At 41.6% G+C, this 64,757-nt stretch overlaps 1 protein-coding gene across 1 annotated transcript; it reads right to left on the bottom strand.

The window, feature by feature from the left end:
* Positions 1-18,166: 18,166 nt before the first annotated feature.
* LOC140738838 (alpha-N-acetylgalactosamine-specific lectin-like) lies at positions 18,167-33,564 on the bottom strand. The gene is made up of 6 exons (XM_073066752.1): positions 33,502-33,564; positions 33,354-33,424; positions 30,336-30,481; positions 27,938-28,078; positions 21,041-21,155; positions 18,167-18,378 (listed from the first exon to the last, which is right to left on the bottom strand). The coding sequence occupies exons 2-6, from the start codon at positions 33,406-33,408 to the stop codon at positions 18,308-18,310; spliced, it is 528 nt and encodes a 175-aa protein (XP_072922853.1). The 5' UTR covers positions 33,409-33,424; positions 33,502-33,564; the 3' UTR covers positions 18,167-18,307.
* Between the last annotated feature and the right edge of the window lie 31,193 nt (positions 33,565-64,757).

The raw sequence follows: 64,757 nt of genomic DNA, 5'->3' as shown, positions 1-64,757 counted from the left end.
GTGCTAAGACGAGTTTTGTCCACTGTTTCTTTCTCTATGCTCTGAGTTAAGATAAATTCTGTCCGTTTCCTGCCTTCCCTCCTGTTTGCCATTCACATCTGCATCCTAACTAAAGCTCCGTGCCTGTGTCCTGCACTTGGGTTCGCTTCATTCATTGTAACACAATTGCCAAGCAAAGAGGGGTTGGCAAGATTCCTGGAAGTACACTCTGGATTATGTCGGTATTCAGGACCAACCAGATAGCCTCAGTGAATAACCCCCAAAATCAACAGCTACAGTGCAATACATTGAAAATTCCGTGTTAATTCAATTACCCCATATGGGAAAATGTGATAAGTACAGAGTTTGACGATGTTCATTATAACAAATGAGACACCTGCAACACAAAGTGAAAACCCAGAGCGAGTCCAAAGATAAACAATTGCAAGTGGTAAGTGATCAAAAGAACATGAGATGAGACTCAGAAAATACCATCCATATACGAACTGAAAGCAAATCCTGCCTCTCCTTTTAAAAACAATGCCTGGTTGTGACAGGCTGCTCTGTGGACAGCTCCTTTTATCAAATTTGCTGATGATTGGGAGAGATTGTCCAGAGGTTAGCTGGACTGGGCATGTTCTGCTTCATTGGACATGTTTGTCCTGTGAGTATCACCAGTCAATTATCAGCACTAAAGACTGATGCACTTATCATCAAGAAGAAGACATTAGCATTTTCCTGGAAAGTTTGTTCAAAAGAATACAAAGAACCCTTATTCAGAAGAAAAATGTATAGATGTTGTGAATCTGATATTAAAAGACTGGAACTATTGCACTTTACACAGCATTTGCACAGGGAGACATGGGAAAGTACAGATAAATATGAGGTGGAATTGTGTAGAACATGTTTCACACAGGAGAGAAAGTGGGGTGGAGGACAGAGAAAGTGAGTGAGGCATGGGGCTAATGGGGATGGCTGAAAGAGGGTGAACGGGATTGGTGAATGATCAAGCTATGTACAGGGGAGGAGAGAATACTTTTCCAATATCAAAGGGGAGTCGCACTGAAATCACCAACAGTTTATCAGAACTAAAGTGTGAATGGTTTAGAGTGGAAAGGGTTAAAGGAAAGTTGATGAATTGCTGATTCGACAGTAATTGAACAAGTTTAATAAAACTGAAGCAGATGCCAGATCGTGAGATTTACAGAGCATGTTATTGTTCAACTCACATTTTTCTTTGAACAGATCCTTTGTTATTTTCTCTCTTTAAGAGTTGAGATGTGTTAGATAAGATCTTGTTGATAAAGCTAGCATTTCCTGTACTGTCTTGTTGCTGGGAAGTGCACTTAGTGCAAAGCTTTAAGATATCATTGTACATTTTCCTTACATGTGAGTGAATTTAATGAACTCCAAGTGAGGTCTCAGTGTGACAGTGTAAAATATCAGTGCGATTCCCGTGTTTCTGTTCTCCAAAGTCCAACAATACTTGACCAGCTGCTATTTGACTTCATGATTTCTCATTCTACCAACAGATTATGTTTAGGCATCTTGTGAAGCAGAACACCAGAATCTATTCACACACCATCATTTACTGATTCCTCACTCTGTAAAATCTTCTGTTTTGCTCTTTCTCCCATCAAACAGCACAACTTCCCATTTCCCTATCGTACACTCCAAGTGTAGCATTTACCATTCATCTTCAATATAAGATAGCTCAGGAAATTGTCTGTGATCACAGCATTGACTGTCAATGTATGTCTAATGGGTATTCATACAAAGATTTATTGGATAATTTTTGAATAAAATATCACAAAAATAGTAGTCAAAGTGGTGCCTGTTATAGTGCATCGACCCCATTCCGGTACAGTCTATCAGATCCACTGAGATACCTCAGTACATGCAATATGCACATGTTTTTGTGTAGTTCACCTCCTTCAATGGACACATTGTGATCAGTTTGGTTATCTTACACAGGACCTTGTATGGTTGGGCTCTATACATTTCTGACATATAGACAGCTCAGACTCAGAGTGAGGAAGGAAGATATGCTGGAGTAGTCAACATGGGAAGGGATATGTGTTGAATTGATGAACAAAAAATTGACAATCGCCCTGCAGAGAGTGTAACAGAGAACAACAGACACCCATAGGGAGATCGGGAGTCAGTAACAGACTGGACAGGATTGAATAGTTCTGGCTATTGTATTGGTGGAAGATGGATGGGAGCATAGGGCTTAGCACAAAACTTTACAGCAGCAACTACCAGCGTTTGCTTCCCATCACTGCCTTTAAGGTATTTGAAAGAGCCTGAAAAGTTGCTGGCAGGAGAAATACCCTTGGAGGGTAGTGATGCATTGACCTTGTTTAGAGATGGGTATAGGAAGTGCCATGAGGGCACTCCATGAAGGGAATGGGCTGTTGTGAATAAGGATGGAAAACTAATGGCAGAACAAAAATTCCCGGGCCAAAGGTCAGCACAATTGGCAGAACTAAAAGCACCAACAGAGGCTCTTAAATTATGAAAGGAACAGAAGATGAATGTTTGCAGACAGTAGGTATGCTTTCGGAGTAATACAAGATTACATGGCAGATTGGGCAATTGTGGAGGAATCTGGTTCAGTCCCAGGAGAGGTAATGAGAGTTTGGAAGAAGAAGAAGGAAGACTGAAAGGCAATAGATGTGAGTGTGTTTTCAGAAGAAAAGCAGATTTGGTTACAGGTAGGAATCTTGCAAAAGGAAGATGGATGTGGAAAGAAGGTGACTACTGAATTCATCAGGCATACATTGTTACAAACCTACCGTGGTTCAACCCACATAAGGTGGGATAAGATGAGGATAAGATAAGAGAAGATGAGGACACAGCTAGAAGGATATACTGTAGGTGCTGGCTGGGGAAGGGGAGAGATGTTGCTATATTCTGACAGTGTATAAAGATGTGCTCAATGTGACCCAGGGAAAGCTGTAAACTGGATGCAACTTCAGCTGGACATTACAGGGTGAGGGGTAAACAGTGATCACTGAATACTTCCCCAGGGGAAAGGAAACATTCCTGTGTTGGGACTACTCAGCCAAGATGATAGCCTATGTGCTGGCAGAGACAGTAATACCAGGTGGGGAGTACCAGCCAGTTTTGATTAAGATCAGGGGACACCCTTTACAGGAAAGGTGGTCAAGAGCGCTTTTATGTTGAGAGGGGTGACATAGAAGTTTCACATTCCAAACCAACCTCATAGTTCTGACATGGTTGAGAGAATGAACCACATCCAAAAAGGGAGCCTAATGAAGGCCCTCATGGAGACTGGAAAAGGTGGTCAAGGGCCTAACCAGCAGAGCTGATGAAACTACAAGTTACCCCTATTTGTGGGGCAGGATTGACTCAATTTTAGTGAATGACAGGATGGGCTATGCAATGATTGGAGAAAATGATTACTGGCCCACAGTGCTGCACTTGTAAGGACCAGATTAACCCAGTTTGTACAGGAGTTGGCCATTCATCTGCAGGATCTAAAATGGGACGTCAGTGTAGTGAGTATGAGACTGGGAGCACTAGAGTGGCCAAGTAAAGGGGAAACTGCCAAAAACAGGAGAGACGGTCATAGTTAAGATTTTACCAGCAAAACCAGAACTATAACACAGAGACTTGAACCATTTATGGTAATTTTGACTGAAGGAATGTGTTCTGATGGAAACTACAACGTCACCCCTTTGAGCTCTCTCTCCATCACAAGCAAATGCAGAACTGAAGGAATAAGGAAGAAGACAAGCTGTGGGATGTAGCAATGGTATGTGATTTTACATGGGGAATGTGATTGTGTGCGGTACTCTGAATTCTGCATGGTGCTTGGGAGACATCCCTGGGGACATCCCGTGGGGAATAGGTTTACTCAAAAGGAGGATTTCATAATAATATTTAGACCATAAGGCAATAAGATACAGGAGCATAAGTGGGCCATTCGGCCCATCGAGTCTGCTCTGCCATTCAATCATGGGCTGATCCAATTCTTCCAGTCATCCCCGCTCCCCTGCTTTCACCCTATACCCTTTGATGCCTTGGATAATCAAGAACCTATCTATCTCTGCCTTAAAAACACCCAATGACTTGGCCTCCACAGCCACTCGTGGCAGCAAATTCCACAGATTTATCACCCCCTGACTAAAGTAATTTCTTCGCATTTCTGTTCTAAATGGATGCCCTTCAATCCTGAAGTTGTGCCCTCTTGTCCTAGAATCCCCTACCATGGGAAATAACTTTGTCATATCTAATCTGTTCAGGCCATTTAACATTTGGAGTGTTTCTATGAGATCTCTCATTCTCCTGAACTCCAGGGAATACAGCCCAAGAGCTGCCAGACGTTCTTCATACAAGTAACCCTTTCATTCCTGGAATCATTCTTGTGAATCTTCTCTGAACCCTCTCCAATGTCAATATATCCTTTCTAAAATAAGGAGCCCAGAACTGCACACAATACTCCAAGTGTGGTCTCATGAGTGCCACAGAGAGCCTCAGCATCACATCCCTGCTCTTATATTCTATACCTCCAGAAATGAATGCCAACATTGCATTCGCCTTTTTCACCACCGACTCAACCTGGACGTTAACCTTTAGTGTATCTTGCACAAGGACTCCCAAGTCCCTTTGCATCTCTGCATTTTGAATTCTCTCCCCATCTAAATAATAGCCTGCCCGTTCTTCCACCAAAGTGCATGACCATACACTCTCCAACATTGTATTTCATTTACCACTTCTTTGCCCATTCCCCTAAACTATCTAAGTCTCTCTGCAGGCTCTCTGCTTCCTCAACATTACCCGCTCCTCCATCTATCTTTGTATCATCAGCAAATTTAGCCACAGATCCATTAATACCGTAGTCTAAATCATTGATACACATCGTAAAAAGCAACGGTCCCAACACTGACCCCTGTGGAACTGCAGTGGTAACTGGCAGCCAGCCAGAATAGGATCCCTTTATTCCCACTCCGTTTTCTGCTAACCAACCAATGCTCCACTCATGCTAATAACTTCTCTGCAGTTCCATGGGCTCTTGTCTTACTAAGCAGCCTCATGTGTGGCACCTTGTCAAAAGTCCTCTGAAAATCCAAGTACACCACGTCTACTGCATCTCCTTTGTCTACCCTGCTTGTAATTTCCTCAAAGAGTTACAGTACGTTTGTCAGACATGATTTTTCTTTCAGGAAACCATGCTGGCTTTAGCCTATTTTGTCATCTGCCTCCAGGCACTCCATAATTTCATCTCTAACAATCAATTCCAACATCTTCCCAACCACTGATGTCAGGCTAACAGGTCTATATTTTCCTTTCTGCTGCTCCCACCCTTCTTAAATAGCAGAGTAACATTTTCAGTTTTCCAGTCATCCGGTACAATGCCAAAATCTATCAATTCTTGAAAGATCATCATTAATGCCTCTGCAATCTCTCCAGCTACTTCCTTCAGAACCCAAGGGTGCATTCCATCAGGTCCAGGAGATTAATCCACCCTCGGACCATTAAGCTTCCTGAGCACCTTCTCAGCTGTAATTTTCACTGCATAAACTTCACTTCCCTGATACTCTTGAATGTTGGGTACACTGCGGACTTCTTCCACTGTGAAGACTGATGCAAAATACACATTTGTTTCCTCTGCCTTACTATATCTCCAGCATCATTTTCTATTGGTTCTATATCTACCCTTAACTCTCTTTTACCCTTTATATACTTAAAAAAAGCTTTGAGTATCTTCTTTGATATTAGTCACCAGCTTCCTTTCATAATTCATCTTTTTAATCCTAATTTCCTTCCTAGTTTCCATCTGCAAGTTTTTAAAATCTTCCCAATCCTCTCTCTTTCCACTAGCTCCGGCTTCCTTGTATGCCCTCTCTTTTGCTTTTACTTGGGCTCTGACTTCACTTGTCTGCCACTGTAGTGTCCTTCTTCCCTTTGAAAATTTCTTATTATTTGGAATATATCTGGCTTGCACTTCCCTCATTTTTCACAGAAACTCCAGCCATTGTTGCTCTGCTGTCCTTCTTGCAAATGTCCCTTTTGAGTCATTGGGGATTTTAACATGAAAGTGGATTGGGTCCAGTGAACTTCGGCCAGTTCTCCTCTCATGCCATTGTAATTTCCTTTATTCCACTGAAATATTAACACATTGGATTTTACTTTTGGTTTGGCTGCCAATTTTGGTTTGATCTACCTTTGCAATTCAGTTGGAGAGTGAAGAATTTATCGAAGTTCAGTATACAATGTAATGTGTATATTAATGAAAATGGCTTCTTTGTTAAGAGTAGGAATGCTTCTTTGTTCTGATAAGTGCTTTCTCTCAGAGTTGTTTAGCTTTAGACTTGCTGATATTGGGATTGTATTCATTTGTTAACCAATGGGGGAATGTTATTTTGTCTTGTGGGCTGGGAGCTGGGGGTTTCTCGTGGTCTTTTCAGGGTGTCGGGAAGAGGACGCCGAGGAAGGTGGATGTGTGCGGCACTGCTCGGTCGAGAACCAGGGTGGTCTCAGGTGCAAGGACGTGGAGGTTGGTGGAAAGCAACGAGGGGTCGAATGGTTCAATGGTTGAGCTCCAACGATGTGCACCAAACTGACTGAACTCTAATAAGTTTTGGTGCCTTTTTATTTTCCTTTCTTTTCCGTCACATATACTGTATTGTTAGTAACATTTTAGTTCTAGTAAAATCTTTAAGGTATATTCTATAACAGTATCTGGTGTGAGTTTGATATTGTGTGTGTGTCACTGCATTAACTTGTTTTCCACAGCATCTGCGTATACAGGAGGTGGGGTTGGAGAGTGGCCAGAGTTCTTCCCCTAGACATATACCAGCCTGTTGGGCAGGTGTTACATTGGAAACCCAAAGGATCGAGTAAAGTTGGTATCGTTGGCGGGTTAATACAGGATCGACCTTATTGGACCTTCGTTCAGGAAATAGTAACCTGCATCCGAGATAACCTCTGCCTTGTAAAAGCAGAAAGGATTGGGGTAGTGTTATTTGCCAAGGAAAAGGTCAGTTCCTTTAAGCCATTTTTATTTCCTTCATTGTGAGTCTTTCGGGCAAGTCATATTTCGGCTGGGATCAGCGGTAACATCACATCATCGAGGAATTTGTTACTTCAAGAAAGTCTCTCCTAATTGAATGAATAAACCATTTGGACTTACTCATTTATCATTTTAAGAACAGTGTTTGCATTTATCGCTTTAAGAGCTGTTCGAGTTGCCATACAGCAGTTAACCTCTAGTTAAGTTAGTTGTTTGTTTACTTTCATGTTTGTTGAGCAGAATTAAATAAGTGTTTATTTGTTTATTAAAAACCTGTCTCAATTCTGTATTCATGGCTGCCAGAGGCATACCATAAGAATAGCAATGTGTATTTCTGCCAAAAAGTTGAACTTTTGTCTCATCTAGTGACAAAACATTGTCTCAGAAGCATTGTAGAACATCCATATGGTCTCTTGTAAACTTGAGATGTGCGGCAGTGATTTTTTGGACAGCAGCCATTTTCTCTGTTGTGTCCTTCCATGAAAGCCATTCTTGTTCAGATTTTTTTATAGAGGGTAGATGAACAGAGAATTTAGCAAGTTCCAGAGAATTCTGCAGGCCTTTTGCTATTACCTTGGGTTCTTTTTAACCGCCTTCAGCATTGCATGTTTTACTTTTGGTGTAATCTTTGTAGGATGCCTACTCCTAGGGAGAGTAGCAACAGTATTGAGTTTCCTCCATTTGTAGACAATTTCTCTTACTGTGGACTGATGAACACGCAGGTCTTTAGAAATGCTCTTGTAACCTTTTCCAGCTTCTTTCATTTCTGCAATTCTTCTTCTAAGGTCCACTGAAAGCTGTTTTGATTGAGGCATGACACACCTAGACAGATCTTTCTTGAGAAGAACAGGCTCCATCAGTAACCTGACCTTGTGTGTGTGTATTTTTTATAGGGCAGGGCACCTCTGCAACCCACACATCCAATCTCATCTCAATGATTGCAGTACCTGACCTCAAATAGCTTTTATAGAAGGCATTACACAGAGGATCACATACCTTTTCCAAAAATACATGTGATATTGGATCATTTTTCTTAATAAATATATGAACAAGTACAATGTTTTTGCTGCTATTTATTTAATTGAGTTCTCTTTATCTAGTTTTAGTACTTACTTGAAGATCTGATCACATTTTAGATTATATTTATGCAGTAACAGTAAAAATTCTACAAGGTTCACAAACTTTCTAGCATCACTGTATTGAGTATTTATATAATTGTAAATTATATTTTGAGATACAGGACGTTAAGAGGCCCTACTGGCTCAACAAGCTTGTGCTGCCCAAATGAACAATTAATTTACTAACCTGTATGTCTTTGGAATGAAAGTGGAAACCTGGAGCATCTGGAGGAAACCCATGTAGTCATGGGCCTGGGAAACATACAAATTATATACATACAGCAATAGAATTGAACCCTGGCCGCTGGTACTGTAATATGTTGCACCAAATGCTACACTACTTTGCTGACCAGTAGTCAAGCAGAGGCTTTTTCTCTGGGATGAAATGTCTAACAGCACAGGGTAAACGTTTAAGGTGAGAGGGGATAAGTTCAAAGGGGATATGCGGGGTAATTTTTGTTATGCAGTGAATACTGGATGCCTTGAATGCATTGCCAAGGTTGGTAATGGAGACAGATACAGTGGAATTGTTGAGGCTGTTAGAGAACGAAGGGAAACGTACAATGTGGAGGCTGATAGGACTCATATAGTGGGGTTGTAATAACGGATATTGTGGGCTGAAGGGCCTGTTCCTGACCTGTACTGTTCCATGAGGGTCTCCCAGCTCTCCAAGATGATGAGATAGTAAAAGCGCCTGCAGATCGATCCAAATTTTCCTGTAGTTGGGACTCTCGGCCAGGCAGCTGGATCACTAACCGGATGAGGAGATCTTAAAGAATTGACAGATGGATCAGAGGTGAGAGGAAGAAACAATGCTGCTCAGGAAGTTGCCAAGATCTGAAATCCACTGATTGAAAGGCTGGTGGAAGCAGAGACAATAATAACTATCAAAGGATATGGCTAAATGTGTGAAGGAACAATTCCTTCAGGAATTCACTTTCCTCGTTTTACTCCCCAGGCTGCAGAGGAAACCTGTTTTGTCTGAGCATTATTTTCTCTCTCTTCCTGTGAAGACAGTGCAGCAGTTTTCCAACCCTCGTCTGTTTCCACTTTCCTCTCAGTGGGTTCCACCTGCTGCTCAATCACACTGCTTACACATGTACTTTGAATTCAATGGTGGAGCTGAAACAATTATCATTGTCTGTGTTTATCTTTTTTTCATTGCATGAATCTCTACCTTACCACCTCTTTAATTTGTCTTTTTTTCCCCCTCAGTAATTGTTCCTTTAATAAAACCGAGAATGAAGTGGGACAAAATGCTGTTCTCCTTCAGGCAGCCAGGCTCCCCTGCTGGCAAGACAGCAACATGACATCAAATGGCAGAATAACACAGTGAAGTACAGGGCTCAATATACTGCACTCTTTTCTTCTTTTTCATTCTCTCTAGGTATCTCTCTCTCTCTTTCTCACTATTCCTTCATCCCTTTACACCTATTTACCTGTATGTCTCTCTCTGTCTTGCTCTCTCCTACTCTCTCTCTCCTTGCCCCCAGGCCTTATTTCTCTCTGTCTCTCTTTCAGTTAACTTTCCCTGTCGTGTCCTCGCTTGTCTCCATATCTCTAACTTGTTCTCTTTTTCTCAATAATCATCTCTATTGGAACAATTCAGAACAAGAGACAGCCCTGTGAGTGAAGCCTTCTTGTTTTACTGAGATCAAAAACAAGGGAATGATGAGGGTGAGAGTAGGACCATACAAGAAATTTATGTTTGGAATCATGAGATATTGGAAAGTACTAAATGAATAATTTTCATCTGTTTTGTCCAAGGAGTAGGACATGGAGAATAGAGAGATCTGTGTGGGGTGTTCTGATATTCTAGGACATTTTGAGATCAAGCTGAAGATGGATCTTTTGGAAATCCTTAAAGTGCGTGAATCACTAGGGTCTGAAAGGATCTATGGTGGGATCCTAACTGAGTAGTGTGACCCTTTTTGAGTAGTATTGGAGAGAATTCTTGGGGATAGGATTTACTCACATGTGGAAGAACATGGGTTAATTTAGGACAGTCAACAAGCTTGAGTAAATTATTTGAGGAAAATTAATAAATAGGGAATGGAGGAAGATGAATTGGTGGTAACAATTATTTTAATTTGGCATTATGCCATCAAACTCGATATATAAGTTTGCTGATGACACCACAATTGTAGGCCGTACCTTGGGTAATGATGAGTCTGAATACAGAGAGGAAATTAAGAACCTGGTGGCATGGTGCGAAGAGAATAACCTATCCCTCAATGTCAGCAAGACAAAGGAATTGGTTGTTGACTTCAGAAGGAGTAGCAGACTGCACAACCCCATCTATATCGGTGGTGCGCAGGTGGAACAGATCAAAAGCTTCGTGTTCCTCGGGGTGAATATCACAAATGACCTGACTTGGTCTAACCAAGCAGAGTCCACTGCCAAGAAGGCCCACCAGCACCTTTACTTCCTGAGAAAGCTGAAGAAATTTGGCCTGTCCCCTAAAACCCTCACTAATTTTTATAGGTGCACCATAGAAAGCATTCTTCTAGGGTGCATCACAACCTGGTATAGATGTTGTCCTGTCCAAGGTCGGAAGAAGCTGCAGAAGATCGTGAACATAGCCCAGCATATCACACAAACCAATCTTCCATCCTTGGACTCACTTTACACCACACGCTGTCGGAGCAGTGCTGCCAGAATAATCAAGGACGCGACCCACCCAGCCAACACACTTTTTGTCCCACTTCCCTCTGAGAAAAGGTTCAGGAGCATGAAGATTCGTACGGCCAGATTTGGGAACAGCTTCTTTCCAACTGTGATAAGACTGCTGAACAGATCCTGACCCGGATCTGGGCCGTACCTTCCAAATATCTGGACCTGACTTGCACTACCTTACTTTCCCTTTTCTGTTTTCTAATCATGATATATAATTTAAATTTTTATTATATTTACTTCGATTTGTATTTCTGGGAGTGTGAAGCACAGAAACAAATATCACTGTGATGATTGTATACTCTAGTATCAATTGTTTGGTGACAATAAAGTAAAGTATAAGTATGCTAAGCAGCTGTACTGTTCTCAGTTATTTTCCTCCTCCAGACACCTCCTGCTCAACCAGCACAACTCAATAAACTGCACAACTCCCCTTTGGCTTAAACTTCACTTAACTAAAGTACAAAGTTCATAGCCATTCATCAAACAAACATGACTGTTACTAACTCCTGTGCTGAAATAATTATGTCAACCTTGTCAAGGAATTATTCAGAGCACTTCAATGAAGGGTCTTTGATCAGAAACTTAGATTCTGAATCTCTTTTCACGTTCACTGCCTGACCTGCTGAGAGTTTCCACCATGTTGTGTTTTTATTCCAGGAGATTGTTCTGTCTATTACTGAGCTTGTTGGCAAAAGGAGAAGCAGAGTCAGCTTTGTCTGATACAAAGATCAAGTTCCTCGGGGGGGGGGGGGGGGCTTCCATTGCCATACACAGTGTGGTGAAGAATATTGGTGAAGGGTACACGGTGCAGTGTGCCGTACAAGAATGGTGAGGAATGAACAGAAGAGTTCCTTTCTCTCTGAGTGTTACAGAATATCTGGCAATAGTCACATGAGTAATGTTTGGGGAAGAGAAAGACTCTCTGTTCTATGGAGAAACACCTGGGAATTTTTTTATCCTTTGGGTATCTTTTGTTCAGGGATCTTCATGAATTAATTTCTTAAAAAAAAGTTTTTCGGTTGCAGAAATGCATTGTGGAAAGAATATAGAGGAGTCTTAATTGATCCTGTTTAGTTCACTCTCATGCCTGCTGCAGGTAAGCACAAAAACTTGGTGCCTTTCACAGCGTCCAAGCAGTTTATGAAAATGTCAAATTTCTTGACCATGATAACACCCAGACCATTTGTTCTTTTTTTTAATTGGTTTTTTAATGCATTTTCTACAACACTACAGATAAGAAAAAAAAACCCAAACCAAAATAAAAAAATTAATACCGTGCAAAAATAAACATACAATAATAATATAATACAAAAAAAGATAATAGAGAAAGCACCCGAATTGAAGTCATCCATTTGTTCTATCAATGCTGGTGGAGTGATGGATTCTGACCAGGAGATGAGGAGAACTCTTCAGCCAGTGGATTGTGGACTTTTATCCCAAGTGTACAGGGAATTAAGATTTCATCAGAGCAGGTAAAATTTTGAGTAATCTCAGAATTATGGTTGATGTTTATTCATTATCTGTACTGCTAATCTGCTTGAGTAATGTAAAAGAGATGTCTGACACTTCATTGATTTGTGGTTGGTAAAATAACAGGGGGGCACTTCTCTCGGTACACTCTAACTGAATCCAAACCTGCTCTCACGTCACTGGGAGTCCAAGAAACTCTTGAGGACTTCCTGCTTTCCAACCAGTCGCATTTTGCAGACACTGAGCGGGAAAGAGGTTCCTGGGATTGCAACTACAGTCAAAACCCTAGAGCCCTGGATGGCAGAACTATACAGGGAGTAGAGAGGTCAAGGGAGCAGCAGTTACTGGGAATTTACCGGTTATGGAGCAGACATGTGAGTGTGTTTGGGTGCATTGTGGTTCAAGGTGGTTCACTGTCTCCTGGTGTCAGGGCTGAGGACATCACAGTGACCGCAGATCGTTCTGGATGTTCAAACAGTCAACAGTCAGAGGTTGTGGTCCATATTGGTACCAATGACATTGATGGAAGAAGGAATATATAGAACACTGCAGCTCACAACAGATCATTCAGTCGATAATTTTTGCACCAATCGATGCCAATTTTTACTAAACCCTCTCCTACAGTGTATCATCCATCATCCATCTTCCTCTATTCACTCCATATTCATGAGTCCAGCTAAAAGCCTCTTAAACTCCTCAAACTGCCTGATCCTATTACTACCCTGGTACTCCATTCTAGACACCTAACAGTCATTGCATGAACAACTTGCCCTTCATGTCATCTTTAACCATCTTAATGCATGTCTTCTGACTCATTATGTCTTTTCTGTGGCTCTTGAATCTCTGCAATTTCTCTGCAAAATTTGCTCTTCAACATCCTTCCCTCCGGTCAATGATCTTTTGTCTGAATTGTGCGACCCCAGCTTTTATTTTATTTATAATGATTTTTCTTGATCATCTCCAGTGCAGGAATATTGCCGTCAGAACTGCTGCTGCCCACTGCCATCTGTTCAGAATATTTGAGACCTTTCCAGCCCTTTATCTGGATGTAGGCCTGCCACAAAATCAGAATCTCTGTCTCCCCACCTTGCTTCATATGTTCTTGTGTTTAGGTCTCAGCACTGCAAAATATTTTTTTACCTTCTTGTACTTGTCATCTCGTCTAATCTAATAACAAGTTATTTTTGCTGTGGAGCTTTTATTTCTCCTGGTAATTTTGCCCGTTTCACCAAGTCAGTGCCACTGGAGTGGTCAAGAAGACCAGAGAACAGCCCATGTTGTTCCTTTGTTTTACACCATAAGACCATAAGATAATGGAGCCATTAGGCCCAGCAAGTCTGCTCAGCCATTTTGTCATAGCTGATCCATTTTTCCTCTCAGTCCCAATCTCTTATCTTCCCCCTGTATCCCTTCATGCCAAGATCAGTCAAGAAAATGTCAAACTTTGCCTTCTAGTCCTCTTGAAATGAATGCTAACATTGCATTTACCTTCCTCGCCACAGACACAACCTGCAAATTAACCTTTGAGAATCCTGCACAAGGACTTCCCTATTGCTTTGTGTCTCAGATTTTTGTATTTTATCTCCATTTAGAAAATAGTCAACCCATTCATATCTTCTACCAAGGTGCATGACCATATACATCCCAAGATCCCCTCTATTTCTTCAACACCACCTGCCCCTCCACCTATCTTCAGATCATCTACAAATTTGCAACAAAGGTATTAATTCCATCATCTAAATCATTGACACATAGCTTAACACAGACCCCAGTGGAACATCACTAGTCACTGGTAGCAAACCAGAAAAGGCTCCCTTTATTCCCAGTCTTTGTCTCCTGCCAATCAGTCACTGCTTTATCCCTGCTAGAATCTTTCCTGTAATACCATGGGCTTGTAGCTTGTTAAGCAGTCTCATGTGTGGCAGTTTGTCAAAGATCTTCTGAAAATCCAAATGCACAACATCAACCAATTCTTCTTTGTCTATTCTGCTTGTTATTTCTTCAAAGAATTCCATCCGAATTTCACTTGAGGAAACCATGCTGACTATGGCCTATTTTATCATGTGCCTCCAAGTACCCTGAAACCACATCCTTAACAATCGACTCTAACATCTTCCCAACCACTGAGATCAGAATAATTGTCCTATAATTTCCCTTCTTCTGCCTCTCTCCCTTAGAGTGACATTTACAATCTTCAGTCTTTTGGAACCATTCCAGCGTCTAGTGATTCTTGAAAGATTATTACTAATGCCTCCAAAATCCCTTCAGTCACTCTTTCTGAATCCTTGGGTGTACAGCATCTGCTCCAGGTGCCATATTTACCTTCAGACCTTTCAATTTCCAAGAACCTTCTCTCTAGTAATGGTAACTTCACACTCTTCATGCCCCCTGACACGGGGAACCCCACAGTGAAGACTGATGCAAAATACTTTTTCAGTCCGTCCGTCATGTTGTTGCCCCCTCCTCCACATTACTACCTCTCCAGCATCCCTTTCCAATGGTCTGACATCCACTCTTGCCTCTTTTTTACTCTTCATGTGTCTGAAGGAACTTTAGGTATCCTCTTTAATCTTATTGGCAAGCTTACTTTCCTATTTCATCTTTATCTTCTTTTTTTTGTAATTTATTTTTTTTATTGAAGTTCATCATCAAACATTCATTTCCATAAGATGTATTTCAGACATTGTACATATATATCATATAATCATATATATCACAAATCTCCAAAAAGTATTTATCTGAGGTATACACTTAGAGAAAAGTGCAGAAAGAAAAAACAAGCAAAAGGAAAAAAACTATGTACAAGTAGGGAGTGATCTTTTTTACATCGTATCCATTGATTTGTGAGAATAAAATCAGGCCTATGAGACATTATGTAGTTAAACCATTTTTCCCAGTCTTTATCTTCTAATTACTTTTTAGTTGCCTTCTGTTGGTATTTAAAAGTTCCCAATCCTTTAACTTCCCACTACTACTTGCGCTATTATTTGCCCTCTCTTTGGCTTTTATGTTGGCTTTGACTTCTCTTTTGCCATGGTTGTGTCATATTTCCTTTAGCATACTTCTTCCTCTTTGGGATGAAAATATCTTGTGACTTCCAAATTGCTGCCAGAAATTCTGGTCATTGCTGCTCTTCCATCATCCCTGCCAGTGTTCCTTTCTTACTATCTTTCCTTTCGGTTAGTCCTGACGAAGGGTCTCAGCCCAAAACGTCGACAGCGCTTCTCCCTATAGATGCTGCCTGGCCTGCTGTGTTCCACCAGCATTTTGTGAGTATTCCTTTCTAATCAGTTCTGGCCAATTCCTTTCTCATTCCTCTGTAATTCCCTTTACTCCACTGTAATACTGATATATCTGACTTTAGCTTCTCCTTCTCAAATTTCCAGGTGAATCTAATTATATTATGATCAATTTCCCCTAGGGGTTCTTTTATCTTAAACTGTCAAATCAATTCCGGTTCATTGTGCAACACCCAATTCAGAATAGCTGATCTCCTAGTGTACTCAACCACGAGCTGCTCTAAAAGAACATCTTGTAGGCATTTTAGAAATTCTCCCTCTTGGAACCCCCAACAAGCTACCTGCATATTGAAATCCCCCATGACTATCATAACATTGCCCTTTTGGCATTGCCCTGTCTCCCGTTGTAATTTGTAGGCCATATCCTTATTACTGTTTGAGGGTTTGTATTCAACTCACATCAGGGAGTTTTTAACCTTGCAGTTCTTTAGCTTTATCCACAAGTATTCAACTCCATTTGATCCTATGTCACCCCTGACTAATGATTTGATCTCATTTTTTACCAACAGAGCCCCTCTACCTTCTTGCTCGTCCTTTCAATACAATGTGTATCCTTGGACATTAAGCTCCCAGCTATCATCTTCTTTCAGCCATGATTCAGTGATGCCTACATCATACCCGCCAATCTGTAACTGTGCTATAGTTCATCAGACTTATTCCATATACTGCACGCATTAAAATATAACACCTTTAGTCCTGTATTCGCCTTTTTTGATTTTCTCCGCATTTACATTGCATCTCATCCAGTCAACTGCATTCCTGCACTATCATCAGCCTCTCCTTGCTAGGAGTCTCACTGCACATTGCCTCCATTTGTAAACCAACTACTCATCTTCCGTACTATCACTCCAGTTCCCATCCACCTGCCAAATTAGTTTCAATCCACATAAACAACACAAGCAAATCTTTAAACAAAGGTATTGGACCTCCTCGGGTACAGGTGTAACTGGTCCCTTTTGTACACCCCATCCCTTCCCCAGATGAGATCCCAATGATTCACAAATCTGAACCCCTGCCCCCGAACTCATTCCACAGCCACACATTCACCTGGCAAATTATCCTCTTCTTACCCTCACTGGTTCATGACATGGGCAGCAATCCAGAGATTGCTACCCTGGAGGTCCTGCTTCTCAGCTTTCTCCCTAGATCCTTAAAATCTCTCTTCAGGACCTCCTCACCTTATCTACCTATATCATTGGTGCCAATGTGTACCAAGACATCTGGCTGCTCACCATCCCCCCTGAGAATGCCATGGACACGATCCCAGACTTCCCACAAAACCACATATCATACAAAATACTGCCCCTGGAGCTATTCTCACTATAGTATGCTCTGATAGATGAAGAATGAACAAAGATAACTTACAAGACAATTTACCTCACCCAACACCTACTCTCACTTAAGCCTGATGTGCCAAAGCCACTCTAATGATTGGCACACTCCTAAAGAATGGCCACTCTGCTTGCACATGAATTATTCTTCTTGGCCCTTTCTAAATGAATCCCTCTTGCTGATTGGTCTCTCCTGAACTCGGACATACTGCTGTGAAACTCTGCCGTTAAAATCTCAATCACCACTCCAATTTAAAAAGTAGCTCTTTTTACTCACAAATGAAAAAATCTGCAGATGCTGAAAATCCAAGCAGCACACACAAGATGCTGGAGGAACTCAACAGGCCAGGCAGCATCTATGGAAAAGAGAATAGTTGCCGTTTCGGGCCGAGACCCTTCATGAAGGCCCCTGTCAAGGTTGATCCAGGTAGTGGGAGGTGGTATGCAGATGGAACATGGGAGGGTGTGAATGGTGCTGGGAGGAAATTGGTGGAAGGGATAAAGGGATGACAGGGCTGTAATCCAATAGGTGATGAAGGCAGAGCAGGGAATAAAGTGAGGAGCTGGGGAGAGCAAATGGGAGCAGTGGGAGAAGGGATCCAATTGGAAGAAATTGAGGGTGATGGGCAGATGGAGAAGGTTAAAGAGGGGAATGGGACATGGTGATGGGACTCAGGAAGATCTGGAGGGGAGAACTAATGGACAGAGGGAGAGAATTTGCCAGAAGGTGGAAAATTCAATGTTCATAGTAACAGGTTTCAGGATGTGATGCCCAGGCAGAATATGAGGTGTTGTTTTTCATGCAGACTTGAGTACATGCTGTTTATTCTGTGAGTAAAGAATGACTGTTGTCCTTCAACATCTCTTGGCAGATGAGGTTTCCCTCCTGCCATGTGATCATGTCACTTGGGGAAGTTTTAATCTGGAAACAGGGTGATCAGAAACAGGAAAATCTCATTGGAAGGTCAGGAGTAGAATCCTCTGAGGAGTGTCACAGTTCCTAGAATTCTATGGGAAATCATCTCTTTCCCATTTCTGTCAATTATCTATTGAACAGAGATCCTTTATTTCACTCTCATGTGCTGTTGCCAGAACCCAGCACACCAATTGTGGCCAAAATGAATGAGTTAATTTTGCAAAGTCTGTGCTGAATTCCCCTCAGTTTAGCAATGAGTGTAGAGGTGGGGAGGGAGCAACAGTGGGACAGGAAGGCTGCTGGAAACTGGACTCATACAACAACAAACACACAACTCAGGATGCAATTCTCTTTATTATTGGCTGAGAAACTAAGCGAGTACAGACACCACAGACAGTGAGAGCGGCTACAAAGAATTCAGGGAAATGAATCCACTGTTTGAAATGATGAGTGGATGGTTCTGGAGTCTTCCAATTTCAGTGCAGTTTGTAGGAACAAACAAAACCATGTGTCTCATCACAGTTATAATCATTCCACTTTTCAGTACCTTGAAACAGGAAAAAGGAATCCAAATTGACCTGTTAGTCCACAAGCATAACATTGCAGAGGCTGAAAATCTGAAAATAATACTTGAAATACTCAGTAGGTCAGGCAGCATGTATAGTGTGAGAAACAGGAAAGTCATTGATGAAGATTTAAACTCTTTTCTCTCTCTGTAGGCGCTGCCTGTTAGAATCACAGGGTCACAGAACAATACATCATGGATAGAAGTGTTTCAGACCAGTAAGTCCACGTTAACCATGATTTCCAACCATTTGGTCTCAATTTTCTGCATTTGGCCTGTACCATTCTAAACCCCATCCCTCTCTGTACCGATCCAAGTACTTTTAATATGAGAATACTGACCCAGTCTCAATCACTGATGTTGGTAGCTCATTCCATATCCTCACCTCTGTCTGATTGAAGAAGTTGTCCTCCGTTCTCTTTAAAATCATTCCCCTCAAACCTAAATCTATGCCTCCTAATTTTCTCCTCCCCTAAACTGGGGAATAGACTGTTACCATCTATCTTTTCTATGCCTCTCATACTTTTAAACATTTTGTTCAGGTCACCTTAGAATGTCAGACTGGACTCAAATATTCCGAGGAATAGAGGTCCAGTCTGGCAAATCGCTCCCTTCAAACCCGTCCCTCTACTCCTGGCAACATCCTCCTAAATACTTTCTCTGTCCTTTCTGATGAAGACTAGTGTGCTAAAAGACTTTTTCAGCACTCGTTCTATCTGTGAAGCTGCTGTCAATGAACCATGCACATGTGCTCCTCTGTTCCTCTGTCCCACTGTAATCCAGAATGCCTGACCATACATAGACCAGATTGAATTTCCAAAATGAATCAGTTCTCCCTCCCTGGCCTAATTTCTAAACTGAAGAAGATCCCCCATAAACTATAGTAACCTCTTTCACTATGATCAACACCTCCCTAATCTTGTGACTTCTGAAAACCTATTGAATTGAATTGAGGTGATGTTATTACTTACATCCATCATATACATGAGGAATAAAAACCTTTACATTACATCCCCGTCTAAATGTGCAATGTGCAACTTATAGTAATCTATAATAAATATTACGTACAATAGGATAGTCAGTATAACATAGAAATACAGTTGCATCAGCATGAATTAATCAGTCTGATGGCCTGGTGGAAGAAGCGGAGCCTGTTAGTCCAGGCTTTTATCCCCCGGTTCTGTTTCCTGGATGGAAGCAGCTGGAACAGTTTGTGGTTGGGGTGACTCAGGTCCCCAATGATCCTCGGGGCCCTTTTTATACACCTGTCTTTGTAAATGTCCCGAATTGTGGGAAATTCACATCTACAGATGCACTGGGTTGTCTGCACCACTCTCTGCAGAGTCCTGCGATTGAGGGAAGTTCAATTCCCATACCAGACAGTGATGCATCCTATAAAGTTCTTAGGATTTGGGGGCCCATACCAAACTTCTTCAACCATCTCAGGTGAAAGAGGAGCTGTTGAGCATTTTCACCACACAGCTGGTATGTACAGGCCATGTGAGATCTTCGGTGAAGTTTATGCCGAGGAACTTAAAGCTGTTAAGCTTCTCAACCCCAGATCCATTGATGTCAATAGGGGAAAAACTGTCTTCATTCCTTGTGCATTTGCATCCAGATCATTTAGATAACTAATGAATAACAAAGGTTCCGATATTGATGGTATAATGCCCAAAATCAATCTCCAAAACAAGAAACAAACTTCAACCACCAGCCTCTACCTTCCACTACAAAGCCATTTGAATCTATCTTACCAGCTCAGACTGGATTCAATGTGACTTAATGTTATAGAGCAGCCTACCACGGGGAAAGTTATCAAAGGCCTTGTTAAGCTACCCAGCATTTTCAATTTTCAGATTAGTTTAAGTGTTCATTGTCTGAGAGCCATGAAGTTTCCCTGACCATGTTCCATGACTTTGCCTTGTGAATAAAGGGAATCACTTCCTGTGGACCATGTGCAGTCAGAGTGTGTGTTGCTCAAACCGGACATCACGCAATATTCACCGGGGATTGAACTGTTCCAAACTGAGTGCTTGGTTCACGCTGGGTTGGAACTCTATGTGTGAGCTGGAAAATATGACTGTCCCATCAGAGATAATCTGAGCCCTCCCCATTCCATTGACCTCACATAACGTGGACAGAGTTTGTAATCCATTGAATAGTTTAATATACCACATGAAGTGATGCAGAAGTTGAACATAATATTTCAGCTTTCAATTTTACACTGATAACTTTACGCTTCTTCATGTTTTTGACTTTCTTTATCTACAGTGGCACATTGTTGATCTTCCAAACCTGGTATTACATCCCTTGTACATCGCTCCACATACAAGGTAACACTGAGTTGAACCTGACCAAGTTCTCAATGTGAAATATTAACTCTGTTGTTCTCTCCATAGTTGCTACCTGACCTGCTGAGTGTTTGTGAAAATGCAGGTTTTATCTCAGATTCCCAGCATGGGAAGTGTCTTTTCTCATCTTCATACATGAACTGTTCCCCTGTCCTTGCAATACATCCCATTTATCCTCCTCTAACTGGGCAATGAGTCCAGTTCTGCTGAGCATGGGGCTGGTTCATTCCTTCTGCAATACTGTGTCTGAAATGGACTTGAAAAAATAACATTTCTCTCACTGCTGCACTTACCTGAAAAAAAATGAATCTGCACACAGTCTTCATTTTCTTGGTGATTACTGGGTTCATAGTTAGCCCAATTTCTATAGGTGTAGCTTGTTCCATCACTCCATGTGAAATTCCCTTCCTGTGGGACATAAATCAGTGATTATTCCTGTGGGAACGTTCAGTAACCTGTCACTTAATGGTACAGGGAGGAGCTGGACCTGAGTCAGAGTGAGACCAGAATACGAGCAGACAGGACAAACGGGGCAGTGAATGAGATTTTAAATGATGGTCTGTCAGGGTGGGGGAAATCTCATGGAAGTAACAGAATCCTTGGAACAAACGAAACCGGATCTGAGAGTAAAAGTCAGGGAGAAGGAATAATGACAACTCAGGGAGAAGGGAGGGAGAAGGGACAATGAGTCATTGAGTACAAATACACAGACTGATCTCATAAACACTAGAGGGAGAAAAGACAGAAGAACTTCACATGAATGAACACAAACTACAAAACCAAATGGGATTTGGAGACTTGAAAATTTGTGACACACTCTGATCCTGTGTACAGTTCTGGTCTCCAATGTATCGATAGGGTATGGAGACACCACTGAAGCTGAGAAAATATTTGCAGGGAAAGGACCAGAAATGAGAATTCATACTTATCAATAAAGTTTGAGCAAACTTGAACATTGTCATCCCTCAATGACTGAGTTTGATATCTCTCTCTGTCTCTCTATTTCCCTCTGTCTCTGTCTGTCTGTCTGTCTCTCTGTCTCTGTCTCTCGCACTCTCTTTCTGAATAGCAACCTGCTCTAGCTGTAGAGCCAGAGCTAAAATTAAAACTTGGATGTTAAAGCCAGATGATTGTGTGTGGAATGGTCAAGTAGCTCACTGGGATCCTCCCTCAAATGTGAAGATTCAACAAGTTCAGCATGGAGAAAAGTTTCCACTTGAGGTGCAGAACAATAAATAAAGGAGAGTCACTAATCAATCCATATAAACATAGAAAACCTACAGCACAATACAGGTCCTTTGGCCCACAAAGCTGTGCCGAAGATGTCCCTACCTTAGAACTACCTAGGCTTTACCCATAGCCCTCTATTTTTCTAAGCTCAATGTAGCCATCGAGGAGAATCTTAAACGACCCTATCATTTCCGCCTCCACCACCGCCGCTGGCAGCCCATTCTATGCACTCACCACTCTCTGTGTAAAACACTTACCCCTTACATTTCCTCTGTACCTTAAAACTATGCCCTTTCGTGCTAACCATTTCAGCCCTGGGGTAAAGTCTCGGACTATCCACATGATCAATGCCTCTCATCATCTTGTACACCTCTATCAGGTCTCCTTTCATCCTCTGTCACTCTAAGGATGGTCCTCTGTCGCTCATTGGTCCCTTAGAGAATCAGAGTGGACAGCTATGTGTGGAGCCAAAAGAGATGGGGGAGATTTTGAACAATTTCTTTCCTTTGGTATTCACTAAAGAGAAGGATATTGAATTGTGTAAGGTAAGGGAAACAAGTAGGGAAGTTATGGAAACTATGGCAATTAAAGAAGAGGAAATACTGACACTTTTAAGGAATATAAATGTGGATAAATCTCCAGATCCTGACAGGATATTCCCTAGGACCTTGAGGGAAGTTAGTATAGAAATAGCAGGGGCTCTGACAGAAATATTTCAAATGTCATTAGAAACGGGGATGATGCCAGAGGGCTGGTGTATTGCTCATGTTGTTCCATTGTTTAAAAAGGTTTCTAAAAATAAACCTAGCAATTATAGGCCTGTATGTTTGACGTCAGTGGTGGGTAAATTAACGGAAAGTATTTTTAGAGATGGTATATATAATTAACTGGATAAACAAGGCCTGATTAGGAACAGTCAGCATAGATTTGTGCATGGAAGGTCATGTTTGAGAAATTTAATAGAATTTTTTGAAGAGGTTATGAGGAAAGTTGACGAGGGTAAAGCAGTGGATGTTGTCTATGTGAGCTCCAGTAAGGCCTTTGACAAGGTTCTGCATGGAAGGTTAGTTACGAAGGTTCAATCGTTAGGTATTAATATTGAAGTAGTAAAATGGATTCAACAGTGGCTGGATGGGAGATGCCAGAGAGTAGTGTTGGATAACTGTTTGTCAGGTTGGAGGCCGGTGACTAGTGGTGTGCCTCAGGGATCTGTAATGGGTTCAATGCTGTTTGTCATATGATTTGCATGATGGGATAGTAAATTGGATTAGTAAGTATGCAGATAGGTGTTGTTGTGGGTAAGTTTTCAAAGCTTGCAGAGAGATATAGGCCAGTTAGAAGAGTGGGATGAAAGATGGCAGATAGAGTTTAATGCTGATAAGTGTGAGGTGCTACATTTTGGTAGGACTAATCAAAATAGGACATACATGGTAAATGGTAGAGCATTGAGGAATGCAGTAGAACAGAGTGATCTAGGAATAATGGTGCATAGTTCCCTGAAGGTGGAATCTCATGTGGATAGGGTGGTGAAGAAAGCTTTTGGTATGCTGGCCTTTATAAATCAGAGCATTGAGTATAGGAGTTGGGATGTAATGTTAAAATTGTACAAGGCATTGGTAAGGCCGAATTTGGAGTATTGTGTACAGTTCTGATCACCGAATTATAGGAAAGATGTCAACAAAATAGAGAGAGTACAGAGGAGATTTTTTAGAATGTTACCTGGGTTTCAGCATCTAAGTTACAGAGAAAGGTTGAACAAATTAGGTCTTTATTCTTTAGAGCATAGAAGATTGAGGGGGGACTTGATAGAAGTATATAAAATCATGAGGGGGATAGATAGAGTTGATGCGGATAGGCTTTTTCCATTGAGAGTAGGGCGGATTCAAACAAGAGGACATGAGTTGAAAGTTAGGGGGCAAAAGTTTAGGGGTAACACGAGGGGGAATTTCAGAGAGTGGTAGCTGTGTGGAATGAGCTTCCAGTAGAAGTGGTAGAGGCAGGTTCAATATTGTAATTTAAAGTAAAATTGGATAGGTATATGGACAGGAAAGGAATGGAGTGTTATGTGCTGAGTGCAGGTTGGTGGGACTAGGTGAGAGTAAGCGTTTGGCACGGACTAGAAGGGCCGAGTTGGCCTGTTTCCGTGCTGTAATTGTTATATGGTTATAAGGAGAAAAGGCTGAGTTCAACCCATTCTCATAAGGCATGCTCTCCAATCCAGGCAATACTTCCTTGTAAATCTCCCCTTTCCCCCCATTTCTATGGTTTCCACGTTCTTCCTGTAGTGAGACGACCAGAATTGAGCACAGTTCTCCAAATGGTGTCTGACCAGAGTCCTCTGTAGCTGCAACATTACCTCTCAGCTCTTAAACTCAATTCCATGACTGATGAAGGCCAATGTATTGTATGCCTTCTTAACCACAGAGTCAACCTGCATAGCAGCTTTGAAAGTACTGTGGACTCGGACCTCAAGATCCCTCTAATCCTCCACATTGCAAAGAGTCTTACTATAAATATCATATTCTGCCATCATATTTGAACTACCAAAATGAACCACCTCACACTTACCTGAGTTGAACACCATATGCCACTTTGCAACCTGGTTTTGCATCTTATCAATGTCCCACTGTAACATCTGACAGCCCTTCACATTATCCACAACACCCCCAACCTTTGTCATCAGCAAATTTACAAACCCAACCCTCCACTTCCTCATCCAGGTCATTTATAAAAATCACAAAGAGTATGGGTCCCAGAACAGATTCCTGAGGAACGCCACTGGTCACTGGCTTCCATGTAGAGTATGACTGGTCTACAACCACACTTTCCCTTCTGTGGGCAAGCGAGTTTTGGATCCACAAAGCAATGTCCTCATGGATCCCATGCCTCCTTATTTTCTTAATAAGCCTTGCATGGGGTACCTTATCAAATGCCTTGCTAAAATCCATATACACTACATCTACAGCTCTACCTTCATCAATGTGATAAAGCACATCCTCAAAAAATTCAATCAGGCTCATATGGCATCACCTGGCTTTGACAACGCCATTCTGACTATTCCTAATCATGTTATGTCTCTCCAAATTTTCATAAATCCTACCTCTCAGGATCATTTCCATCAACTTACCAACCACTGAAGTAAGACTCACTGGTCTACAATTTCCTGGGCTAACTCTACTCCCTTTCTTGAATAAGGGAACAACATCCACAACCCTCCAATCTACTGGAACCTCTCCCGTCCTCATTGATGATGCAAAGATCATTGCCAGAGGCTCAGCAATCTCCTCCCTCACTTCCCACATTAGCCTGGGGTACATCCTGTCCAGCCCTGGTGACTTATCCATCTTGATACTTTCCAAAAGTTCCAGCACATCTTCTTCCTTAATATCTACATGCTTAAGCTTTGCAGTCTATTGCAAGTCATCCTACAATCACCAGAATCTTTTTCTGTAGTGAATAGATAGATAGATAGATAGATAGATAGATAGATAGATAGATAGATAGATAGATAGATAGATAGATAGATAGATACTTTATTCATCCCCATGGGGAAATTCAACTTTTTTTCCAATGTCCCATACACTTGTTGTAGCAAAACTAATAACATACAATACTTAACTCAGTAAAAAAATATGATATGCATCTAAATCACTATCTCATAAAGCATTAATAATAGCTTTTAAAAAGTTCTTAAGTCCTGGCGGTTGAATTGTAAAGCCTAATGGCATTGGGGAGTATTGACCTCTTCATCCTGTCTGAGGAGCATTGCATCGATAGTAACCTGTCGCTGAAACTGCTTCTCTGTCTCTGGATGGTGCTATGTAGAGGATGTTCAGAGTTTTCCATAATTGACCGTAGCCTACTCAGCGCCCTTCGCTCAGCTACCGATGTTAAACTCTCCAGTATTTTGCCCACGACAGAGCCCACCTTCCTTACCAGCTTATTAAGACGTGAGGCGTCCCTCTTCTTAATGCTTCCTCCCCAACACGCCACCACAAAGAAGAGGGCGCTCTCCACAACTGACCTATAGAACATCTTCAGCATCTCACTACAGACATTGAATGACGCCAACCTTCTAAGGAAGTACAGTCGACTCTGTGCCTTCCTGCACAAGGCATCTGTGTTGGCAGTCCTGAAGTTGGCAATACTGAAGCAAAGTATTCATTCAGTACCTCCGCTATTTCCTCTGGTTACATACACACTTTTCCACTATCACACTTGATTGGTCCTATTCTCTCACATCTTATCCTCTTGCTCTTCACATACTCGTAGAATGTCTCAGGGTTTTTCTTAATCCTTTCCACCAAAGCCTTTCCATGGCCCCTTCTGGCTCTCCTAATTTCATTCTTAAGCTTCTTCCTGCGAGCCTTATATTCTTATAGTTTCCTATCATTACCTAGTTTTTTGAACCTTTTGTAAGCTCTTCTTTTCTTCTTGACTAGATTTACAACAGCCTTTGTACACCATGGATCATGTACCCTACCATAATCTCTGTCTCATTGGAACGTATCTACTCAGAACCCCACACAAATATCCCCTGAACAGTTGCCACCTTTCTTCCATACATTTCCCTGAGAACATCTGTTTCCAGTTTATGCTTCTAAATTCCTGCCTGATAGCCTTATATTTCCCTTTACTCCAATTAAACGTTTCCCTAACTTGTCTGTTCCTATCCCTCTCCAATGCTATGGAAAAGGAGATAGAATTGTGATCACTATCTCCAAAATGCTCTCCCAGTGAGAGACCTGACACCTGACCAGGTTCATTTCCCAATACCAGATCAAGTACAGCCTTTCCTCTTGTAGGCTTATCTACATATTGTGTCAAAAAACTTTCCTGAACACACCTAACAAACTCTATCCCATCTAAGCCCCTCACTCTAGGGAGATGCAATCAATATTTGGGTAATTAAAAATCTCCCACCACAACAACCCTGTTATTATTACTCCTTTTCAGAATCTGTCTCTTTATCTGCTCCTCAATGTCCCTGTTACTATTTATTGGGTGGTCTATAAAAAACACCCAGTAGAGTTATTGATCCCTTCTTGCTCTTAATTTCCACCCACAGATACTCTGTATACAATCCCTCCATGACTTCCTCCTTTACTGCAGCCGTGATGCTATCTCTGATCAACAGTGCCACGCCCCACCTCTTTTGCCTCCCTCCCTTTCCTTTCTGAAATACATAAAGCCTGACACTTGAAGTAGTCATTCCTGCCCCTGCACCATCCAAGACTCTGTAATGGCCACAATATCATAGCTCCAAGTGCTGATCCATACTTTAAGCTCATCCGCTTTATTCATAATACTCCTCGCATTAAAATAGACACATCTCAAACTATCGGTCTGAGCATGACCCTTCTATATCATCTGCCTATCCTCCCTTTCACACTATGTCCAAGCTTCCTCTATTTGAGAGCCAACCTCTCTTTCCTCTGTCAATTCAGTTCAGTTCCCACTAACAGGCTCCTTGAGAGAAACCCTTTTCTCCAGACTGTTAGGATGGGTGACTCACTGGGGTCAATGTTCGGTGAGGAAAAGATGGAGAAAGGAAAGTCACACAGATCGTGTCAGATGAAGAAGGGAGAGAGAAGGCTCATGTGGAGATAAACAGGGTCATAAACATGTGGGATTTATTTGTTCACTGGACACAGTGATGCTGTGAACAACCAGCATTTATTGTCCTTCCCTGATCATCGTCTGACTATTTCATATGGCAGCGAAGATTCTACACACTGGAGACACAGTGAGGCCAGACTGGGGAATTATTGGATTTAGTGCATTTTATTTACTTGGATCCAAGTTCCTGGATGCTGAAATGGGATTCAAACTCATGTCCCTGGATCATTTGGATACACCCAGTAACTTCACGCTCACACTGCCACATCCGAGTTACTCAGCAGGTGGTCCGGTGTAATTCTATCTGTGGTAACAATGTAACACGTCATCATGAACTTTACCTTCCATATGTCATTCAGGCCAATCCACGTCCATGGGTTTTTTTCATCCACAACATTGATCACCGTTGAAATGAATGTATTGTGTTTGGGTGAGGTCACACTAGCCAGATTTCCATAATGCGGGAGTTGATTGCAGAACTCCTATAAATAAAAGAGTATCATTATCTTTAATCTTCACACTGGGCCTTCAGCAAATCATTTGACCTGTTGTTAGGAATGTCCTTAAACAGACTTATTTTTCTTCACAGTGTTTGGTGTCAAAACAAACACTATTGTTAACTGCTGGTTGTGGAGTTTCTCCTAAATTATCCTGTGTCTGATCCCCTATAATAAGTAGATTGATTTGTTTACTCTCGGGGCTGGGGTGTGGGGTAGGATAAACTATCAAGTGGAAGCTGCAGCAACCAGGTCTCTGGCACTGAGTCTGTCTCTGTGGTTCAGAAGGGATGGGGGTCAAGAGGAGGGCAGTAGTGATAGGGGATTCCATTTTAGAAGAGCAGAAAGCAGATTCTGTGGACCTGAAAAAAACACCCAGACGGTATGTTGCCTCCCAGTTGCCAGGGTTAGAGGTGTCTCAGACTGGGTCATGGCATTCTAAAGGGGGAGGGTGAACAACCAAAAGTTGTGCAACATATTGGTACCAAAGACAGAGATAAGAAAAATGAGGAGTTCCTGAAAAGAGAATATAGGGGGTTAGGCAAAAACCTAAAAAGCAGAACCTCCAGGGTAGTGATCTCTGGATTGCTGCCAGTGCCACATGACGGTGGGGGTGGGGTGGTAAGAATAGGATGAATTGGCACATGAACGTGTGGCTTGAGAATTGGTACAGCGGATATTATCCTGAACAGTGGTTGGAAAGATATTGGAGTCTGTCATTAAAAACAAGCTTTTGGGGTACTTAAAAGCACATGATAAAATAGGCCAAAGTCAGTATGGTTTTCTAAAGGGGAAGTATTGTCTGACAAATCTGTTGGAATTCTTTTAGGAAATAACAGGCTGGATACTCAAAGGAGACTCAGTGCATGTTGTTTCTTTGGATTTTCAGAAGGACATTTCTGCACATGAGGCTGCCTAACATGATAAGAGTCTGTGGTAATGCAGGAAATGTTCTAACATGGATAGAAGATTGACTGACAGGAGGCAAAGAGTCTGTATAAAAGGGGCCTTTTCTGCTTGGCTGCTGGTGACTAGTGGTGTGCACAGGGGTCGTGTTGGGACTGCTTCTTTTCTCATTATATGTCAATGATTTGCTTGAAGGAATTCATGGAGTTGTAGCCAAGTTTGTGGACGATATGAAAATAGGTGGAGGGGCAGATAGTGCTCAGGAAGAAGGGTGTGTACAGAAGGACTTAGACAGTTTGGGAAAAGGGCATAGAAGTGGCAGATATAATACAGAGAAGGACAGGCATGATCATGCACTTTGGCAGAAGGAATAAAGATGTGGACTATATTCTAATTGGGGAGAACATTCAAACATCAGAGCTGCAAGGGACGAGGGAGTAGTCATGCAGGATTCCCTGAAGGTTAACTCGCAGATTGAGTCAGTGGTAAGCAAGGCAAATGCAATGATAACATTCATTTAAAGAGGACTGGAATACAAAAGCAAGGATGAAATGCTGAGGATTTATAAGACATTGGTCTGACTGAACTTTGAGTATTGTGAACAGTTTAGGTCCTCCTTTCTTATAAAGATGCACTGTGATTTGAGAGCATCCAAAGGAGGTTCATAAGAATGATGCCAGAAATGAAGGAGTAACATTTGATTTTTTGGGCCTTTATTCACTGGAGTTTAGAAGAAAGAAAGGAGATCTCATTGAATCCTATCAAGTCTTGAAATGCCGAGATGCAGTTGATGTAGAGAGGATGTATCCAATAGTGGAGGAGTTGAGGAGTTGAGGACTAGAGGGCACAGCTTCATGATTGTGGGACAGGGATTTGGAACAGGGATGAGGACAAATTTCTTTAGCCAGAGGGTGGTGAATCTGGAATTCAGACAGCTTTCCAGATAAAGTAACCGGGTATATTTAAGGTGAAGTTTGATAGTATTGATTAGTCAAGGTTTCGAGGGTTGCAGGAGAAGGCAGGAGAATGGGATTGAGATGGATAACAAATCAGCCAATGATGGAATGGTGGAGCAGATTTGATGGACTGAATGGCCTGACTCTGATCCTGTGACTTATGATCTTATGGTTTTATGGTCTTTATTTCCCAGTTTCTCACTCATTGATCTGACTGATAGGAACTGGAGCCCATAACCACAGTGAAGCACACCCTGTAACACAAGAACCCATCATTGACAATTCAACTAGAGGCTGTGCTGTGAGTTAATGGGAATAAACCAGCAGAGCTCAACATTCTCCAGGCCTTGATGTACTATCGTTGGGTTTCAGGGACTTACCTCAGCTTCATTCCATGTCTTTGGGTAACTGTAATACCGGTAACAGGAGTTTACAAGAGGATAATAAAACCACTTTTCATCACAACGTCCTTGGGTTAGCCTTTGAAACGTGTACCATCGCTCCTCCAAGTCCACGGGATCATTCCCTTTCATTTAGACAGGTATTTATGTTAAACCAGATAGAATAATTAAACAATTCCCATTAGTCACAACACCAGACACACTGTGGATTTGCAGAAGATGGCCAGTGCTCTTTACCCACATCATGGTGCCAGAGGACTGAGGGCTTTCTGGACGGACACCATTCTTTGTAACAGGGACACTGGTTAAACCTGACAACAACAAATGACTGTCTGACACTGGTAGTAGGAAATGTTTACGAACAGTTCTGAGGGATGGAACAAATTCATATTTAGTGTTTAGCAGGTTCATCCACGATAAAACATTTTGTAAAGAGATGGTTTTATCTGATGAGAAATTGAATTTTTGGAGGCTATAATTAAGTATCAGTAAGGATAGAAGGTTTCATGTGGCAAGCATGGATTTTAACAAAATGTTTGAGAAAGTCTCATTCAGGTGATTCAAGTAGATCTAAGAGAAACAAATTTATGAAACATTTTGTTCATTCCACACCTGGAGTTTATTATTGCACAGGAGAGAGTGCAGAGGAGAGTCACTGGGACATTGTCCAAGGTGGAATGTTTCAGATACAAGAAGGGACTGGATGGAATTGGTTTGTTTCCTCGGAGTAGAGGAGGCTGAATGAAGACCTGATAGAGATACACAATATAATGAGGGGCATCAATTGGGTGGTGGTGAGAAAATATTCACCATTATAGAGACTTCTAAAATGAGTGGAAATGGTTTAAGGTGAGGGATAAGAAATTCAAAGGGGATCTAAGGATTTTTTCACTAAAAGTGAATGCCATTTAGGATTCACTTTCTGAGATGGTGGGAGAGGTGGGTACACTCACAGCACTTGGAAACATTGGAGAAACACTTGAATCACAATGGCATGATGGATAGCGACAAGCCAAGTGTGGTGAAGGGGGTGAGGAGAATTGTACTTGATGGTTGACATGGATATGGTGGCCAATAGCTTTCTTGTTGTATAATCTGTAAAATTATAGATTAGATGAGGGTTAGTATTGGAAGGATGCGCATGCGCTGGCCTGTTACTGCCACTCCGACTAGTTTTCTTACTTTTCTACTTGGCACGATTAACATTATTATTTAATTATTTATGGTTTTACATTGCTATATTTCTACACTATACTTGATTGGTGCGGCTGTAACAAAACCCAGTTTCCCTCGGGATAAATAAAGTATGTCTGTCTGTCTGTCTCATGTGTGATACATGACAGGACCTCTACTTTCTTAGTATTTTGCATAGATTTAGCCCTGTCAGATAGACTTTGACAAACTGTTATAGGTGCATACATGAGAGGATCCTGACTGGTTTTCTAAAAAGCTACTGGAAGTGGTGGATGCAGCTCTGTTCATCACAGGAAAAGCCCACCTGAAAATTTAACACATTAACCAGGTTTGCTGCCATAAGGAATCTGCATCCATTTTCAAGACCCCACCACCCACTATCCAGGTCATGCTCTCTTCTTGCTTCAACCTTCGCGCAAACAGCATAGGAACCTTCAGCACCACACCACCAGGTTTATGAACAGTTATTACCCTGCAAACCTCAGGCTCCTGAACTAGCATGGATAATGTAAAACAGCTCAACTCTGAACTCATTCCACAACCTACCAACCTTGAAAGGGTGTCTGCACAAGTGTGACTCTACAATTCATGTTCTCAGTATTCTACACAATTTCTCTTCTTTTGCAACTTTGTTGTTCATCTGACTTCAAATACATAAAATTTGCAATAATTCAGTTGTGTTTTTATTGACTGAAAGAAAATGATAATCAGGGTAGCAACGGCTGACCTATACATAATTTGAGAATAAAGTTTCTTTGACTTTGACAATGAAGATGTTTGCTGATGATTCTAAAGCTGACATTCTTGTAGAAAGTACAGACCAATGATTAGGTTACAGGAAGACAGTTGTCGACTGGTCAGCTAGGAACAAAAGTGGAAGTGGAAATCAATCCTGAGAGAACGTGGCCATGCATTTGTTGGGATCTAACAATACAAGGGTACTTATGGGGAATGGTGGGATAGTAAGCAGTGGGAGCATGGACTTCCAAGACAAGCTCTGCAAAAGCCAAAGGGATGGATACAAGTAGTTGTTCACAGGATTTATGGTGATGGAGAGAAATTTTTTCAGCACATCTGCTCTTTATCTTTCCGATTCTCTGCCTAGTCTTACCTACTGGCATCTAAGCTACAACCCTCCATATCAATCTCATCTAAATACCAATCCAAACTTCTCTAAAATGTTGCAATTGAATCCATTTTTGCCACTGCTGACAGCTCAATCCACACGTGTACCCCCTCAGAAATAGTTAACCTTCAGATTTGCCATAAATATTTCAACTTTCACCCTAAACCTCTGACCTCTGGTTTTATTCTCACCCACCCCAGGGTAAAAAGCCCGCATGCACTCACCCCATCTATGGTCATTATCATTTGGTATTCTTCTCTGACATTTCGCCTCATTCTCCTGTGCTCCAGGGCGTGATGTCCTAGCCAATTGAACCTATTCCTGTAACTCAGGTCCTCCCAAAGTACAACATCTCATACTTGTCTACCGTAAATCTACCTGCTATTTTTCAGTCTAGTTTCCCAGCTGGTTCAGATCGTGTTGCAAGATTTGATAACCTTCCTCACTGTCCACTATGCATCAGTCTTGATATCATCTGATGTCTTTGTCTCCTGATCTCTAGGAGAGTCTCTGACTCATCTTCCATCTCAATAGCTCAAAGTTGAATGTCCCAAACAAGACATTTCCTACCATACCCCAACCGGACCCAATGCCCACAAATTCTTATGTCCCACAGTCCCAACACAGTGTTGTGACAGATATATATTTGTACAGTTCCTTGAATCAATGGGCCTTACCTGCCACATCACTGACAAGCAGTGTGGTCACCACCAAAACCCACATCAGCATCATGTTTCTTCCCTCAGACCTGAAACACAAGAAAATAATTCATCATTAGTGTCAGGTTTCTCAGTGAAGGTAGGGATATCTTGCTGCCACTCCCACCTCTCTCTCTCCCAGCTCTCTGTGTCGAATAGATTTTCAATCCTGATCCACCCCTATTTATGTGCAGGTCTTAGATATTGGAGGTTTCAAGAACCATTGAAATCAAACCCAATTGGCTGGACCCACCTGCATGAAAAATTCTGCAAACCAATCACTGACAGATTTGAACATGATGATTGGGAAACCGCAGGAATGTCTTGTGAGCTTCAAGTGTGACTGTGGAATGTTCCTCTGTAACTGAACATTGAGAAATAGAGGCTGCCTAAAACATTTATGTTCCCATGATGTTTTTCATGAAATCAGATCTCAATAAATATTAACAATAACAACAATTACAATGTAATTTTCAGGTGAATACATCAGCTACAGCTTATGATGAACTTACTCATTCATACAACTGTCCTGGTCTTTTTCTCATCCATTTCCCGTCTTGGGGGAAGATCTTTCTCTGTCATTGACTCTGGAAAGTTTGCAATCCATTTGTAAGGACTGGGTTCAATTTAGAATCATGGTCTCTGTCCAACAAAAGGTTGCAGTGAACTCTGCTCAGAAGGAGCTTGGAAGGATGTGGAGATAATAGATTGCTTGATACTTGACGTTTTTCCAGGGACAGTTCTGGAAGATGTATGAACTAACCTGATGTGGGAATGAATCTATTGATCTCCAGTGGAGTGAGACTGATGGGCCAAACAGATCTTCCTTTCCCTGGATCTTCTCTTGTTTTCCAATCATGTTCTATCAGTAGATTTCAGATCCTGACAACTCCCTGATCTAAAGTGATTCCTCCTGTCACTTCTGATCACCACTTACCAATTATCTAAGATCTCTACCCTTTAGTTAATGTCCCCACTGCCAAGCAGTAGGCTGTAGGAAGTTATTGATAAATCAGCTGATGATCGTTGTGTCTGAGACACTGACCTAAGCAATTCATGCAGTGATGTTCTGGGCTGGATACTCTACCACAGCCAACTTACATTGAATGAGTAATGAATCCAACCATTGAAATATTCTCTCCATGATGTCCCTTGTCTTAGAATGACCAGGTCGCCTCAATGCTGCATTCAGTCAAATGCTGCCATGTTTTAAATGAGTGACGCTGTGACTTCAGCACTTCACCAGTGGAATCCGGCTGTTTGTTCTGCATTTGGTCCAAGGCTGTGAAAGGCTTGATCTTCATGAAACTGACAAGAAGAAGACATTGACAATTTCCTGAGATTTTGTTCAAAAGAACACAAAACTAACCCTTATTCAGAATAAATGTATAGATGTTGTAAATCTGATATAAAAAGGATGCAAATATTGCTCATTATAGAGCATTTGCACAGGAAGACATGGGAAAGTAAAGATAAATATGCACTGTAACTGTGTAGAACAAGGGTTAAAGGAAAGTTGGTGGATTGTTGATTGGAGAGTAACTGAACAAGTTTAACAAAACTGAAGCAGATGTAAGATTGTGAGAGAAGATTTGCAGAGAATGTTATTGTTTAACTCACACTCTTCTTTGTTCTACACAGGTCCATTGTTCTTTCTCACTCTGTGATAGTTGAGATGTATTAATAAGATCTTGTTGATAAACTAATATTTCCTGTACTATCTAATTGCTGGAAAGTGCAGATAATGCAAAGCTTTAAAATAGTATTGGACATTTTCCTTACATCTGAATGAATTTACTGAACTCCAAGTGAGGTCTCAATGTAACAGTGTAGAATATCAGTGAGATTCCCATGTTTCTGTTCTCCAAAGTCCAACAATAATTGACCAGCTGCTGTATGACTTCATAATATCTCATTCAACTGACAGATTAAGTTTCTGCATCATTTGAACCAGAACGCCAGAGCTCATTCACACACCATCATTTGCTGGTTCCCTACAGTGCAACACCTTCTGTTTCGCTATTTCTCCCATCAAACAACCAACTCCTCAATTCCCTATCGTACTCTCCAAGTGTAGCATTTACCGATTCATCTTCAATATAAGCTCGTTCAGGAAATTGTCTGTGACTGCAACATTGACTGTCAGTACATGTCTGATGGATATTGATACAGAGGTTTATTGGATAATTTTCAAATAAAATGTAAGAAAATAATAGTTAAAGTGCTGTCTGTCCCAGTGAATCGACCCCACTCCAGTACAGTCTTTCAGCTCCACTGAGAAACCTCAGTACATTCAATATGCACATGTTTCTGTGTAGTTCACCTCCTTCCATGAACTCATTGTGATCAGTTTGGTTATTTTACACAGGACCTTGCATTGTTGGAGTTTATTCATTTCTGACATGAAGGCAGCTCAATCAATGTGTGAGGTGGGAAGATATGCTGCAGTAGTCAACAAGAGGAGCAAAATGTATTGAAATGTTAAACAAGAAATTGGCAACCACCCTGCAGAGAGTGTAACACAGAGCAGCAACACACAGAGGGAGATCTGGAGTCAGTAACAAACTGCACAGGATTGAGCAGGTCTAGATTTAGTGTTATGTGAGGAATTTGTGCAGTTGGGAGGAGTATTGTTGGAAGATGGATGGGAGCATAGGGGTTAGCATAACACTTTACAGTAGGAGTGACCGGGCTTGAATTTCCACCACCGTCTTTAAGGAATTTGCACGTTCTCCCCATGATAATGCAAGTTTCCTCCAGTTACTACGGACATCTCCCGCAGTCCAAAGTCATATAGGACCTATCAGCGGCATCAACAGAGCTCTACGCAGAGATATTTCTCGCAGGTCGGCAGCGGTTATTTAAAAAGAGGGCTTCACTGGCATTTGTCCATTCTACGAGGCCTATTAGCCCCATCAACAGACCTCTACGAACTAAATAAAAGTACAGAAGGGATAAGCCAAGCGGCCATTGTCAGAATGGACATTGTCGGAATGGCCATTGTTGGCAGTAGGCCAGTGGTAAGAGTAGAAGTGACAGGCTTTGGCTTGGAAGAGGCATCGGCTCTGTATAAAGCGTTTGTTAAAGTTTCCTTTTCATTTTCTTTTCTTCTCTTCCTGTCCCATTTAAATGGCTCGTGTATGTTATTCGTGCCAGATGTTGGAGAACTGGGAGACCCAAAGTCTCCCAGGAAACTACACCTGCGTGAGGTGCATCCAGCTGCAACTCCTTGAAGACCGTGTTAGGGATCTGGAGCAACAGCTGGATTACCTTTGGCTTATACGGGAGAGTGAGGATATGACGGATCAAAGTTACAGGGAAGTAGTCATCCCGAAGTTGCAGGAGGCAAGCAGCTGGCTGACTGTCAGGAGAAATGAAAATAGGCAGTGAGAGCAGAGCACCCCTCTGGCCATTCCCCTGAAAAACAAGTATACCAATTTGGATACTTGTGTGAGGGATGACCTCCCGGGAGAATCCCATGCTGACCGGGTTACAGGCACTGAGCATGGGTCCATGGTGCACAAGGGAAAGAGAGAGAAGAACAGAGCGGTAGTGATAGGGGACTCAATAGTGAGGGGAACAGACAGGAGATTCTGTGGATATGAATGGGACACCCAGATGGTGTGTTGACCGAAACATTGATTGCTCATTTCAACGGATGCTGTCCGACCTGCTGAGTTCATCCAACTTGTTTGTACGGATGGTGTGTTGCCTCCCAGGTGTCAGGGTCAGGGATGTCTCAGATCGCATCCACAACATTTTGGAGAGGGAGGGTCAGCAGCCAGATATCTTGGTACATATTGGTACCAATGGCATAGGAAGGAAAAGCAATTAGGTCCTGAAGAGAGAATTTAGAGAGTTAGGTTGAAAGCTGAGAAGCAGGACCTTCCGAGAAGTAATTTCTGGATTGCTGCCTGTGCCATGCCCCGGTGAGAGCAGAAACAGGATGATTGGGCAGATAAATGCGTGGCTGAGAAGCTGGTGCAGGGGGCAGGGTTTCAGGTTCTTGAATCATCGGGATCTCTTTTGGGGGAGCGAAGATCTGTTCCAAAGTGATGGGTTGCACCTGAACCCGAGGGAGACCAATATTCTTGCAGGCACGTTTGTTGGGGCTGTTGGGGAGGGTTTAAAGTAATTTGGCAGGGGGATGGGAACTGGAGTGAAGGGACTCAGGATAGTCCAGATGGTAAAAAAGTAAAGCTAGCATGCAGTCAGATTGTCGGGAAGGGCAGGCAGGTGATGGGACTTAGTTGTAGCCAACAGGCTGAGTATCAAATCATTAGTGATACAGAATCAGAAAGGACAGCAAATACTGTACTCAAGGTGCTGTATCTAAGTGCATGTAGTATAAGAAATAAGGTAGATGATCTTGTTGCTCTATTACAGATTGCCAGACATGATGTTGTGGCCATCATGGGAGATTTTAACATGCATGTTAAATGTGAAAATCAGGTTGGTAATAGATCTCAAGAGAGTGAGTTTGTTGAATGCCTGAGTGATAGCTATTTAGAGTAGTTTGTCATTGAGCCTACTAGGGGATCAGCTGTACTGGATTGAGTGTGATGTAATGAACTGGAGGCGATTAGGGAGATTGAGGTAAAAGAACCCTTAGGTACCAGAGATCACAATATGATTATGTTCAACTTGAAATATGATAAGGAGAAAGTAAAGTCTGATGTAGCAGTATTTCAGTGGAGTAAGGGAAATTACAATGGTATGAGAGAGGAGTTGGCCAAAGTAAATTGGAAGGAGCTGCTGGCAGGGATGTCAGCAGAGCAGCAATGGCATGCATTACTGGGAAAAGTGAGGAAGGTGCAGGACAAGTATATTCTAAAAATAAAGAAATACTCGAATGGTAAAATAGTACAACTGTGGCTGACAAGGGAAGTCAAAGCTATTGTAAAAGCAAAAGAAAAGGCATACAACAAAGCAAAAATTAGATTGGGAAGTTTTTAAAAACCTACAGAGAGCAGCTAAAATATCATCAGAAGGGAAAGCATAAAATATGAAAGCAAGCTAGCAAGTAATATCATAGTGGATAGTAAAAGTAGTTTTCAAGTATGTTAAAAATAAAAGGGTGGATATAGGACTGCTAGAAAATGAGGCAGGAGAAATAATAATGGGGAGAAGGAGATGGCTGATGAACTAATTGAGTACTTTGCATCAGTCTTCACTGTGGAAGACATGAGCAGCATGCCTGATGTTGTAGTGTGTGAAGGACGAGAAGTGGGTGCAGTTTCTTTTACAAGAGAGAAGGTACTGAAAAAACTGTAAGACCTAAAGGTACATAAGTCACGCGGACCAAATGAATTACATCCGAGGGTTCTGAAAGAGGTTGTGTTAGAGTTTGTGGTGGCATTAGAAATAATCTTTCAAAAATCATTGGACTCTGGTGTGGTGCCAGAGGACGGGAAAACTACAAATGTCACTCCACTCTTTAAGAAAGGAGGAAGGCAGCAGAAATGAAACTGTAGAATAGTTAGCCTGACCTTAGTAGTTGGGAAGATGTTCGAGTCAATTGTTAAGAATCAGGTGATAGAGTACTTGGTTACACAGGACAAGATAGTACAAAGTCAGTATGGTTTCCTTCAGGGAAAATCCTGCCTGACGAACCTGTTGGAAATCTGTGAGGAGATTACAAGTAGGATAGATAAAGGGGATGTAGTGGATGCCGTATATTTGGACTTTCAGAAGGCCTTTGACAAGGTGCCACACATGAGGCTGCTTACCAAGTTAAGAGCCCATGTTCTTACAGGAAAGTTACTAACATGGTTAGAGCAAACACAAGGAAATCTGCACAAGGAGGGTTGAAGATGGGAGAAGGGGTCATCGGTGGGGGTAGGAGAGTCCTTGTCAAAGAAGTAAGCTCGGAGACGGAGCTGGCGGAAGAAGAGTTCAGCGTCATGACGTACGCGGAACTCGCTGAGGTGTGGGTGAAGGGGGACAAAGCTGAGGCCCTTACTGAGGACAGAGCGCTCTGCTTCAGAGAGTTGTAGGTCGGAGGGAATGGTAAAGACCCAGCATGAGAGATGGGATCAGAGGGGGGAGGGAGGCTGGTCGTGTCATTGGAGAGGGAAAGGTTGGGGTGAGAGGAAGATGGAGCCTCTGAGGGCCCAGGAGCTGACGATGGGATCTGAGGGAGAGGGGATTGCAGAGTGGTGGTGGGGGAAGGGGAGACAGGAGTCACAATCGCAGCATGTGAAGACCCGGCCTGGAGTTCAAGGCTGGAGTCGCAGTCGGTGGTTGCGCAATCGCTTTGAATCTGTCCATGGTCGTTGCAACCCGCATTGATGGTGCTGGAGTCCGGATTTTGAATATGCCCTATGTTGCTGGGGCAGCTGAGATCGATGGCCGGGGAAAATCCATGGCTGTTGGAACACGTGGTGATGGTGCTGGAGTCCGGGTTTTGAATATGTCCTGGGTTGCTGGGGCAGCCAAGATCGACGGCTGGGGCCGGGGCTGTGATACGAAGTCCATGCTCTGGGGTCTGCAGATGGAAGATCTTGCGATCCTTGCAGGACGTGATAAAGTCAAAGAAATGGCGTTTGCACGCATGGATCTGACGGAGGATGAAATAACAGACAGGTCCATTGCTAACGGAGAAAAAGGTGTCCCGGAGGCATGGAAGGGATTGTGATAGGGACGCCAGGTACCTTCTCATGGCGGAGAGTGTCGCCCTCAGAGCTCGACAGGAGAAACAACAGGAGGCAGAATCAATTAAATGTGAGTACCTGGGATCCTCAGAAGGTCCGAATTGAGAAGCTCGAAAACGGATCCTGAAGCTAACTGGAGTCAGTTGGCGGCGGAGTCACATTCCAAGGAAGGATATATGGCTGTAATAGTGGGTCTAGGTCAAAATATGATTGAAAAGTTGAAGGGCTGAAGGAATTATAGATGGGGAGCAGCGAGAGAGGGTTTCACTGAACTCCCGACGAAGAGAAGATTTAAACTTCTTCAGTGTAGTCATCACTGGCAGAGGCTTCGCAGTAGAGAATTTAAAGAGCAAACATGAGGAAATCTGCAGATGCTGGAAATTCAAACAACAACACACACAAAATGCTGGTGGAACACAGCAGGCCAGGCCGCATCTACAGGGAGAAGCGCTGTCGACGTTTCGGGCCAAGACCCTTCGTCAGGACTAACCGAAAGAAAAGATAGTAAGAGATTTGAAAGTAGTGGGGGGAAGGGGAAATGCAAAATGATAAGAGAAGACCGGAGGGGGTGGGATGAAGCTAAGAGCTGGAAAGGTGATTGGCGAAAGTGATACAGAGCTGGAGAAGGGAAAGGATCATGGGACGGGATGCCTCGGGAGAAAGAAAGGAGGAGTGGGGGACACCAGAGGGAGATGGAGAACAGGCAAACAACTAAATATGTCAGGGATGGGGACTGTTCATGGACAACCCACTCTGGCCTGCTCTGGATCTCTTTATTGCTAATTGCCAACGGGACATCAATGGTCTCAACTTCACCACACCCTGTTCCAATTCCAACCTCACTCCTTCCCACCCTGTCTCTTGCAAAAATGCTATTCCCTTCTCACAATTCCTCCGTCTCCGCCGCATCTGCTCTCAGGATGAGGCTTTTCATTCCAGGACGAAGGAGATGTCTTCCTTTTTTAAACAAGGGGGCTTCCCTTCGTCCACCATCAACTCTGCTCTCAAACGCATCTCTCCCATTTCCCACACATCTGCCCTCACCCCATCCATCTGCCACCCCTGCTTTGTGTGGTAGCGTAGCTGTATGTGTCCATAATAATATATATTGTGCAGAAACATGAGAACGACCAACCATTCACACTTAAATGTGGCAATGAACCTTGTATGGCCAAGCAACCAGGCTGCTCCAGTCAGGATTGATCATTGGAGGACCCCAGCTACCACAAGAGCACCACAGTGCAGTGAGGGCCAGAGGGAGAAAGGAAGGGCAGATAGAGTGATTATTAGAAGATTCTGGCAAAAAGGTTACTCTAGTACCAGGTTACAGACACATGGAGGTAGTTTTTAATTTGACTTGTTTTGTGACTTCCCGGTTTTGTGGGGATTTTACTAATCTCCTTTTACTGGTTAAACAAGTTACTCATGGTGAGTTCAGAACAAAAAGGCAGGGAAGAAAAATGAGCTTGATAGAGTTGTTAGGAGCAGGTATGTCCACAGTCAATAGCTTAGGTATTACAGATATAGATACACAAATCAGTTCCCTTCGGCAGAAATTGAAGAGGGCCACAAGACAAAATGATGATGATCTGGGACAAGCTAGTAGAATAGGGAAACAAGGGGTAGAAGTGGAATTGGAAACTTTCCAGTTCTTGCAGACATTTAAGGACATAATTGAAGAAGTTATTGTTAGAGGGAATAAAGACACACAAAGGCATGATAAAATGCAGTGCTGCCTGGAATTTGTCTGTAGTCGGAGGGAGCGTGTCTATCTCTAAGCAATACACATGCCTTTGTAATGGAGTTATACAAGTCTGATGATCTTTTGATCATCAGCAAGAATAACGAAATTATTAGCAACTGTTGAAAAGGGTAAAGGATCATGAGAATAGCACCAAACGTGGCGCTATTGGTGGGCTGGTTTAAAGTGAACTACATAAATACATTTGGAGTTACCCCTCTTAAGTATGATAACATTCTTTTCTCTCCATTCCAAAACACAGAACTAGGCTATCGTAAGGGGGCGTAAGGGGATATTGGTTTGCATCATGGCAGACAAAGCAGAAGAGATGGAACGTAGGTCAACAGGAACTCAAGACTGTTGTATGCCATGATGGGAGGTAGGAATAGCTGCAAAGGAATTTACTAAGGAGGGAGGAATGCTGTTGAGAGTCCAACCAGGTCGTCGTGGCATCCAGAATAACATCACCTGGCACTCGTAATGGCTGTCCCTATAATAACTCAGCCGCCAATGACCACTTTTGGAGCAGTTATGAGCCTCAGTAGGACCACTGGGAGACAATTATGCCAACACTCATCCACTGGGGAATCCCTCAAAGCAGCCTTTGGGGAGCAGTGAAACTGCCCACACAGACTATTGGACTAGGGATGATATACTGTAATGTGATATAGCCTAACACCAAGGTTCGGAGACATCATAGCCCAGAGGTCTGATATGAGTTGGGGACTGTGGTCAGAGGAAATATCAGATGGGGTGATGAACTGACCAACCCAGGTGCTGATGAAAGCCTGAGCCACATCTGCGGCCTTCCTCGATGCCAGTGGGACGGCCTCTGGCTACTTGGTTTTACAGTCCAGCAAGGTAAGAATGTGCATGAAACTGTGGAAAGTGCAAAGAGGACCAACAAGGTCCACCTCGACATGGTCAAACTGTCGCTCAGGGAGATTAAAAGGTGTCGGTGGTGCCTGAAGGTAACGGTTAATTTTTGCGCTCTGATACTCCACACAGGCTGCAGTCTGATTGTGAATGTACTCTCTAAGGCCGTGCCACACAGACATTAGTGCAACCAGTTTCTGAGAGGCCTTCCGGCCCTGATGCTAAAAGTCATTTGTGGAGTCAAAAACAGTCCGTCTCCAGTTTGTGGAGAATATGGGGCAGGGTCAACCAGTTGAGACATTGCACAGGAGAGAAACCCAGCTTTCTTGAACTTAGTATCAGGCCCATGACGCTGTTCAGTACGCCTGGACCTCTGGGTCAGTAGCTCGTTCGGCTGCCATGCCAGCATAGTCAACCCCCATGTGTATGGCCTCAACAGCTTGCCCTGAGAGGCAATCAGCCACAGCATTGTCTTTCCCTTCATGTAAGGCAGCACGGCATGGCAGCAGCGGCCTTTCAGACCTGGTGTTACTTTAATTTAATTTTCTATTTTAAGTTTGATATACAATTTTCGATTAGGGCACATGGATAACAGAGCGGGTATCTACCATCACCAGATACTACTACAATACAGAGATCGCCCAAAAACAAACCTTCACAAAGATCTGCTGGTTGAATTACGTGACATCGGCTTGCTGAGGGGAACGGGCCTACAATCCTCGGACTTGCCTGATGCTGGGAGCCGGAGATGGAGACGTCGAAAGCGATGTGCGAGGAAACGGAAGCGAGGCAAACGGGCAGGGGTCCGTGCCAGGCTCAAAGCAAACCCTAGCCGGCCGGCTCTCCCATCCATTCTGCTCTCCAATGTCCGCTCCCTGGACAATAAAATGGACTACATCCGACTCCAACGTAATACTCAGCGGGAGTACAGAGTTTGCTACGCGTATGTCTTCACAGAGACATGGCTCACTGAAGGGATTTTGGATTCTGCTATCCAGCTAGACGGGGTAGCTTTGTTTCGTTCAGACAGAGATGCAGCTGTCTCCGGTAAGGCTCACGGTGGCGGTGTGTGTGTTTACATCAACACGGAATGGTGTAAGAACTCTGTGCTGGTTTCCACTGCTCATCGTTAGTGGAGTTTGTGGCAGTTCGATTCAGACCATTTTATTTGCCACGGGAATTCACCTCTGTCCTTATATTAGGTGTCTACATTCCCCCCAGTGTTAATGCTAAGGAGGCGCTCTGTGAACTGTACGGGGCTATTAGCGAACTGCAGAACGTACATCCTGATGGTCTGTTTATTGTCGCCGGTGATTTTAACCACGCGAACCTTAAGTCAGTGCTCCCCAAATTCCATCAATATGTGGACTTTGCAATGAGGGGGGAGAACGCATTGGACCTGGTTTACACAAACATTCCCGACGCGTACCGGGCAGAGCCTCGCCCCCACCTCGGATACTCAGACCACATCTCTGTTATGCTAATCCCAGCATACAGACCGCTCGTCAGGCGCTCCAGACCAGTTCAGAAGCAGGTGAAAACCTGGCCAGCAGGAGCCATCTCTGCTCTTCAAGACTGCTTTGAGCACACTGACTGGCACATGTTCAGGGAGGCTGCAACCGATGGCAACTCTACCAACTTAGAGGAGTACACAGCATCAGTGACCAGCTACATCAGCAAGTGCATTGATGATGTTACTCTGTCCAAGACCATCACTATACGTGCCAACCAGAAGCCCTGGATGACCGCAGAGGTGCGTGCGCTGCTGAGGTCCTGTGACTCTGCCTTCAGATCAGGTGACAAGGCAGCTCTGACAACAGCAAGGGCCAAACTGTCCCGAGCCATCAGAGGGGCAAAGTGTGCACATGCCCAGCTAATCCACAGTCACTTCCAGGACAGCAGCGACACGCGGCGCATGTGGAAGGTGTTACGGATTCAGCAACAATAAATGTATGAGTGAGGCAGGGTTTTGATAACAAACAAAAACATTTATTAAACACTGAAAAACAAACCCCCCAAAAGTAAACAAATCACTAACGTAACTGGAAATCAGCTGCTGTGCGGCAGCTTAAACAGTTCTTAAAGCGATGTTGCAAAAACAGTTCTTCAAAGTAGTATTGCAAAAGTTCAAAATGCTTACAGTCCATTTAAGGGAGAGACTGTTTAAGACGATTTAATTTCTCTTTCACGTCGTCTTGCTGCGATTTCCAGTCGAACTACTTTTCCCACAAAGAATTTGCAAAGATGGAAAATGAAACGGCTTAAAGGCACTGACCTTTCCTTTACAAAACTGTTCCCAATCCTTTCTGCTATTCACAGGGATTAACACGGGGACAGTCAACGAATTCCTTCCGAATGAGGATCAAACAAGGTCGAACCTGTTACACCGTCGAAATCGACTTTCCTCGATCTTTTAACTCCTGAACTCCGATCTTCACTCTCCACTGATTCTCAACTAGCAGTATTATAAAGAAACTGCTGGCAATGACCTTTTAAACTTTAGGCGTTAAATAAAACTCCATCTTTCAACCACACTGCGTCATGATATTAAATCATGCAGTGGCATGAAGTCAACATGGCAAATCCAGCCACGAACTGCCCCTCCTCACAGGGAGGGGTCCTCCTTTTATACCCTGTAAAAAAAAACCTGTCACATGGCCTCTACTGGTGGGAAAATGATGTCACTCCACCATCACAAGACCATTACCTCAAGTCCAGTATAGCTTCAACACCTGTCACGTGACAAGTACACCACTGTCACGTGTCACGGGTACGTAACAAAGTGCATCCAGGACATCACCAATTACAAGACAACATCACCTGACTGTGCGGGTGATGCCTCCCTCCCAAATGTGCTGAATAACTTCTACGCCCGGTTTGAGGCGGAAAATGATGTGGCGGCAAGGAAGTCCACCCCTCCTGTGAATGACCAGGTGCTGTGACTCTCCGTGGTCGACGTGAGAAGACCCCTGTGCAGGATCAACCCACGGAAGGCTGCTGGACTAGACAACATCCCTGGAAGAGTGCTCAGAGGATGTGCAGATCAGCTAGCAGATGTTCTCACTGACATCTTCAACTTCTCCCTGAGCAGCGCCACCATTCCAACGTGCTTCAAGGCTGCCACCATCGTCCCCATGCCGAAGAAGTCTTCAGTGTCCTGCCTAAATGAGTACCGTCCCATTGCACTTACATCCATCATCATGGAGTGTTTCGAGAGGCTTGTCATGAGGCATATCAAGACCCTGCTGCCCCCCTCACTGGACCCCCTGCAGTTTGCATACCATCCCAACCGCTCAACAGATGACGCCATTGCCACCACCCTCCACCTGGCCCTAACCCACTTGTACAAAAAAGACACGTACGTTTGGTTTATTAGATAGGCAAGCAGAGCAGCTGTTTCGTGAGCTCAGAATCCAGTTGCCCAAAATTCTGTGAAAGGTGAGTTTTCAGTGATCAGTATTTATTGTGTTCAGGGAGATATTCAAGTAAACTCACCATCACACAGTCACAGAGTTGCTGAGTGATGCTACCATATAGAAATAATTGGCGTTGTCGGCCTTGATTGCTGGCAAGGTGAATTGGGTCTCAGCTTGTATAATCCTTAGCATATTGCTCCCAGAACACCAGCAGTTTCAAAGCAACTGCAGTGACCAATATATTCAAGAGCTCTGCATTGTCCAAGAGCATCGAGGTCACCAATGCAGGTTTTCACAAATAAAAAGAGCAGAGATGTTTTATGTTCAAGAAAAACCAGAACAAATCATTTATTGGACTGTACTCCAAACACTGAATGCAAATCACGGTAAAACTTCTTTATGTAATTACACTATCATGTCAGACCAGCCTCTTAAAGTGAAACCCAACTTAATGTTGGTGGCTGTAAATTAAGTACGTTTCCACCAATTACATTACCATCCATTTCCACTTCCTCTCTGTACTCTAACTTTAAGTTGTTGATAAGGCCAACCACTGTGGTGCCATCTGCAAACTTGATGACACGGTGTGCGGAGAGGTCCTGACGTATTGGTTCTCCAGATGCAGAAGCTTAATCTGCAGTTGGAACAAACAATTTATGATGTCAAATAACATTTTGTCTGTTACTGTAAGAGCTTTGGAGGAAAAAAAGCAATTGGGTTCGAGGAGCAATAACTCATATCCTGTCTGGGTAGCTTCCAACCTGATAGCAAGAAAATCGATTTCTCTAAATTCCAATAGTTTCTTCCCCTCTCTCATTCTCCCTTTTTGCATTCCTCTTTCTGGTACCCTCCCACCCTTTCTTTTCTCCACAACTGCCTATTATGTCTCTGTGATTTCCTTCTTCCTTCCCTTTTTTCGATGGTCCACTATTCTCTCCTATTAGACTCCTTCCTCTTCAGCCCTTTACTTCAGCCACCCATCATCTCCCAGCTTCTTAATTCCCATCACACTTCCACCACCCAAATACTTTCCCCTGGTAACCTGCCTACTTGTGTTTTTTCCCCTCATCTCTCCTTCTTAATCTGGCTTCTACCCACTTCCTCTCCAGTCCTGATGAAGGGTCTCTGCCCAAAATGTTAACTGTTTATTCCCCTCCATAGATGCTGCCAGACTTGCTGAGTTTCTCCAGCATTTTGTGTGTGGTGCTCAAGGAAGTCTCACTGATACTCTGCAGTGTGACTGTAAAGCATCATATAGAACATAGAATGTAGAACACTGAAATTTACAGCACATTACAGGCCATTCAGCCCACAATTTTATGCCGACCATGTAACCTACTCTAGAGACTAACTAAAATACTCCTAGCGCATAGCCCTCTATTTTTCGAAGTTCCATGTTCCTATCTCAGAGGCTTTTTAAAGACCCTATTGTATCCGCCGCCACCACTGCTGCCCGCAGTGCATTTCATGCACCCACCACTCTCTGTGTGAAAATCTTACCCCTGACGTCCCCTCGGTACCTATTTCCAAGCACCTTAAAATTGTGCCCCTCGTGTTAGCCATTTCAGCCCTGGGAAAAAACCTCTGGTTATCCACACAATCAATACCACTTATCATTGTATACTCCTCTATCAGGTCACATCTCGTCCTCCATTGGTCCAAGGACAAAAGGCCAAGTACACTCAAGTTATTCTCATAAGGTACACCATCCGATCCAGGCAACATTCTTGTAAATCTCCTCTGCACTCTCTCTATAGTATCCACATCCTTCCTGTAGTGAGGTGACCAGAACTGAACACAGTACTCCAAGTGGGGTCTGACCAAGGTCTTATATAGCTTGAACTCAATCCCATGGTTGATGGACGCCATCACACCATATACCTTCTTAACAACTCTGTCAACCTGTGCAGCAGCTTTTAGTGTCCTATAGACATGGACATAGACCCCAAGAACTCTAAAGTCCTCCACACTGCCAAGAAACTTATCATTTTTATTATAGTCTGTCTTCAAATTTGATCTACCAAAATGAACCACTTCACACTTATCTTCTCAGCTCAGTTCTACATCCCTTCAATGTTCTGCTGTAATCTCTGACAACCCTCCAGTCTATCCACAACACCTCCAACCATTGTGTCATCAGCAAACTTACTTACCCACCCTTCTACTTCTTCATGCAGGTCATTTATAAAAATCACAAAGAGGAGAGGTCCCAGAACAGATCCCTGTGGAACACATCTGGTTACTGACCTCTATGCAGAATATCTACAACCACTTTTTGACTTCTGTGAGCAAGCCAATTCTGGATCCACAAAGCAAGGTCTCCTTGGATCCCATGCCTAATTACTTTCTGAAGGAGGCTTGCATGGGGAACCTTATCAAATGCCTTACTGAAATCCATATCCATATCCACTGCTCTACTTTCATCAATGCATTTTGTTACATTCTCAAAGAATTCAATGTGGTTTGTAAGGCATGACCTGCCCTTGACAAAGCCATGCTGATTATCCCTAATCAGATTATGTCTCTCCAAATGCTCATAAATCCTACCGCTCATGATCTTCTTCTCCAAAAACTTAACCACTACTGAAGTCAGACTCTCCGGTCTATAATTTCCTGGGTTATCTCTACTCCCTTTCTTGAACAAGGGAACAACATTTGCAACGCTCCAATCCTCTGGTACTTCTCGTGTTCCTATTTGTGAAGCAAAGATCATTGCAACAGTCTCAGCAATCTCCTCCCTCGCTTCCCACAGTAGCCTGGGGTATATCTCATCCAGTCCCGGTGACCTATCTAACTTAATGCTTTTCAAAAATTCTAGTGCATCCTCTTTCTTAGTGTCTATATGCTCAAGTGTTTCAGTCCACTGTAAGTCATCCCCACAATTGCCAAGGTCTTTTTCCTTGGTGAATACTAAAGCAAAGTATTCATTAAGTACTTCCGCTACATCCTCTGGCTCCATGCACATGTTTCCACTATTAGACCTGATTTGTCCTATTCTCACATGGCTCATTCTCTTGCTCTACACATACTTGTAGAAGGCCTTGGGGTTTTTTTAATCCTGCTCAACAAGGCATCTCATGGCTGCTTCTGGCTCTCCTAATTCCTTTCATAAGCTCCTTCCTAGCAATCTTGTAATTTTCTAGAGCTCTAACAGTGCCTAGTTTCTTGAAACTTTTGTAAGCTTTTCTTTTCTTCTTAACTAGATTTTTTACATAATTTGTACACCATGATTCTTTAACTCTACCATCCTTTCCCTGCCTTAATGGAACATAACTATGCAGAACTCCATGCAAATGTGCCATGCACATTTGTCATGTTCTGCTGTGCATTTCCCTGAGAACATCTGCTCCCAATTTATGCTGCCTAATAGCATCATATTTCCCCCTACCCTAATTAAATGTTTTCCCAGATTGCTCCTAGCCCTCTCCAGTGCTATGGTGAAGAAGATAGATTTATGGTCATTGACTCCAAAATGCTCTCCCATTGAGAGATCTGACACTTGACCAGATTTGTTTACCAATACTTGATCAAGTACAGCCTCTCCTCTTGTAGGCTTATCTACATATTGCCTTAGGAAACCTTCCTGAACACAGCTAACAAACTTCACCTCATCTAAAACACTTGTGTTAAGGAGATGCTAATCAATAAAAGGAAAATTAATATCTCCCATCAGAACAAACCTATTATTATTGCATCATTTGGAGGTCATATGCTGCTTTGGTCTGTGTATCTAAGACAGGAAATATTTGCTTGGAATATTGATTATCAGATGGATTTTTGGAGTGAGGGGAAGGTCCACTGAAGACAGATTAATCAGAATTTGTTGAAGTGTACTTGAAAAAATATGCCAGTGATCATATTGAGAGTTCCAGGATTCTGAAAGGAACTGTGGGGGCATAATGAGAGTCTTTTTCCTCATTCTAGCACAAGGGTGGTGTCAACATTTTAGAAAGTCAAGTTCCTTATGGAGAGAGTTAGGATTTATATGAATGTTTTTCATCAGAGGGCTGTGATCCCACAGAATGTACAGAATGTCAATATTACTTTACAAAGGCATTTCAGTAAATGGTGCGGCCAGTTGGTAGAAAAAACCTAAACCTAAAACATCTGCTTAGGTTGGGGACTTGCTGGTTATCACCACCCAGTTCTCTGTGTGACACCTGTCCCTCATCAAACTGCCTCTCCTTCATTAACTGCCCCAAGAGGTTTTCCAAAAGCCCCACAGATAGATTAAACTCTGCACCAAAAGCATCTTGAAGCAGGCAAGCTTTGCCAGAGAATTCCACTATTATCTAGAATCTCACTTCACAAAATCCAGGTAAAACATGTCAGGTATTACAGAGAAAGACAACAGGTACACCTTTCATTGAATATGAGTTGTACACAAACATATTTGTTGTGACATTTGGATGCTGTAGCTGGGAGATATCAAAGGTTTTTATTCTCCCTCCTTCGCAATCACCCACACACCCACTCACATACACAGACAGTCCGGTTCATCTACATCACTGCTGAATGCTTATCTTTCAGTTTGTTCTCTCCAGCTCTCAATCAGTCCGTTGACCCGAATTTATTTGTTTTTCATTTGCCTTAGTTCATTAGTATATTCCTTATTTAATTAATGTAGTTGTTCTGATCCAATCCTGGAGCCAACAACACTGATTTCTCTAATATCTGAACATATCTAAAACCGCTTCCTTCTCTCGTTTTCCATTCCCCATTCTGGCACACTTTTAAACCTTCTATTCTCTGCACTTGTCCACTACTTCCCCTCAGTGTCACTCTTCCTTCCCTTTCTCTCATTATCCTTTATCATTTCCATCAGATTAAATCTACTTTTGCCCTTTACCTCTTCCATCTCTCACCTCCTAACTTCGAACCTCATACCTCTCCCTCTCTGTGTTTTCATGTTCCGATGGTGTCAGATCTTCAAGTATTTTCTTTACTGTGAATTTTCACTTCAGTGATCTAAAGACTAACCCAGGGAAACAGTGTGTGACAAACTTAACTGTATGATCAGCCATGGATAACCATTCACAAATCTAAACTCAAAGTACACTGCAGATGCTGTGGTCAAATCAACACGTACAAACAAGCTGCATGAACTCAGCAGGTCGGGCAGCATTTGTTGAAAGTAGCAGTCAACGTTTTGGGCCGAGACCCTTCATCAGGACTGAAGAAGGAGGGGGCAGGGGCCCTATAAAGAAGGTGGGGGGAGGGGGAAGGTGCAGGTGGAAAACCAATCAGAGGAAAGATCAAGGGGTGAGGGAAGGGAATGTAAGGGTATACTATGGGTAATAGAAGGAGGCGGAATCATGAGAGAAGTGATAGGCAGCTAGAAGAGGAGGCAGAGTGAAAGTGTGATAGGGGAAGGGAGAGCGAGGGAATTACCGGAAGCTGGAGAATTCAATGTTCATGCCAAGGGGCTGGAGACTACCCAGATGGTATATGAGGTGTTGCTCCTCTAACCTGAGCTTGGCCTCATCATGGCAGTAGAGGAGGCCATGTACGGACATATCCGAATGGGAATGTGAAGCAGAGTTGAAGTAGGTGGCAACCGGGAGATCCTGTCTGTTGTGGCGACGGAGTATAGGTGCTCAGCGAAGCGATCCCCCAATATGTGTCGGATATCACCGATGTAGAGGAGGCCACAACAGGAGTACCGGATGCAATAGATGACCCCAACAGACTCACAAGTGAAGTGTTGCCTCACCTGTAAAGGGATATCCATGTCTGATCATCCAGTCAATTATGTCACATGCTGTCTCCACCTTGTCAGTATTCAGATCACTGAAGAGAAAGTTCACAGTGCAGAAAATACAAGAAGGTCAGAGATCAGCAGGACCAAAAGTACAGAAAGGGAGAGGGGATGAAGTTAGGAGCTGGGAGGTGATAGTTGGAGGAGGTATAGGGCTGAACAAGAAGGAATCTGATAGGAGAGGATAGTGGACTGTGGGAGAAAAGACACTGAAGGGAAGCAATGGGCAGTTGCAGAGAGGACAAGGGTTGAAAACTCTGTGTCAGAATGGGAAATGGAAAAAGAGAGATGGGAGAGGGTTAAAAATGACCAGAAATGAGAGAAATTAATGATTATGCCATCAAATTGTTGGCTCCCAGTCTCTGAGGTGTTGTTCTTCATACCTGAGAGTGGCGTCATCATCGCAGTAGAGGAGGATGTGAACCAACATGTTGGAATGCGAATGGAAGACCTTTCTGTACCAGGCAATTTCTGCAGCCCCAAACTATATGCATGGTTGGTGTGTTGTCTCCCAGACACAAGATTCAGGGATGACTCAAAGTGGCAACAGGCATTCTGGAAAACAATGCAATGTGACAAAATGATATTGATGATAAAACATTTGCAAAACACTGAAGTTTGTTTCAAATTCACCAGGTGTGAAAACTAGACAACTGACTTAGTAATTTTCTGTTGGAACTTGGGTCAGGACAGCTACATTAATTTGATAAGGGATATACTAATGTAGTCAGGCAAATGGAAAGAAGTTAATTCAGGTCAACAGGTCAACCAGTTGAGAGATGGAGAGAACAAACTGGAAAGATGAAACATTCAGGAGTGATGTGGATGATCCAGACTGTCTGTGTTCTAGTACTGATTTGACAGACTGAACATCTCCTTAGCTGCTGCAACCATTCTGTAAGTTTGAGATCCCAAAACCATGGAACCAAAAACCAGTATCTGATTCTGGGGAAACTGAACTTCAGGCTCTTGATTCCTCAGTGATTTTAGACCTTGCTCAGAAATGAATTTGTATGTGGTGAGACACACAGCAAAGTGGTGCTATTCCCAATGTACCAACTGTATTTAAATACAGTCTTTCAGATCCATTGAGATATCACAAAATTGCAGAGCATTTATCTGTGCAATTCACCTCCCTCTGTGAACACAGAGTGATAAAGGTTTGTTTATTTTTTCACAGCAAGTTCCATGTTGAATTTATTGAATGTTTCATCTTCTTCATCAGCATGATTCCATGCAGAAAAGAGAGAGGAAAATCAGGAACAGTATATACCAGTTGGGCTAACAGGAGCTGTACAATAAATGTTCAAATCTACCAGTGAGGAAATGGGTGCCAGCAGGATGAAAAATCTGGGGATGATGAGGGAGAACGAACAAAGATTTGTGAATGGTTATCCATGCCTGATTATACAGTTAAGGATGTCGCACACTGTTCCCCTGGGTTAGTATTTAGATCACTGAAGTGAAAATACACAGTATAGAAAATACTTGAAGATCTGACACCATCAGAATATGAAAACACAGAGAGGGAGAGGTATGAAGTTAGAAGCTAGGAGGTGAGAGGTGGAAGAGGTAAGGGGCTAAAGTAGATATAATCTGATAGGAGAGGACAGTGGACCATGAGAAAAAGGGAAGGAGGTGTGGCACTGAAGTGAACTAGTGAGCAAGTGCAGAGAAGAGAAGGGTTTAAAAGTGTGACAGAGTGGGAAATGGAAAACAAGAGAAGGAAAAGGGGTTAGTAATGATCAGGTATGAGAGAAATCAATGTTTTTGGCTCCAGGACTTAATAGGATGTGTTGCTCCTCCAACCTGAGAGTTGCCTCATCATTGCAGTAGAGGAGGTCATGGACTAAGATGTTGGAATGGGAGTGGGAGATTCGGTGTACAAAGACGTTTCTGTAGCCACAAGCCGGTCTCCCAGTTGGTATGTCACCTCCCAGGTGCAAGGATACGGGATATCTTTCAGCAGCATCAGGGCATGCTGGTAAGCAAAGCACGATCACAAAACAAGACTGATAATAAAAGAATGCTGAAACTGAATTTGTATCACACTGACCAGGTGTAACCACTAGAGCAGTGATATAGTCAGTAGTTCTCTGTTGGAACTTGAGCTGCCTGGATCCGAACAACGACATTAATTCAACTAGGAATATACTGATGAAGTGGACAAATGGAAAGAAGTAAATTCAGGTGAACAGACTGATTGAGAGATGGAGGGAAGAAACTGAAAGACTAAGCATTCAGGACTGATGTGTATGGACCAGACTGTCTGGGTGTGTGGGTGGGTGAAAAGGGGTTTATTTTGCTGTTGCTGTCTTGTTGCTTGTTGTCTTCTGTTGTTGTTGCTTGTGTTGTACTGCTGAGCATTGTGGGCATACTTTGTTGGTGTTAAAATGTGTGATGATTATACAGTTAATACAGTATCTTTTTTTTAACACTAACAATATATTTCAGTGCATGCTTAGAACTACATGGGAAAGATAAATGAATCTGAATCTGAACATTTGTCCTCAGATTCTGGACAATGAATGTGAAGGACCTGCTTAAGCAAATGCTCTGTCTGTGGTGCAGTGAGGATGATAAGGAAAGCACTTATTCTGAACCCATGTTCCCGTGGTCTACAATCGTCTGAGTGGAAATACTCTCAACATGTACTTTTTTGAGAACTCTCAAGATCCAGTCATTTGATTGTAAGGTTCCCATTGTCGACATTGTTTATCTTGATATTTAACCCACAACACTGGTCAAGAATGCCTTTGTGGGAGAATACCATGAGGACATTGCTTGCACTACTGTAGTGATGAATATTCTAATGTAGATCATTCATGTGAAAGATCTTTTAACAGAAATGACAAACTATCTTTCTGTGCCAGAGAAGGTGTGAGGGGCATGTGGAGCAATGGAAATATGTCTGGTGTTGCAAGAACTAATCAATGCAGTGGAGATGTTTGCCATGGAACGAGATGTCATTGGTTTGCGGAGAGACGAGGGAGAAAGGGATGTGCAGGGCTGTGGGCAGCGCATGGTGGAGTTGAAGTACCTGGATCAGGTCGAACATCTCCTAAGCTGCTGCAACTGTTCTGTAAGTTTGAGATCCCAAAACCATGGAACCAAAAACCAAAATCTGATTGTAGAGGAACTGAACTTCAGACTCTTGATTCCTCAATGATTTTAGACCTGGGGGGGGGGGGGGGGACGTCACGTGATGACGTAGGGTCGTGACGTTGGAAATCCAGCTCCCTCGTAAAAAGTAATGAAATAGGGTTTAAATGAAGAAGAGTTAACAAATATCTATTAGAAACTACTTATAAGCAACTCGGGACTATCTTTTGATATGGCTCCTAAATTGAAACAGAAGAAAGCTACTACTTCGAAGACTGCGCAAATCGGTGGGGAAAAAGGCCTAACCACTTCGGTGAAGCATTGGACTCAAGTTAGATCTCCTCCCGGCGAAGTGCATGGCACTTCTGATGATGAGGGGAAGGAAGTTGCAGCAATGTCGGCGGTCTCTAAGAAGAAACGGAAGGAACGCATGCGTGAAAGTATGTATGGGAAGATATCAACAAAACTACAAATCCCAACTACGGCTGGAAGTGAAATTGGATCTGGATCGGAAGTAGAAACAGACTCTTTGGGAAATTCGGAGGAGGAAGAAGAGGAAAAGAAGAACGAGATTAAAGGAGACATAAAAGATATCCTGATATATATGACGAATGAATTAAAAACTATGAGCAGATATGATGAAAGAATCAAAAGTTATAAGAACAGATATGACGAATGAATTAAAAGCTACAAGAACAGATATGATGAATGAATTAAAAGCTAAAAGAACAGATATGACGAATGAATTAAAAGCTACAAGAACAGATATAAAAAGGATACAGAATACACTTGATAATGTGGTGGAAAAACAAAAGAAGATGGAGAAGGGCGTTAAAGAGATGGAAGTAAAAGTGGAAGAAATTACTGAAAAAATAAAAAAAATAGAAAATGATAATTTTGTCTGGATAGCAGAAAGAAAACGGATGCTTGAAAAAATGGATGTGCCTGAGAACTCTAGTAGACGAAATAATATTAAAATTGTTGGTCTTATGGAAGGTACAGAGGGAGAAAATCCAATAAAATTCTTTCAAGATTGGATTCCGAAAATTTTGGAAATGGAAGAAGGAAGTCAAGTAATTGAAATTGAAAGAGCATATAGAGCTTTAAGACCAAGATCTCAACAAGATCAAAATCCAAGATCAATTTTGATAAAATGCTTAAGGTATCAAGATAAAGAAATGATCTTGAAGGCAGCTACTCAGGGTTTTAATTTTTGTTTGGATCCAGTTTTGGATAGGTCAACTAAAGTTGCTACAAAATCAAAAGTAACAAAATTAACTTTATCATTAATGAAAGATTTAAACCTGATTGATATATGGAGAAAAATGAATCCAAGAGAGAGAGATTATTCATTTTATTCAAATAGACATAAAACTTACTCAAGGATTGATTTTTTACTATCAAAAAATATTCAAGATAGAGTGAAAAGTGTGGAATATAAAGCAAGAATACTGTCAGATCATTCTCCCTTGATAATGACAATGATAATGATGGATAAGGAGGAATCGATTTATAGATGGAGATTTAATTCAACTCTATTAAAATGTCAAGATTTTTGTGATTTTATGAAAAAACAAATTCAATTTTTTTTGGATACAAATTTACATTCAGTAGAGGATAAAATTGTATTATGGGAAGCGATGAAAGCATATTTAAGGGGTCAGATTATAAGTTATACATCTAAAATCAAGAAGGAATATGCAGCAGAAATAGATCAGTTGGAAAAAGATATTATAAAGTTAGAAAAAGAATCTCAAAGACACATGACAGAAGAAAAGCGAAGACAACTTGTTAACAAAAAACTACAATATAATACACTCCAGATATATCGTACAGAAAAAGTAATTATGAGAACTAAACAGAAATATTATGAATTAGGTGAAAGATCACATAAAATTCTTGCTTGGCAGTTGAAAACAGAACAGGTTTCTAAAACAATAAATGCAATTAGAACAAGTGTAAATAAGGTTACTTATAAGCCTTTAGAAATTAATGAAACTTAAAAAATTTTTTACACTGAACTATATCAATCAGAATCAAAAAATAAGATTGCTGAGATAGATAAATTTTTATCACAAATAACCCTTCCAAGATTAAATTGGAAGAACAGAAAGGATTAGATATGCCCTTTACATTAAAAGAGGTTGAAGAAGCTTTAGGATCACTTCAGAGTAATAAATCTCCAGGAGAAGATGGTTTTCCTCCTGAGTTTTATAAAAAATTTAAAGATTTATTAATTCCTCCTTTTATGGAATTAATATATCAAGTGGAAAGAATGCATAAACTCCCACAATCTTTTTAACAGCGATCATAACTGTACTGCCAAAAAAAGATAGAGATCCTTTAAAACCAGCATCATATAGGCCTATTTCTTTGTTGAATACAGATTATAAAATAATAGCAAAAATTTTATCTAATAGAATATCTAAATATTTACCAAAATTAACACATGTGGACCAAACAGGTTTTATTAAAAATAGACAATCAATGGATAATATAACCCGGTTAATTAGTATAATTCATTTGGCACAAAAAAGAGAGGAAATGAGTGTGGCAGTTGCTTTGGATGCAGAAAAAGCATTTGATAGATTGGAATGGGATTTTTTATTTAAGGTATTGGAAAAATATGAATTAGGAAAATCTTTTATACAATGGATTAAAATTCTAAATACTAATCCTCAAGCTAAAGTAGTTACAAATGGTCAGATTTCAACACCATTTTGTTTAACGAGGTCAACTAGACAAGGCTGCCCATTATCACCTGCTTTATTTGTATTGGCAATAAGCTGAATTAATTAGAACAGATTTAGATATTGGGGGCTTTAGAGTTAATCTAGAAGAATATAAGATTAACTTATTTGCTGATGATGTTTTGATTTACTTAACAAACCCATTGCAATCTTTGCAAAGATTATCTTTTAGATTGGAAGAATATGGGGAAGTATCGGGTTATAAAGTAAATTGGGATAAAAGTGAAATTTTACCCCTTACCAATGGAAATTATAATCAATGCCGATTAGCAACTCAATTTCGATGGTCAATAAATGGGATAAAATATTTAGGTATTAGAGTTAATAATGATGCAAAAAATTTATATAAACAAAATTATTTGCCATTATTAAAAAAAAAGAGGATCTTGATAAATGGATGATGTTACCAATAACATTAATAGGTAGAGTTAATGTTGTAAAAATGAATATATTTCCTAGATTGCAATATTTATTTCAAACTCTACCAATACAATTACCTCAGAAGTTTTTTCAAGAACTGAATAAATATGTAAGGAAATTTCTTTGGAAAGGAAAGATGTCAAGAATATCATTGGAAAAATTGACATGTAAATTTGATTTAGGAGGGTTACAACTTCCAAACTTTAAGAATTATTATAAAGCAAATCAACTTAGATTTATTGCGTCTTTTTTTGATGAAGAAAAACCGGCATGGATTAGAATAGAATTAGATAAGATAGGAGAAAATATACCAGAAGATTTTATATATAAATGGGAATCCAAATGGATACGGGGAAAAAAAGAATCTCCTATATTAAGACATTTGATTGATTTATGGAATAAGGTAAATATGGACGATGAGATAAAGAAATCTTTATTAGCAAAAAGGACTTTAATTTAAAATAGGCTTATTCCTTTTACAATGGATAATAAACTTTTACATAATTGGTTTCAAAAGGGGATTAAATATATAGGTGACTGTTTTGAAGGAGGTATATTGATGTCGTTTGATCAATTAAAAAATAAATATAAAATATCAAATAACACTCTTTTCTGTTATTTTCAATTAAAAGCTTATTTACGAGAAAAGCTGGGACAAACAATGTTGATGCCAAAACCTAGTGAAATAGAAATATTAATTCAGAAAGAAAAAATTAAAAAATTTACATCTTGAATGTATAATTTGATTCAAAAGCAGACAATTAAATTAGGAATTCATAAATCAAGACAAAAATGGGAATCTGATCTGAATGTTAAAATTGATGGAAAAAATTGGTCAAGATTATGTTCTGATAGTATAAGAAATACAATAAATGTTTGACTTAGATTAATACAATATAATTTTTTACATCAATTATATATAACACCACAGAAAATAAATAGATTAAATTCAAATATGTCTGACCAATGTTTTCGATGTAAACAAGAAATTGGTACTTTTTTACATTCTACTTGGTCTTGTTCTAAAATTCAACCATTTTGGATTAATTTAAGATTTTTATTGGAACAAATTATTGGAGTACAACTTCCACATAGTCCACTATTATTTTTATTAGGAGACATTGAAGGGACAATAACAAAATTTAAATTGAATAAGTATCAGAAAAAATTTATAAAAATTGCTTTGGCAGTAGCCAAAAAAGTTATCGCAGTTACTTGGAAATCTGATTTAAATTTAACTATGGATCATTGGAATAATGAAATACATAGTTGTATTCCACTTGAAAAAATTACGTATAATTTAAGAAATGAATATGAGATATTTTTGAAAATTTGGTCACCATACTTACGAAAGATAGGATTAGATACATAGGTCCTTTGAAGATAAAATTATAGTAATTGGGGAAAGTGAAAATAAATATTAAAATTATTTTGAACTCCAGGGAGCATGTGGGGATCCTCCGATATCCAGGCAATCTTTTTTCTCTTTCTTTAGATAAGGGTTAAGGGGGGGAGGGTTAAGGGGAGGGGGGGGTTAATATCATTTTTCTTACTATTTTATTATTACATTTATTCTTTGTAATTTCTAAAATTCAATAAATAAATAATATTAAAAAATGATTTTAGACCTTGATCAGAAATGAATTTGTATGTGGTGAGACACACATCAAAGTGGTGCCATTCCCAATGTATCAACCGTATTCGAATATACAGTTTTTCAGATCCATTGAGATATCTGAATATGCACAAAATAGCAAAACATTCTTCTGTGTAATTTACCCCTTCTGTGAACACAGAGTGATAAGGTTTGTTTATTTTTTCGCAGCAAGTTCCATTTTGGCTTTATTAAATGTTTCATCTTCTCTGTCAGCATGATTCCATGCAAAAAAAGAGAGAGGAAAATCAGCAACTATACAGCATTTGGGTTAACAGGAGCTGTACAATAAATGTTAAAATCTACCAATAAGGAAATGGGGGCCAGGTGAAAGGAAAATCTAGGCATGATGAGGGAGAACCAACATATACCTCATATACCATCTGGGTAGTCTCCAGCCCCTTGGTATGAACATCGAATTGTCCAACTTCCGGTAATTCCCTCCTTTCCCTTCCCCTATCACACTTTCATATTGAAAGTATTAAGTGCATATTGAGAGTATTTGCTTTCAGACATATGTAGATGAAGGGCAGAAACAGGATGATTTGACTGAGAATCTGATGCAGTGGTAAGGGCTTCAGGTTCTTGAAAATTGGGATCTCTTCTGCGGGAAGTATGACCTATTCAAAAGTGATGGATTTCACCTGAACCTGAACGGGACCAATATTCTCCCAGGTAGGTTTGTTAGAGTTGTTGGGGAGGGTTTGAACGAACTTGGCGGGGGGGGGGGGTGGGGACTGAAATGAAGGGACTCAGGAAAGGACAGATGGTAAAAAATAAAAGATAGCATGCAGACAGCTTGTCAGGAAGGGCAGGCAGGTGATGGAACTTAGTTGCAGCCAACAGGCTAAGCATCAAATCATTAGGGATGCAGAGTCATAGAGGATAACAAATACGGTACTCAAGGTGTTGTATCTAAATGCACGTAGTATAAGAAATAAGGTGGATGATCTTGTTGCAATATTAAAGATTGACAGGTGTGATTTTATGGCCATCACAGAATTCTGGCTGAAGGATAGTTGTAGTTGGGAGCGGAATGTCCAAGGTTACACATTCTATCAGAGGGGTAGGAAGGGAGGCAGAGGGGATGGTGTGGCTCTTCTGGTAAAGAATGGCATCAAATCAGTAAAAAGAGGTGACATAGGATCGGAAGATGTTGAAACCTTATTGGTTGAGTTTAGAAACCACAAGGGTAAAAGGATGTTGATAGCAGGTACATACAGGCCTCCCAACAGTGGCTAGGTGGTAGACCACAGATTACAACAGGAAATAGGTAAGTTAAGTCAAAAGGGCATTGTTATGGTAGTCATGGGAGATTTTGACATGCAGGATGGTAGTGGATCTCAAGAGAGAGTGTTTGTTGAATGCCTAAGAGATAGTTTTTCAGAGCAGTTTGTCATTGAGCCTAATAAGGGATCAGCTATACTGGATTGGGTGTTGTGTCATTAACAGGAGACAATTAGGGAGCTGAAGGTAAAAGAACCTTTAGGAACCAGCAATCACAATATGATTGTATTGAACCTGAAACTTGATAAGGAGAATGTACAGTCTGATGTAGCAGTGTTTTAGTGGAGTAAAGGAAATTACAGTGGTATGAGAGAGGAGATGGTCAAAGTAAGTTGTAAATTGGCAGGGATGTCAGCAGAACAGCAATGGTATGTGTTTCTGGGAAAAATGAGGGAGTGCAGGACATGTGTATTCCAAAAATGAAGAAATACTCAAATAGTAAAATAGTACCACCGTGAATGACAAGGAAAGTCAAAGCTATTGTAAAAGCAAAAGAAAGGGCATACAACAAAGCAAAAATTAATGAGAAGATAGAGGATTGGGAAGCTTTTAAAAACTTAAAGAGAGCAACTAAAAATAATTAGAAGGGAAAAGATGAAATATGAAAGCAAGCTAGCAACATATCAAAGTGGATAGTAAAAGTTTTTTCATGTATATTAAAAATAAAAGAGAAATGATTGAGGATATGGGACTGCTAGAGAATGAGGCAGGAGAAATAATAACAGGAGACAGGGAGATGGCTGATGAACTAAATGAATAAATGAGTATTGTACATCAGGCTTCTCTGTAGAAGACACTAGCAGTATGCATGTTGTTGTAGTGCTTGAAGGAAGAGAAGTGTTACTGTTACCAGAGAGAAGGTGCTCAAAAAGCTGAAAGACCTAAAGGTATGTAAGTCACCCAGATCAGAGGAACTGCCCCCTAGGGTGCTGAAAGAGGTAATGTAAGAGATTGCAGTGGCATTAGAAATAATCTTTCAAATATGACTGGACTCAGGCATTGTGCCAGAGGACTGGAAAACTAAAAATGTTACTCCACTCTTTAAGAAAGGAGTAAGGCAACAAAAAGGAAATTATAGACCAGTTTGCCTGACGTCAGTGGTTGGGAAGATGTTAGAGTCAATTGTTAAGGATGAGGTGATGGAGTACTTGGTGACAAGGGACAAGATCGTACAAAGTCAGCATGGTTTCCTTCAGGGAAAATATCGCCTGACAAACCCGTTGGAAGTCTTTGAGGAGATTACAAGTAAGATAGATAAAGGCAATGTTGTGGATTTTGTATATTTGGACTTTCAGTAGGCCTTTGACAAGGTGCCACACATGAGGTTGCTTACCAAGTTAAGAGCTCATGGTATCATAGGAACGTTACTAACATGGTTAGAGTATTGGCTGATTGGTAGGAGGCAGTGATTGGGAATAAAAGGACTCTTTTCTGGTTGGCTGCCAGTGACTAGTTGTGTTCTGCAGAGGTCGGTGTTGAGACCACTTGCTTTTGTGCTGTATATAAATGATTTAGATGATGGAATAGATAGCTTTGTTACCAAGTTTGCAGATGACACAAAGATTGGTGGAGGTCCAGGTAATGTTGAGGAAACAGGAAGGATGCAGAAGGACTTAGACAGATTAGGAGAATGGGCAAGGAAGTGGCAAATGAGATACAATGTTGGAAAATGCATGGTCATGCACTTTGATAGTAGAAATAAATGTGCAGACTATTTTCTAAATGGAGAGAAAATCCAAAAATCAGAGATGTAAAGTGACTTGGGAGTCTTTGTGCAGAACACCCTAAAGGTTAACTTGCAGGTAGAGTCAGTGGTGAAGAAGGCAAATGCCATGTTAGCATTCATTTCAGGTGGTTTCGGATACAAAAGCAAGGATGTGATGCTGAGGCTTTATATGGCAATGGAGAGATCTCACCTTGAATATTCTGAACAGCTTTTGGCCAGTCATCTTCGAAAAGATGTGCTTGCATTGGAGAGGGTCCAGAGGAGGTTCAAAAGGATGATTCCAGGAATGAAAATGTTATCATACGAAGGATGTTTGATGGCTCTGGGTCTGTACTCACTGGAATTCAACAGGAAGAGGGATGATCTCATTGAAACCTTTTAAATGCTGAAAGGCCAAGACAGATTAGATGTGGAAAGGACAAGATTTATTAAGTTAATTGCATCAAGAACAGGAAAACAGTATGTGGAAAAGATGGTAGCTGTAACCTTTTCCAAGACTTGTTGATCCTTTTTTCTCCCACCACATATGTTGAATATAGTTTCTCTACGTTTCTCTTTCAGTCTCTCTCCCTTTCCATGTTTTATTCACCTTCCCAGTTTATCCTTAACTTCTGCTTACCAGGTCCTAGAGCTACCTTACCCTGCTACCATCAAAGATGAAAGTTAATGTTTGATTTATGTCCTGCCCTGCCTCCTCCCCTGCACAATGTTCTTTATCATCCAGACTTACTGCACCACAGACTGAGCAATTTCTCAAACAGGACCCTCACACTAATTGTACACAATCTGGTGACAAATGTTCAGATCCAGATTCATTTTGTTAAAGATTTATTTATTTTTCACATGTAGTTCTAAACAAGCACTTAAATGTGTCATTTGCATTAACAAAGAAACTGGACTTGCTGGGTGCAGCCCACAGGTGTCACCAAATATTCCAGCATGTACCATGCATTCCCACAATCCTCAGCAGAAAAACACAAACAATAACAAATAGAACGAACAAGCAACAAAACAACAACAACAAAATAAGCCCCGTTCCTCCCACCCACCTATCCACCCACACACCTACTCACACACACAGACAGGCCGGTTCATTCTGATCACTCCTGAGTGTTTCATCTTTCAGTTTGTTCTCTCCATCTCTCAATCAGTCTGTTGATCCTAATTTACTTATTTCCATTTGCCTTAGTTCATTAATACACTCAAGGTCAAATTAATGTAGTTGTTCTGATCAAGGTGGTTGAAGAAAATCACTGACTAAATCAGTGCTCTAGTTTTCACATCTGGTCGGTGTGAAACAAAATGCTGTTTTAGTAAATATTTTATCATCAGTGTTATTTGGTGACTTTGCTTTGCTTTCTAGAATGCCCTACTACCACTGTGAGACATCCCTAACTCTTTCATCCAGGGGGTGACACACCATCTTGTTTTGGCCATAGAAGCTCCTGTCTACACAATCTAACATTCACATTCCATCATGTTGTTCCTTTGCCTCCTCTGCTGTGATGATGAGGCCACTCTCAAGTAGGAGGAGCAGCCCTCCGATTCCATCTGATGGCCTTGAACCTTATGGCTTGAACATTGATTTCTGTAACTTCTGGTAATTTCACTCCCTTGCTCCTTCTCCCATTTCCTTTCCCCATTCAGTTTCCCCTCTTACCCCTTCTCTTCTCCTCACCTGCTCATCAGCTCCAACTGGTGCTGCTCCTCGCTCACTTTCCCCCACAATCCACTCTCCTCTCCTGTCAGATTCCTTCTTCTTCAGCCTTTCATCTCTTCCACCTGTCACCTCCCAGATTCTCTATTCATTCCCTTTCATCCTCATTTCATTTCACTTATCACTTGCCAGTTTGCACTTTGTCACCCAAAATTCTTATCCTGGCTTCTCCTGCCTCCTTTTCTGGTCCTCATGGAGGGTCTCGGTCCCGTTGTGAATTTTTCTTCTCCTCCATAGATGCTGCCTGACATTGTGAGCTTCTCTACTTCTTTTATGTGAACCT

Source organism: Hemitrygon akajei, chromosome 14 (assembly GCF_048418815.1).
Source record: "Hemitrygon akajei chromosome 14, sHemAka1.3, whole genome shotgun sequence".
Lineage (NCBI taxonomy): Eukaryota > Metazoa > Chordata > Chondrichthyes > Myliobatiformes > Dasyatidae > Hemitrygon > Hemitrygon akajei.
This window is presented reverse-complemented; position numbering and strand designations above follow the sequence as displayed.

Bases quoted from the DNA above. Each gene is read 5' to 3' on its own strand.
- LOC140738838 (XM_073066752.1), bottom strand. From the start codon at position 33,408: ATGATGCTGATGTGGGTTTTGGTGGTGACCACACTGCTTGTCAGTGAT. The intron at 28,079-30,335 runs GTAAGTCCCTGA...TTTTATTTATAG, and splicing joins AGACATGGAATGAAGCTGAG to GAGTTCTGCAATCAACTCCC. The intron at 18,379-21,040 runs GTAAGTGCAGCA...TCCTGTTTCAAG, and splicing joins GCAGATTCATTTTTTTTCAG to GTACTGAAAAGTGGAATGAT.